At 39.9% G+C, this 72089-nt stretch overlaps 1 protein-coding gene across 1 annotated transcript; it reads right to left on the bottom strand.

Moving 5' to 3' along the window:
• Window positions 1–19339: 19339 nt before the first annotated feature.
• Window positions 19340–71629, bottom strand: LOC117432064 (leucine-rich repeat-containing G-protein coupled receptor 4-like). Its single transcript, XM_034053493.3, has 18 exons — window positions 70825–71629; window positions 52273–52344; window positions 44051–44122; window positions 41656–41727; window positions 36074–36289; window positions 35125–35196; window positions 32761–32829; window positions 31669–31740; window positions 30561–30632; window positions 30230–30298; window positions 29772–29843; window positions 29016–29081; window positions 27289–27360; window positions 26612–26683; window positions 26371–26496; window positions 25620–25732; window positions 25138–25203; window positions 19340–24993 (listed from the first exon to the last, which is right to left on the bottom strand). The coding sequence occupies exons 1-18, from the start codon at window positions 71007–71009 to the stop codon at window positions 23708–23710; spliced, it is 2844 nt and encodes a 947-aa protein (XP_033909384.3). The 5' UTR covers window positions 71010–71629; the 3' UTR covers window positions 19340–23707.
• Between the last annotated feature and the right edge of the window lie 460 nt (window positions 71630–72089).

Raw genomic sequence — 72089 nt, 5'->3', positions numbered from 1 at the left:
ACGTTCCCCAATGCCACACTGGCTAAGACATACAGGAGCTACTGCTGCTGCTTTATTACCTGTGGGTGATTTATTGCTTAATTGGCGCACTTGCGTTAAGCTGCGAGGTTAATCAAGGGCCTGCTGGAAGACTGGGTGCCTGTTTACACAAGGGCGCTGGGTTTTATTGGACTAGAAAAGAAGCCAGGAGGAGGCTTCTGCACCATGCATATAACAAGCAACGTTTTATTGCAAGGCTGTAAAAATAATCAAAAAAATGTTGTGTAGGCTTTTCAGCTGGCACCCAGTGCTGGTTCAAGTCTTAACAGGGTAGTGACTGTACCTGTCACATCTCACTGATGGTTTTATTGTAGCTGAAACCACATGGGGTGGAGCAGTTGATCTGCCGTTGTCTTCTCCCCAGATACATTCTTCAGGGCGCGCTGGGTATTGGACACATTGCCATCAGACCTGGGGAGCCTTGTGGCAAGTATTTCTCTCCCACGACCTTCAACACTGTAATAGGCTCTGTCCAAGTGAATTGTAATTTAAGAAGACCTGAAACCTGCAAGGGCCTACATCTGTAGGGGTTCAGTCGAGTGAAGTTTCTCACTGTTTCCACTCCGATGTTACTTGTACTGAAGTTGTGATGGACCTGGTTCGGAGCGGACTTTGCCAAATGGGCAAGTAGTTTTGGCAACGGCAAAGCATTTTTTTTTGTAATAGCTTGTTTGTCAAAGACTCTCATTTGGGAGGCAGTCTACAGTGATTGCATTGCGGTTTGTTAGTGTATATCACATGCATGGGTCTCCTTTTGTGAACGTAGATAGTAAATGATCCACATTAGAGGGTGTAGACAGTAGACAGCTGTTGATTTGACTGCAAGATCAGTAGTGGAAGTGTGAGCACTTATTTTTTGTTTATATAAGACACTTGAAAGCAAAAAGCTTTTTTGAACTTTTTTGAGTATCTTTTGAGTATCTTTTGAGTATTTAACCTCCTCCTCCCCCCTTTTCATTGCAACCTTGTAGTAACCAAAACATACCAAAACCCCATGCTGCTTAAACAGTTAAGGAGAGAAAATCTTCCAAAAGTCTGAAAATTCTTCTCCAGTTTATACTTCAGAAGAACTTCTTTATCTTGCTCTTAGTCGTATTATTACTTGTACTGTGATTGTATTATTACTTGCAATGTGATTCTTGAAATGTATTTGTTTACAACTGTAAGTCGCCCTGGATAAGGGCATCTGCTAAGAAATAAATAATAATAATAATAATAATAATAATAATAATAATAATAATAATAACTTGTTCTGGAAAATCTTTTGAAGAATTCTTGAGATGAAACAGAAGAAGTCTTTAAGTAGAAAGCTACAGAATTCCATTTGCACTTCAGGTGTTTTTTTCCTAAGATCATTCTTCACATGGCCCCAGGTGTACAGAGTCCTCTATCTCCTCACTCAGAGCCCAGCTCATCAGTATCCTTGTTAAGGACACAGCCAGGCATGCAGTTCACATGGATTTATTAGCCAAGTACCCAGGACTGATTCTCAAACAGAACACAAAGGCATTTTGCGCAGTGCTTAGTGAACACAGTTACAATAGATAAGACTTTGCAGAACTTTTGAATTAAGTAACATTGTTAATAATAACAATGAGAGAGTTTCTTTAGACTGCAAGAGGCAATAAAAACATTGAAATAACTTCAATTCTAATGCGAATTGCATGTATTATTTTGTAACTCTGTGTTTTGTAATTGTCTTCTTCAGTGTTTTGGTATTATACGGCATGGTGTGTGATAGTCAGGGGAGCGCAGGTTCACATACTGTACTGGCTGTGCCAAGTTGCCGATCTTCACTGGGTTAGGGAGTCAAAATCGAAAGGGACTGCACTACAGTGGCCCCTACTGGCCAGGCGCCCTGTAAACTCAAGCACGCTCTTGCAGGGAAGCTGTCTGACTGGCACTAGCTTGGCAGTGGGATCGCAAACTAACAATTCTGGTTGAAAATGACAGCTATTACACAGGCTGTAATCGTTTCTTTCAACAATCTGTCATAGAAACAAATCTAAAAAAAATAAACTTCAACAGCAATTGCTGGAAAACAAGTTTAAACCCCTTTTTTGTAAGCCCCCCCCCTCCCCATTCAGGATGACATTATGAACAGCATTAACAGCTCTGTTTTCACAGCCACACTATTACACCCTCTTGGTTTTGAAAAGCTTCTTCAGCTGTTTATCTCTATGTCGTGAGCTTAGCAACATGTTTTCTTCCTTTTGTTCCTAATGGAAATCTCATGTAATTCAGTATGACAACATACATACTGACTAAGGGCTTCAACCTGCATAGATGACGAATCCAACAAAAAAAACAGAAGGGGGACTCAACTTCAGGAAGGGATTAGGGCGAGGGAGAGGCAGGTTTGAACTACCGTAAAACTTTAAATATAAACGCCCCGACATTTATTTAGAATATTTGCCAGTAGCCACGGTGCCTATTGGAGACCGGCGACTATTTGAGACCCGGCGTTTCTTATGCAAGATCACTAACATCTGCAAATACTTCAGATGCAATCATGAAAAAGCTGCCTGCACACAACCTTATAGAAATGACAAGTACATTACAACATTCCAGCAACGCCATTAAAGGTTGTGTCAGTGGGTAATAACAGTTTGTATTGTAATAACAATAAAAAAAAAACAGTAAAATCCACTAAAGATTGGGATTTCTGTCTGTTTTGCACGCTGCTTGTTTCATGGCGTAGTTTCTATGCAGTAGTCTTTTAATATGGGGTGGATTCAACCAGCATCAAAGGCAACACTTTTTTTCCCCCAGTGTTAAATAAATACCTTATTCCCTGGGTGAGGGGATTGGTGTGATTCCCTGAGAGATGAAGACTGTCTTACCTGAAAAGTACTCAAGTAGCAACAGACACTGCACAAACACAGGAATGCTTATTTCTACTACACTGATGAGTTTAGACACTCCTAAAGGAGCAATCTTTCTCAACACCCATTGGAGTAAAGTGTTAATTCCTGGATTTGAGCCACACAATCCTGTGAATAATGATTGATCACTGGAGAGCACGGCATTCAATCCCCTATTTCCACTACACTATTACTAATACAAACCCAAAAAACAATGCATTTAACAGCTCATTTATATTGTACAGTATACACGGATAACCACAAAAAAGTATCCAGGCAGCATTAATTAAAACTCAACCGGCTAAGCACAATACTAAACGTTAACCGACAGAGGGCTGAATGTATTGTAGACATGACTGCATTTTTATTGGGGTGAAGGGTGCCAAGACCCTATAAGAGGACAAATAAAAGAAACTCTTCTAGTCTTTATATGGCGGACATATGGAAGATGCAGATGCAGGTTAGCCTCGTATGAGGATGCCATTTTCCCCACATATAAATCAATGGGGAAAAAAATAAAGAATTTTCAATGACAATCATGTTTACTGTGTCCAAAACTATTCTCAATATTTCATTCAGGAAAGGGTTATAATAATCGCTTTAAAACAGGCAAAAGTGTGCTTAATTGAGGTGGCCTGCTATAGTAAGCGGGGCTGCAAGGTCACACCTGTTTTTGCTATTCCTCCTAATGCAGCTCTCAGTCCCTCTTGCTCAAGTCATCAATCACGAGGTAGCGCATGGCACACTTCCAAACACCGCAGCTTGAATCCCACCAAAAACCAACCTGCTGCCAATCTGCTGTCAGCCAAGGTGGTGAACCTGGCTGTAAAAAATAAACAAATCTGGGAGGCAACCAAGGTCTCGTGGTGCCTTATATAATTTGGTAAACTTTTTACCCCCTCACCCGCGATGATTTTCATCAAATCCTTCAACTCATCATAAACTTTGTAGTCTATTGCAATTTTTATTTTTTGCTTTTGTTGTGGAATTGATAAGCAGGTTCAAACCCCCATACTGTAATTATACACACTGTATGGAGTATATCATTTGATTTTGCATACATTTACCATTTTAATTCATTGAACAATCAAAGGAATAATCAATGGATCACCAAGACTGGGAATTGCAGAATGGCACCCTAACTGATAAATACATTTGAAGAGTCAAAAGCACAAATGCAGACGAGCCCGGCTCTTTTGCATTGTGGTTAAGACGCTTGCTTGCGGTGTGTAGGGTCATCGGATCACGCCCAGCCTCCGCCCCATTACATAGCCCAATATGTGATTGAAATATATGTATGACATCAAAACATCTGAAGCTACATAACAAAGTAAGAATCACAGCTAACACCTACCTTAGGGGAAATGAAATAATGTACTGGTATATTGATCTTTTTTTGCTAGTCTGTGCCAACATGCACATTAATAAGAACAATTACACATTGTACTGTAGCGATGCATGTTCTCTCTAGTTAATGTATATGTTCTGATCTGATGTTTAGAACAAAGTACTTTTCAGGAGCACTAAGTTCCCCTCAAATAATAATAAATAATAATAATAATAATAAATAATAATAATAATAATAATTTGTATTTTTGGCCAGATAAATGTGTTCTTTTCATGTGTTTTTGTTTAACATTTGCCTTTGGTGAAAATGAAATAATTGTTTCCTAGTATGGTAGCGATTATCATTTAAGTGGATATACTGAGAAATTATTGCATATTATATTGTATGCATTTGAGGGCCTTATATATAAAGGTTTTGCAGAAAGAAAAAAAAACTGCCTGATGTTAACAATTTAGTGCAATACAAAGTTGGATTAGCATCAGGAATGTGTGAGACAGAGGTAAATCTGGATCTCAGCGAGAAGGGGTTGACAGATATACCAGCAATGCGCTTTGTTCAAATTGGAAATGGATCAGTTTGCAGTTTCTTGGCTCTTTACCAGCTCTCTAATCATCAATATGCTTTACTCTGCCAAAACCGCTGTGCTGCTCCAAACTGTTCCTGCTGAATACATTCATCTTAAAGTAAGGTTTAAAATATACAGGGCCTATTCTGAAGCAAGTGCAAGAGCAAAGGCAAATTAGCATCACAAAACTAGAAAGTACCGCCAAATAATTTGCCTTGGTGGTGATTGACTTGTGTAGGTTATGAATGCTCGGTAACACTATACATGAAGTGTCTCTAATTACTGTTTATTTACATAGTAGTTACTTATAATTACAATGTTAATGTGCATAGTTACAATGTACTTAATGTGGACATTTGTAACTACTGCAGTGTTGTTGTTCTTAGCTTTGGTGTTTGCAAAATCCAGCAGAGATTGTGAATGAAAGGGCTGATGCAACACTTGCACAGTATCATTTGTTCTTTTGCATTATCAGAAGCCAGAGGTTTCAGCCATGAAAAAATAATCCCTTCATTATCTTTCCCCAACAATATTTCCTCACCTTGGCTGACAGCCTTCCCATATCCCAACAAGCTGACCAGTGCTAGCATTGCGTCCTCAAACACAATGGACCCCTATACTAGACTACATCTTGGATTGGATATCATTGCTAGTGCGTTTCCATTGCAATTTCGGAGTGGTTTTCACTTTAATGACTGATAATGTAATGGATATATTCATACTTGTGCTATTCACATTGTTTAAGCAGTAATGTCCTGTGCCATTGCCTTTGGCTTGGGAGGATATTGATGTATTGCAGGTGTGGAAAGATGCAGGAGACTTTTACCTTCAGGTATTATTAACAGATGGTCGATATTATAGGAGTGTTACAGTGGATTATTGGTATAAGCAGATACATTGTTGATTTTCCTAATTTGCATTGTTTATTTATTTACTCTAGTGTACCAGAGAATAAGTAATTGGGACAACTAGCTATGAATACTACTTTATCTTTATTGAGCAATATTCCTCAGGGCTAGATACAGTGTACGAACTTGTAGGAAACATGTTCCTGTGTTCCTATTCAGTGCAAGGTCATCAGAATGCAATAAAAAATAAGCATAAACCTCAACACAGCTGAAAGCAATAAAGCATAGCAAAAATCAAATGTAAAAGAATGCATACACTCTTCATGTTCAGTAGACTTTTTATACTGTTTTGAGCTAATAAAGATCTTCGTCAGCTGGTATGGCATAATAATGATGTATAACTTCTTTAATATTATTTAAGATCAGCAAATGTAGCAGGAGCCTACTGTAGGTTTGTTTCAGTGTAAGAATAGAAACGGTTTAGGTCCCGTGATACACCCTGTGTAAGTACTGATCACAAATGTGGTCAATTCATGGTTAAGCCTGATGACATGGTTTGATATGCACGACCTCAAGCATAATCCCAATATTTGGGATTAACTTGAGCAATGCATTTGTCATTATGATCCTCTGCGTACCTCACTGCACCAGTTGCATGAAATATTATGACTGAATGTATTAACTTCTATCAAGACACCTTCCAGCACCTTGTGGAGTCTATGCCAAAGCTGACTTCCCTAAGTAACAAGCCATGGGAAGGGTCTTTTGATTATTTTTCAGTGTCAGAAAACCCTGGCGTTCTAGCTGTCTGTGGAAGGGTTAACTGTTCAAGCAACTGGAGAGCTGAGGAGAAACAGAAGCATGTGGGAGGCATCAAGCTCACAATTTTCAACATGCGCTGCACTAATAGATCTCTCGTATTGCCAAGCACAGCCCTCCGTAATTCTACAAATTAGGCCATGCCCCTGGGAACCGGTGGCTTGCAGCTGCTAAACAGATGTTTAGATTTGAAAAAGAGGAAGATCCATCCAAATAAAAGTGTGTAGTTTTAAAGTGAATGAAATAACCAGTAATCTGTGTTTTTTTTTTTTTTTTTTTTTTTTTTTTAACAGAGTACAGTCACTCGCTGTAACAAACACAGCAGCATGTCTTTTCTTACCTACCTTCCTGAATTCATGAAGCGGTGACTATTTACATTCTCTAGAAAAAATAAACGCCTGAGGATAGTGTGTTTCTTTCCTTTCTGTTGAACCTGATTCAGCTCCTTGGAACCAAAGACCTTCTGGTGGTTTCTGCAATTAAAACTTGTATGCAGAGTAATTATTAGATATTATCATTTCATTTCATTCATGGGGTGTACGTGCAGCTGTAGCATTTTCTTTTTTGGTAATTTTTTTTTATAACATCCACTTGTGCATGCAAAAGTCTCTTTAAAGATTCTTACTGTGTGCATTCAATAATAAAATGAAGCCTGAATTATTATTGAATGCTCAAAATAAGAATCTTTTAAAGAGAGACTATTGCATACACAAATGGATTAAAGTATAGTTTGCAACTTTACTCTTTTCTCAGTCAGCAACACCCACACCTTCCTCCCTGGCGGGGCAGAAATTAACCCATTGTTTGCAAATAAGGGAAGGAACTCTTCTTGATTTGAACTAAGTCCCCCAAGGAGGACTAGCACAGCATGCTAGTGAATTAGCCCACTGTGCCAACTCACTTCCAGGGAAAAGCTTGCATTATCATTGAATATATAGGAAATGAACCAAAGTATCAGCTGGATCTGAACCCAGTCCACCAAGGAGGGACAGTACAGGACTACTGAATTAGCCCATTGTCCATTGTGCCATCTCACTTCCATGGCAGAACTTGCTATTCATTGACTAGAAAGCAATGTATTACATTATTACATTCCTGTAACGCAAGATGAACAACAAGGATTCTTAGATAAATATCTGTTTAATTTTTTTTTAATAAAGGGTGATCATCTATCATCTTTCAGTCACATTGAAAAAACAACCTCTACATTCCAAAATAAATAAATGCATAGATTATTATTTTTTTTAATAGACAATGTGTGTGAACATCAGGAGACCTTCTGGCTAATTCAACTTTTTTTTGGTTTGTTTTCAGCAATTGCCAAAACTAATAATCTTGTCAGATCTAATCAAAATTTTCCAGCTTTAAATTAAAATGTTAGTGGAGATGCTTGCTGTTTTGTTTTTTTTTCATCTGCAGTAAAATCTTTTTATTTTATGGCTCCATTTGAAGACTGCTTGGGCAAAGGCATTGAAGGAAAAAAAAAGCTTACTCTATTTCTGTGCCAATACTTACCACACACAGACACAGTAATCTATCTCTTCCCCAGCTGGCTCATTTATTCAGGCTTTCAAGTGCATTTTCATCACTCCACTTGAATGCAATTTCCATGAGACTAAACGGAAGCTTGCCATCAGCTGCCCAATGGGTCTGGAAAGGTCAGGAAAGGACAGGTCCAGTAAGATGACACATCTTGTTTTTCAGAGCTTTCCTGAGTGGACAATGTAATTGGATACCATCATGCCAAAGTGAACTAACCGACCACACTAGAGGAAAACATTTAAAATGAACATTAAAAATACTGAAAACCAGCAAAGATATGACACTGATAGAATTCAGTGTTCTCCAATGACACTGGCATTCTGAGCAATAAGTACAGGTGACCAGTTGGGTAAAGCAATAGGATTAATCTTAAATATGACTTTTGAATAATTATCTGCAATGCAGTATGAATTCAACTGCCCTTCTCCCTCCCAAAATGATGCTAGCTATCACCTTTAACTTCTCACCTGAATAGCACCTCTGTGATCTCAAAAGTTGAGAACTTCATATGCATACATCAGTTGATCCTATTAATAAGGGATCAACAAAATAATCCATTAATTGTACATCTTGTATGCGCCCCACCAAGGCCAAATAGAAATTATCTTGAGCCGCTGCTTCTTCAATCTAAAGAATTTTGAGTTGGGATTGTCCGATTTTTATTTATTTATTTTTTTAACATGTCATTTTGCAGCAGGTTGGTTTAACCAAGTCTTTTTTTTGTCTGTGTTTCTTTCTTTATTATTATTATTATTATTATTATTATTTTTAAGAGAAATGGTTTGTGTACATATGCGTGTTCACTGGCAAAGAACCTTGCACAAGTAACACTGAAAAAGAGAAGGCTAACTCGCATGGTCTCCTTCTTTTATAGCATTAAAACCCACCCCGTCATCTCAGAGCCCTCGAACTTTCGACCTCGTTGGTTGTTCTTGAATGTGTTTTTCTCTTGGAAGCCAAAACCCGATGGAAAATAACTGAAACCAAATGCCATGTAAACCAGGCCAATGATAACAAATGGGAAACCTACAATAACAGGAGCAGTACTGCGGTAATGTCTGACCTTTTGAACCCTGCACATGGCTACAGTGGAGGAGGGCTCATGCACCACTTAAATGGGGACATTTTCGAATCTGTGTTGCTGAAAGCAGCTGTACGGACCCTAATCAATCATACGCTTCTGGATCTGTGCTGCGGTTTAGGAGAGGGATAGAGGAGATTGAAGCACCGTTGGTTCCGCTGATGTTTATGATATCTGTGCTGCTCTCAAGCTGGCAAATGATCCCCCCTTTTGGCTCCACACTTTGTTTTGTTTTGTTTTTAAACATTAATTCAGGAGACGTAAATATTTCAAATACAGCCCTGTATAGATCAACTCAAGCTAGGCCACATGGTCTAATTGCAGCTGGACTACTGGAGTGAGTGAGTTGATACCAGGAAACTTTTCATCTGTATCATTCTTTTAAAGAATCTCCATATTCCGAACTGAAGCATAAAATACAATCCAAACTGATAGTAGTGCTAAGAGTGCTAAACTGATTTAACACTTTTTTATTGTGATTTAGTGCTCCTCAACATATCTTTTGTAATTAGTTTTTGTTTTTTAAACATGTGATTGGGTGTTTATAATGTTATTACCATTCAGCCACAAACAAATCAGGTAACAGCCATAGCCTTGTCATTTGATGTATGTGTTATACGGAAAGCACAAGCAGACCAATAGTACAGCTTTGTTGCTATACTAGCCAATGTGTTTCTGGTTTTACTTAGTCGCCCCATTCTTTTGTTAAACCAGTTATCCTCAGCTATTGATAATATCCAGAGTTAGTAACACTGTAACCCACAGTGCAGTCTCCCTTCAAAAGGTGATGAAAAAGTTAATTCAGTTTGACTTTTCTTTATCTGAAGAGGATAGTGAATTCCATTAGGTAGTAAATAGACACCAGGGGGGTATAGTTTAAACCGTGACTTTAAAAAAGTTCCCAAATCTTGAACGCAAAACCAACCAGAGTGATGACAGATTGGATTATAATTTATAAAATACTTTCTGCATGAATTGAACTCTCTTTTGATTAGTTTTCAGTTTACCTTGGATTGAGCAGGGGGGCTGAAAGTTTGAAGCTGCTGAACTAATTACTTGTTTTTTTTTAAGTTGGTTTAAAAGCATAGGAAATTCCAGCAAACACACTGGAGAGCACTAAAGCAAACCATCTCTCTGCCACATTTTTAGCTCTCCGCTTAACAACACCTTCTCCTCGGCTGATGATATCCCTCTGCTTCTTATTTTTAGAAAAGCGGATGTCAGGTCTCAAAAAAACAAACAAACAAACAAAAAAACCAGATACAGTAAAATGCAACCCTAAGCTAACAAAACAAGTCATTAAATCAGTTAGTGCCCTAGGCTGCAATCTTCTAGGAAAGGTAAAGAAATGGACGCGCGGCTTTGTGTAATATAGGATGAACGCGTGTTGAAAGGGAGGAGGAAGAAACAAGTGCTATATTTTTCTATACTGTATTTCACTCATTTATGTCTCAGCTTGACCAACCCATTTAGTGTGTTTAAAAAGTAGCACGGTATACCATAGTAATGATACTGTACCGCTGAGTTTTCAAACCCATTATTCTCCTTGCCAGTAATGTAGAAGGGCTGTCATTCTGTTCCCTGTTAACATCAAAGTGTAACGATGAGTGAAGGCATTTGAAGCCAGGAAATGTGGTGACTGGTTCTCAAATCAAATAAAAGGGTTGAAATAAATGTTGAGCAGAAAATGCTTTGACCCATCCCCCAACCCCCCCCCCCTCCCCACTCAGTACTGGAATGTACTGAAGGATCGCAGCAATATAATTTGGGTTTAGTTTGGATAACTTTGAGTAAGGCATGTGATTAAGTAGCACTCCTTACAGCACAAAACCAACAAGCAAAAAAACAATTCCAGTAATACTGTACCCGCCTTTCCTTTGGGAACTGCAATTCCACAACACTGGCATTGCTGACTGCGTGTTGGGGGTCCTTTCACATGATACAAACCCTGCATGCTTTGCAGATATTATAAGCATTGGTCCTCGCTAGAAATTGAGAGGGCCTGTGGCAATGTGCCCCGCCCCTGTGTGCATTTGTGTGTTATGTGTTGTATGTTGCGTGCGTGTGTTAATGTTGGTGTATAGTCATTGGTACACAGGATATAAACGGGTCTGTGTTTCACGTGCGAGTTAAAATGTAGATTTATATTCAGGCACGAGGAGGGCACAAATCACTTCACGTGCTGGTTAAATGTAATATGTGAGCACAGGGTTGCACAGAATTAATTCACATGCTGGGATTCAAGTGAATAATTAATTAGTAATTGAATCCCAGCACAATAGTATATATAGACGCACGTTTCTTGCAGTCGGGGTTTGGTGTTCGGTGAGTGGAGAACGGGATTGGAGCGGAGGTAAATGTTAATGAAAAGAGCAAGAATTAGTAGTTGTTTTCACTCACCGTGTTTGTTTGTTTGTCTCTCCGTGCACCGTTTGTTAAGTGTTAGTTCGTTTTGTTTGTCTGTTTATTTTGGCTACAAGTGCCGTGTCCTGTTTTGTGTTAAAACCTTTTATTTTCTGTTCTGTTTATTAAATGCTGAGCGCGATCACGCGCTCAGCCTCACCAAAACCCTAGTTCTAGTAAAGGCCCCCCTCCTGCAAAATCCCACACCATTAAATCCACTGCTTGTAGCATACAGTTGCTATTCATTAGGGGTGTGCAGATTTTTCTATCAATTCAGATTTGCAATTACAACGACATTGCACATTAAAGACAATATGTACCAAAACTGATTGCTTGTAGTATAAATATTTTTGGTCCAAAGCTGGCAATGGTCTGTGGGAAAAATACCTCAAGCCAAGGTGGTCCCTACATTGGGAAAAGGCTGGGAACCACCACATTAAAACAAGAAACGCCATATTCCGTCAAGCAGGTCCGTAGCTGTGTGTTGTAAAAATGGGCTGTATGGCATTGTAGCTCAGCTTTAACAGTCGCCTCTGTGAGAATATGGATTGCATTCTTTGCATGGACAACATCTTCCCCTATACATCCTGTAGTTTAACCGACACCCTGTTTTCATTGAGGGAAGGAATGCACTTCCTGTCAGTCTATGGTGACTAATGCAAAAGGTTACTTCACCGTTAAGTAAGGCCACAAAAAAAAAAAAAAAATTCTTAGCAAGTTATTGCTTGAGAAAACAAGCATCCCTTACTTAGGGTGATCACATCTTTATTGTGATTAATTGCTGGTATGTTCTCATACCGCTGTGCCATCTGATACCCCAAATTCACAGAGCCAGATTTATGATCTCCTTTTTAGTTTAAGGAACTGTACAATATATATATATATATATATATATATTGCACCTTAAAGCATGCCGACTGTTTAATAACTAGTTTATATTAAAATGATAGCTCTGTGACATGCTGGCTCTAGTATGAAGCAATTCTACATCAAGAAATAACTATCCCTGCTCAAGGCATGTTTATCGCACTGTTCTGTCAATTCTTATACTACCCTCCCTCCCTCCTAATCGTGTCAGGGTGTTCCCCCAATAGACAGTGTAGTTGGCAACCTGTGTAGCATGCATTAATCTAGCACTCAAACAGAAATGTTGTCAATTGGTAGAGCAAAAGAAGAAGTTGTACAAAACACATGCATTTGCATGGAAACAGGACAAAGGTAAAACTATTAAGAAATTATATAAATAATCTGAACAGGCAGAAGACATAAACTGTTGGGTTGTTTCAAGGGGTTTGTAGACCAAGACAATTCAGTTCAATTAGTGTGGATGGTCCCAGATGTAAAGGCAGCATTCCCACTGCACCACTCAGGTGCCATTGTAGGTAACCATAAGTGATGGAGAACTAACAGCATGGTCTCCATGTGCTTTATTGTCAGTTTAGTAAGATCCAAAAGCGCTAACAGAACCTTTTTTTTCAGGATTTATAACCTCAAACCAAAGCTACATAAACGTCCTGGGCCCAGAAGCAGAAACCCAGATTGCCTAGGTTCAGTATACTTTGAAAGAAGATTTGTAATAGGCAATGGCAAATGAACCACCCCCACTGCCATTGTCACTGTGTTTATTACTTCTTGTACCTTAAAAGGTTACGTAGCATATGTCTGTCTGAAAATAATTATACCTTTTAGAACTATAGTCAAGTTACTATAAATGAACCAATTACAATCAAGGAAAATCATTAACTATTTCAGAATCGTGGATAACACAATTGCTGCATCAAAATGACTTCAACATATTCGCCTACTTAAATTTAATGCCGTCTTCCTTTGTGCTCGGTCTCCGTTTATTCTGCGTGGGGTTTGTTTGTGTCTTGGACTGAAAAACATGTTAAGCAAACTGGCAGGAGGTATTTGCCTTCAATTCAATTCTCCTCACACAGCAATCAGCCATCATTCTGTAGAGATGCTTCACTTTTCAACCTTCTTATTCACAAGACAAAACTCCTGCTACATGACACAGCCTGACCCATAAACTTCAGTTCAACTCTCACACATTTCAGCAGGTGAAGAAGGAAAATTATATATATATATATATATATATATATATATATATATATATATATATATACACACACACACACACTGTAGGTTTCAGCAAATGCCCTCCACATACAAACTTTCAATAAAGTTGCCCTTTAAAAAAAAATGAAATATGTTTATGAAATTAAAAAAAAACAGTGCAGGTAAGTATGTGAGGTCAGTCAGTGATGGAATGAGTTTGTGTATAGCAACATGACAGCAGATGAGTGATGACTTGAGTGCTACCAAAATATTTCAGCACTTACCCCATGATTCTTATGGCATGTCAAAAGTAATTTCTGCTTCCATCTATCTAATGGATCTGTATTTCAGAGAAAAAAACATTCAGCGACGATGATCACTTCTGATAGCTTTCTTCTATGATTAAACAGAACAAAAATAAATACATCTTATACAAAATTACAAAAATATATTTCACTTTCAATATGTCCCCCGTCACCCCCACTTTAAGATTTCTACTTCAAAACTAGATACAACTTGAAATCAGTGAAAATCTGATTTATTATATATATATATATATACACACACAATATACTATAATATATATATATATATATATATATATATATATAATTATTTATTTCTTTGCAGATGCCCTTATCCATTATAAGTTAATAACTTAGTAGCAGGTCTGTGGTGAAAAGAAAATACGAACCAGTGGTGTATACAATTTAGGAGGATGAAGTTTGATAGATATTTCCTACAGGTCAACATTACAGGCCTGGTTATCTGTCACACAGAGTAAATATCAACTAGGTCTTCAATGGGGTTTAGTTGTCATAAAAAAAACATTTTCAAAATATAGTAATAGTCGTAAGTCACAAGTTCTGAGTAATAGATATCCTTTATCAAGTTATGCAAGCTGTAGGGATATAGACTGGTGAGGGTGTTTATTATTATTATTATTATTATTATTATTATTATTATTATTATTATTATTATTATTTCTCTCATACCTTTAGACAACTCAATCATAAATTATTTTGACAAACTAGTCTACTGGACTTACCTTGTACATTTTTCTAAAAACATTCGACCAAATTCTCTTGAGGCAAGTAATGGTCTGTGGGATAACAAGCCATTCCCCTGCACTGAGTGCTAGAAATGTGTCATCACAACATGGCATTGCTACTCTCCCACAACAGCACAACACAATGCTCAAACCCGTCTGATGCAGACAGCACAGCCAAGGATCTGTTTTTTATCAACAAGATGAGTGGTGGCGGCTACTGACAAGGTCAGAGGGTGTCAAACAAATATGCTGCATAGATATTAATAGGGATGGAAAATATTCAGGATAAGGGATACAATCCATCCCCACATGCTGACTGCAACACAATCAGTCTCATTAGTTCAGCATGCATCACAAAGCTTTAGCTAGTTAGTGTGGCGCTTTCATTCGCATCTTAAGCACGGTACACTTGACACACTACCCTTGGGAGCACAGGAAATATTTACAACTGAATTCATAATGTCAACAGGGGATAATGGAATTGTTGGGTTACAACAATTGTTGTGCACATAAAAGTAGACAGTACCATAATATTCAAGCCAGGTCACTTGACATGATAATGACAACTGGATTTAAGTATTACACCATCTTCTCTCCGAGACTTTAGAAGCAATAACAAAAGACATCTCTTTTAGAAAATGTGCCTTTGGAAAATAGGTTATTGCTCAAGGAAGTCAGTGTACTACAGATTCCACATGCATTATTCAAATATTAATATAAAAAGTGTCTTTGAAGCAGACCATTATCTGTAAGTTTTCCATTGGCATAGCCAAAACTAGTGGAGGCAGGTCGCAGTTTGTCCTTAGCACTTTAACCAATTCACGGAACCTCTCGCCTGCTTTTTCTCTCCTGTCCCTCAGCTCCAATTCTCTTGTGGCTTCTTCTGAAACAGGATAAATCCTCATGGTTTAGCGGTGAAATCATCTCATTTAAAAAGATCCTGAATGTGTTGCTACCCCCACAATAAACCATACGTCATTTTCCACATCGCTTACTTCTTTTTCTGCTATTTCTCTATCTCTTCCACCTCTTTGCTTTTCTTCAGCTCTTTTACAAGATTTTCCTTTGACAGATTAAAGAACCTTGTTATTTTTGTATGCTGTGTTAAATACTTTTTTTTTTCTTTTTTTTAAATGACTGTTGCCGATTTGTTTCAGAACTCTGTAAAGCCTTAAATCTGTTAGCTTGATCTGTTTAATTCCACTCCCAGTCAGTGTCTCTCAAGGCCAATCTCATGAATACTGCGTAAAGTATCTGAAATTTAAAATGTGTTACATTTACCAAAATTATTAAGTGCAAATCGAGAAGGAAACAAGACAAAGCAATTTGAATGTCCCTAACTGTTTGACCAACTGTTGAACACATAAGGCCTGTGACCTCATACACTAACATGCACTACAGTACCATGTGGTCTACTTGGACTTTGCTTTTTAATACACCAAGACGAGTCTACCAGATTCTTTTGTGCTACTCATAACAATTCTGCATTATATCTAACACATAGATTCCATTGTGCATTCATGCCATTGTTCTTTATAGTGCTAATACCATCACAAACCTCTTTGAAGTGGCTATACAATGAAAAGTGCATGATAGAAGCTTTGTCATTTTAATTATAATTATTGTTTACATGAAGTGAATTAAACTAAATCTCAGATGCCTGAATAAAGACTACACGTAATTTAAATCTTTTTTTTTTTTTTTTTTTTTACCTGATTTGCCTGATGCATTCTGAAAGATTTATGCAGTACCTTGCCCAAGGAAAGTTATCTGTTTCGACATTAATTATAGCTTTCAAAACGCCAGCTATTTTCTTGGAGACACATAAAAAAAACCGTAACAATACTTTGGCTCTGTGCCTGAGAATGCAGAGGGCTACGTCTGCTGCACTTTAAGTATATTATCACGCTAGTATCTTGCTCAAGCAGGAGTTACGTTAACCAGGCCAAACCCATGTACAAAAAAATAGATCTGTGTGATCCTTTAACTTTTATCCGTGACTCTCATACAGTTCTAGTTGTCTTTAAAACTACCATGCACTCTGTTTTGTCCAACTACACCACCATCCTCACCTTTCAGAAGAGTAACACTTTGGGGGGGGGGGGTTTCAATAGTTAGCTAACTGAATGATTTTATAAATTTGACTCCTTGCTTCCACCCAAATCCAAAAAGAAAAGGGTTGAATGCAATGGTGTTAATCCATACCAATCCATGTGTGTGTGGAATGATGGTTACGGAGGATGACTGGGCCTGAAAACTTGTAACGAAGGATAAGAAATACAGTATAATATGTAAAATATATTAATATTGATAATTAAAATTGCAAATTTTCTATTGAGACAGTTCAAATCATGGTGGCGCCTCATTTTTCAGGCGCAATGATTTGTGATCTTGGCTGAACAAGCAGGAACCCAAACTAATCCATCTCTGAAGTATCCGCACACAACCAAGTGGTCAGGACTAATCCATTTTAACAATACCAACACGGAACTTTAGATCAGACCCCAACTTGAAACTCTGTTGCTTGATACCTAAAACATAGCAACCAAACACGTACAAATGACATCCATTAAGGAGGCGTAAATAGCCAATGGAAATGACTCAACTGAAGCAGATGCATGTGCTTGTGTGAACACAGAAAACTTCCCACTGTCATTTATAGTTTCTGACAACATGGTGTTCAGGGTAGGTCTTTCACTGTGTAAAGTAAGTGCTTAATGTGTTTTTTATTTTATTTTTATTTTAAACAGTTGTAAAATTACCTTTGTGTTTTGGGAAGGTTATAATTAAGAAAATTGCCACACCTGCTTATCTGCACTGCCTCCTTGTTTAAACATGTATCGGACATCCTTTGAATATAATCTGCCCATATTAGATGCCTCAGTCTGTCAGACAAGACACTTCCATATCAACATACTGCCAAATTCAACAAACGTTTCACCGTGGTATTAGCGAAGTGCACCTATGTCAAATTGTGGAGATGGGCGTCACATGGTGGCCTCTGACTTGTAATTGTACATGGCATGATTAAATCTGTGTGGCTTTCTTTCTCGTACTTTCAGCATCTGCCTTTTGCTCAAAAACTAATTTGTAGTTGCGCAAGGTGTAATTTTACAAGATTTTGCTGGGAAAAGGCAATTAATTGGGCAAGCAATTTGATGTACAAATTACAAAACTGGAAAATGTTTATAATCTTTCAATAAAGTTAAATGCATGGGATTTAGACCATATTTTGTAAAAAAACAAAAAAAAACAAAAAAAAAAACTTTTTTTTAAAATGCCAGTTCCCACAGATTATACTGAAGCATGATGTAGGACAGGGGTTCCCACAGATTATACTGAAGCATGATGTAGGACAGGGGTTCCCACAGATTATACTGAAGCATGATGTAGGACAGGGGTTCCCACAGATTATACTGAAGCATGATGTAGGACAGGGGTTCCTAACCTTTTTTTTTTTTTTTTTTATCTGAAGCCCACCTGTTCAGCTGCATTAGGCACTGCTGCCCACTATTAGCACTCCTTTGGAAAATGTCAAATTAAAAACATTTTATATGTTTAAACCTGTAACATTATACACCTCAGGAGGTAGTCTCGAGTCCGATTCTAATTAGAATCGCATCAGATAGTGCGGTTTACCAGAAGTGTGGACGCTGTAATACCGTACTACACTTTTGTGTATCCTCCAGGATCACAAAATGCTTTGCGATATGTTTGGCGAAATACTGGCGCCTGAAGGGCTTGCTATCCGTGTACACTCCGCAATGGGTAAAAAAAAAAAAAAAAAGACAAACCGTCATGACATCTCTGTTAAACTAGTGGGGAAAATAACAAAAGCACAACTTTAAAATTAAGTGACTGCAAAAATGAAATGCGAGTTAAAAGTAGGATCGAGATGAACAACAATTCAAGTAATCTGTAAGTACAAATCAAAAAGTCTGAATAATCAACATTTGGGTTGACGGCTCAATAGAGATGCTTGGATGGAAGTGTCTGTAACAAGCTGCTTCCGGGGCATTGATACACGTATTGTGCGCTTGTGTCTGTCGCCCAGGTCAACCCTGCTTTATCAAAAGCAGCGTGAAATCAGTTAAGCTCTGGGTTACATCCTAATTAGGCCTGGGGCCCCAACTCGATAGACATTTTAACTGGAGGAAAATATTGATGGGATTTCTAGGCTAATGCAATAAAATGCAAATGAGGAGCAATACTGTATTCAGATTCTATTAACATACGATCAATGAAATCTTCAGTGAACACAAATACTGTATATTTTGCTCACTAGTTAGTTAACTGGATGATTTTATAAAATTTGACTCCTTGCTTCCATCCAAGTTGATTATTTTGTGACGCATTAGTCCGTAACACAAAACCATCCTTTAGTTTTAAGAATTAAAATGACACATTCATAGTCGGCTTGGATTTCATCTTTTGTCTTGGAAAAGTTTGGTTTCCATCAGTCTTTGGAACTAAATGATTATACAGCCCTTATAGATACAAATAACCCTGTTAAAAATAAGATAAGATTTTACTTGTTTGCCTGACAGTGTGTTTTCAAAACATTTTGGATTCGGATTGTGGAAAACGGAAAGTGGTTGCCAGACTTATTCTGGGGTACAGTACAGGGTAACAATACCGTGTGGTAAATGTGCATTCAAATAAGTGACACAATCAGGTATGAAACAGCAGGCAAGTGAAAACACACAAACCAAGCACCATTAAAAGCAATGATTTTCTTTTATATATGAATGGTTTACAAAAATTACAGTATACAGTACATCCAGCCCTTCCACATTTATAAACTACATTTTTTTTTTTGTTTTAATATACAATAATTCCAAAATTGCGTTACAATATACAACCAGATTTATTTACAAAAGCAACAGCACAAACATCTATAGAAAAAAAAAACAACACAATTTTTCAATCCTGCTACTGGCAGCCACAACAGTTCAGGAGGTAGCTTCCATTGTTATGCAATGTATCCCATTAGGTTTATTTTAGTCTTTTTTTTTATTACTGTTTTTTTTTTTTAACCTATCAAATAATTTACAACACACACGCGCGCGCACACACACCCACCCACCCCACAAGTTAAGAATTTATTTGATGCACATTATATACAGTTCACACCTTGCTGTTTCTTCTTTTCCAGGAATGTTATTATTAAACGTCAAAGGCTGTTGCAGTGAGCGTCCCATCCATTAAAGGAGCTAACCATTCTTACTTCTCATTAGCATCAGCAAACTTGTCATTGGTTCCCTTGTCATTGTGATAAAAAGCTGTTGGTTCATTTTATGTTTTGTCTTCCAGATATAGTTACAATACTACTGTTGACAAAAAAAAAAAAAAATAAATAAAACCCACAAGGTGATGTGTATGGTGTACCCAATAAATGGTCCTTTCAGAAAAAAAAGAAACCAGCTGCACTATTTTAGCCATTGCTATAGGCTGCAGTATTGATTTGTAATATGCCAAACCCAATTTCTACCATGTTGTACCCTAAGAGACAAGCTGCCCTAAAGGAGACCACATTCTTTCAAATGAAATGCAGCCTCTTTTGGCACACAGCACAACACTGGAGACAAATATGAAAATAAAAACAGAAGCAACAAACACATGAGTATGTAGAGCTGCAGAGGTTCAGCAATGGCACTTGATAGACCCTGTTGCTATCCTGCACATTGGGACAGCTGTACGGTACACCTAGTTCCTCCATGGGGAATCCACATTCTCCAAGACCTGCACGTTGTCTTCTAGACTTCTCTGAGACTCCCCTCTACCAAATGCTGACACTTCATTACTATCATTTTTTTTTTTAGTTTTTGATATAGTCTATGTTAAAATGCTTTGGCCTGAACAACTCGGATCTAGTTGCTACTAGATTCTCTTTCACCGTAGACATTACAATCGCGTTACAATCGTTACAATCTGTTACACAGACTAGATCAAAGAACCGACAGTGTATTGTTAAGAGTCAATGTCACTTAGAACTGCTACTGTGACAGCAATACAAAGCGAAGCTTAGAACACAGTGGGTGTTAAATGGCTGTTGCCGACTGTTATAATGAGAGATTTTGCTGATGTAGCATGTGTTACATATGTCTACAGAAAAAGCACCTTAACACAGGCTATATTAATAACACATCTGACTAATTGCAATAAAAACCCTTCTGAATGATTGCAAAAAGTAAGTTAGCAGCAACACATACGTGTTTCTGAATACAGTATAAAATAATTGCGTTTGACTGCAATTTTGGTTTCTTTACAAATCAAAAAGGCCAAGTTCTGAAGATCTCACATACAGACGTGCTCAAATTTGTTGGTACCCTTAAAGCTCATTGAAATAATGCTTCATTCCTCCTGAAAAGTGATTAAATTAAAAGCTATTTTATCATGTATACTTGCATGCCTTTGGTATGTCATAGAATAAAGCAAAGAAGCTGTGAAAAGAGATGAATTATTGCTTATTCTACAAAGATATTCTAAAATGGCCTGGACACATTTGTTGGTACCCCTTAGAAAAGATAATAAATAATTGGATTATAGTGATATTTCAAACTAATTAGTTTCTTTAATTAGTATCACACATGTCTCCAATCTTGTAATCAGTCATTCAGCCTATTTAAATGGAGAAAAGTAGTCACTGTGCTGTTTGGTATCATTGTGTGCACCACACTGAACATGGACCAGAGAAAGCAAAGGAGAGAGTTGTCTGAGGAGATCAGAAAGAAAATAACAGACAAGCATGGTAAAGGTAAAGGCTACAAGACCATCTCCAAGCAGCTTGATGTTCCTGTGACAACAGTTGCAAATATTATTAAGAAGTTTAAGGTCCATGGAACTGTAGCCAACCTCCCTGGGCGCGGCTGCAAGAGGAAAATCGACCCCAGATTGAACAGAAGGATAGTGCGAATGGTAGAAAAAGAACCAAGGATAACTGCCAAAGAGATACAAGCTGAACTCCAAGGTGAAGGTACGTCAGTTTCTGATTGCACCATCCGTCGCTTTTTGAGCGAAAGTAGGCTCCATGGAAGAAGACCCAGGAGGACTCTACTTTTGAAAGAAAAACAAAAAAAAGCCAGACTGGAATTTGCTAAAATGCATATTGACAAGCCACAATCCTTCTGGGAGAATATCCTTTGGACAGATGAGTCAAAACTGGAGCTTTTTGGCAAGTCAAATCAGCTCTATGTTCACAGACGAAAAAATGAAGCTTTCAAAGAAAAGAACACCATACCTACAGTGAAACATGGAGGAGGCTCGGTAATGTTTTTAGGGCTGCTTTGCTGCGCCTGGCACAGGGTGCCTTGAATCTGTGCAGGGCACAATGAAATCTCAAGACTATCAAGGCATTCTGGAGCAAAACGTACTGCCCAGTGTCAGAAAGCTCTGTCTCAGTCGCAGGTCATGGGTCCTCCAACAGGATAATGACCCAAAACACACAGCTAAAAGCACCCAAGAATGGATAAGAACAAAACATTGGACTATTCTGAATTGGCCTTCTATGAGTCCTGATCTGAATCCTATCGAACATCTATGGAAAGAGCTGAAACTTGCAGTCTGGAGAAGGCACCCATCAAACCTGATACAGCTGGAACAGTTTGCTCAGGAAGAGTGGCCCAAACTACCTGTTAACAGGTGCAGAAGTCTCATTGAGAGCTACAGAAAACGTTTGGTTGCAGTGATTGCCTCTAAAGGTTGTGCAACAAAATATTAGGTTAGCGGTCCCATCATTTTTGTCCATGCCATTTTCATTTGTTTTATTATTTACAATATTATGCTGAATAAAAAATCTAAAGCAAAGTCTGATTTCTATTAAATATGGAATAAACAATGGTGGATGCCAATTACTTTTGTCAGTTTCAAGTTATTTCAGAGAAAATTGTGCATTCTTTGTTTTTTGTGGAGGGGTACCAACAAGTTTGAGCACGTCTGTATGAATAGTGAGGGGAAATCTAATGTCAAACACAAGGTGTTGTGGCAGAACAGCACAAATAAGGGACTTTTCTGAATAATGTTTTTATATGAAGTGTCCCAGGAGGGAGTTTACTTTAGAAGCATGTGGGCCCGCTTCGCCCCATTTTCAAATCAAACTAGTAACTGTCACCGTATACCTATAGCAAAAGCTTACCTACACCTTAACCCGCTAATTTCAAAGTAGGCGCTTTGAATGACAGGCGCGATAGCTGGCAAATGAAAGTGCACAGTCGGTGCAGGTCTTGATGATTGACAGTCATTTGAACGAATGAGAGCATTCTAGCGCTGCTTCAGTCAACGAGATCTGTCAGAACAGGGTGAAATGGCAGTGACAGTGAAACTACAGTACTAACAGACCACTGAGATGACTGACAGCGACCCCTAACCATTCAGAGCGGAACGGAGATGGAACAGACAGCAAGTATAAAAACTACAAACTAGAGAGGATTTCTAAATTATTATTTATGGTAAAAAAAAAAAAAATAGCAAGTGGTTTTACCAGAGTTTATCCTATATAAATTTATTTGTCAAACTCAAATTTTTGGAGAATTTGACATTAACTGATTAATATCGAAAAGTAGAAAGCCTAGATATAACCAAATCAGCACAGAATTACATGAAGAAATACATTATCTAATGTCTATTTCATTTTTAATTCTACATAAAGTTAGGAGGTAGGTACCCAGTTTCTCAATTGAAATTTACGTTTAGACTTGGATTGAAAACAAAAGCAGAACGTCCCTCAAATTGTAAATAAAAAGCATTTGCTAAGGCAACCGTATCATTCTGAAGAGGAAGACACTTATTATCCCAACAAAGTGAATCCAAAGGAGTCCCAAAAGTTACAATGACTGGGTTAACGACATCCAAAACCTTATTTAAAACAAAACCAAAAAAAACCAAAAAAAAACGGGAAACTTGTTTTGTTAAACAAAGATTCATGGCTCAAGAGAAAAAAAGAAAAGTATTGCCAAATTCCCTTCTTAATAGGCAAGTCACATAGTGATTACAAAAGTGCTTCCTGAACGTTGGCATATAGAGACACTATATGCGTTTCATAGTGTTTATGGTTTATATTAAAGTATCTGAATAGTACTGGCTTTGCTCTAGTCTTTGATTCTCGGAATATTGTACGAATAGTGGACCAGAGGGAAGCCGCGGCTCTGGTAGAAGCAGGCTCGTCCGCAGGCCTGGACTTGATCCGAGCTGTCCGAGACAAAGGAGTCTCCCTCGTCCGCGTACTCCGACTGGGCCGACTGCGTGCCGCAGTCTGACCAGTAACCGTCCGCCCGCTGGCAGGGCACCACCGCCAGCGCCGGGCAGCTGTGTGACTTTACCAAGTGTTTACAGGGCATGGGCTTGGCGAGCATGTACGACTCGCAGCAGTCACACACGGTCAGGTTGCCGCCCTGCAGCTGAGCGTAGACATCGCAGTCGTAGTAGAAATCCTGCCCCGCCGAGCATCCGTTCTGACCGCCGGCACCTGTGCCCACTGACTTGCCGTCCCTCCGTCTGCCGCAGCGTTTGAGCCGTCTCCAGTCCTCCTTGAACTGGGGGTTGAAGAAAATGTAGAGCACGGGGTTCAGGCAAGCCGGCAGGGGGAAGAAGATGAGTGTCACTGACTTCATGATCTCCGGGCTGATGGCAATGGCTGTGACCAGAGGGGCGAAGGAGAAGAACGCCACAGGGCAGAAGAAGATGCAGTTGGTGAAGATGAGCCAGGCCACATGCTTGATCATGCTGGACTGCAGCGTCTCCGACACATCTGTCTTCTCGAGGCTGCAGTAGAGTTTGGTGTAGATGACGGCCATCAGGAGGTAGGCCACAGAGTTCAGGAGGACCAGGGTGACCGTGAAGCCCAGGGAGGGAGTCTCGCCTGTGGGGAAGGGCAGGCAGAGAGGGGAGGAGGAAAACTCGCCCACGTGGAAGAGGGGCAGGCAAGCCGCCACCATGGCGAAGAGGCCGACCAGTCCCGCCGCCACCTGGAACTGCCTGTGCCGGCAGCTCTTGCCCTTCTTCAGGATGTCCTTCACAGAGACGCTGCGCTCGATGGCTGCCAGGGTGAGGAAGAGGATGGAGGCTTCTGAGGAGAAGATAGCCAGGAAGCCTGTGGCCCGGCAGCCAACGCCCGTCTCCCACCAGACCCCGTAGTCTGCAAAGCGGCCCCAGGACGCTGCATCCAGCCCGCTCAGCATGCCCATGTATGCACCCATCAACACGTTGGAGGCGGCGATCAGGCCCACGAAAAGCTTGGCAGAGGACACAGCGCTGCAGGGGGCGAAGGTCGTGATGAGGACCAGGATGTTAAACACCAGTGCCACCAGGCAGATGAACCAAACCGTGAGGCGAATCATCCAGCTGCCCAGCAAGTGCTTACACGGCTTAAAAGCGCCTGCGAAAAGAGGAGGTTGGCGGTTATGATATAGTGTTCAAGTAACCAGTAGTGGTACAAAACAAAAAGTTACTTGGCTTTTCTTCATAGAATTATGTATAAGCCTTCATTTATTTAAAAAATTGGTTGAATATATGAACTTACCTGGAGAAGGTGTACAGTGCACAGACAGCTGAATTATTTCCCCTTCATCTTCATGGATTATATCACCTTAAAAAAAGAAACATCAAGATGAAACAACTGTTTGTTTGGTTATAACTTTTCTTCCATGGCCCCTACGCTTGATTTAAGTAGAATGTTCTAATTCCACTCTGGACTTATATCAATTATTCTAAGTTCCTACATGGGTTTTCTTTTTTTTTTTTTTATTTACCAGATTTGTTTGGATGACTTGTTTTCGAACATCAGCATCCAAAATCAGTAGTGACCATGTTTTCAAGCTTACTACACAAATGTTCGTGCATTCACCATGATTTTACCAGGATCTCAAGATGCTACAACTTGTTTTAAAAAGGACATCCTGGCAGCCAGAGCAACAAGGCAACACAGAAGTATTTAAGTTAATATACTGTCAAACAGAACAAGATGTACACTGAAGCCAACAATGACATCTCTGCATCACTTACCTGTTTTTTTAAGGCTGCCATCCTGTTTACTGGGATCTTCCACATTGGTAGTCAAGTAGGAATCGCATCCACCAAACGTACAGCACTGGTAGGCATAGGGCACTGACAAAGCCCTGTAGCGCCAAGATAATAAAACAGCAATTATCAGTCTAATGTTTCAACAAGTGTTTAATACTAACCATGTGGACGCACAGCTTTTCACATTTCTGCTTACTGGCACAGAATAAAAAGTTCCGTTTGGTTCTATTTTTTGGCTGGGGGTAGCAACAGTACTTAAAGAATGCTACCCCTTTCAGTGTGTCGGTTAATTGTGTAGTTTCTTTATTGGGCTATTAAAAACAAACCGCAATATAATTCAACAAGCTTTTAATCATTGGCAGATTCCCCTCCCCCCCCCACCTCCCCATTTTATTGTGTGGCAGTAAGAAAATCATTCAACCACAGTCAAGAGAGAAAATGAAATGGCGTGGGGGTTTACAGGCCTTATATTTGCCTCTTTTTTTGCAATGTCTTCGTGTAGTAGATTGAAATAACTACAAGACGGCATGCCAGATTTTTTATATATTGATTCAGAAAGGAAAAAACTAAAAGCTTAATGCTAAGCTCTCCTTTACTGACAAACTACTGGGAAGAATAAAACACAAGTACTGAAAAAATAAAAAATTGTCGAAAAGCAGCCATCCAAAGCTAACACTGCAGCAGTGGCGACAGAGATTGTTTGAAGCTGCTTTCAGAAGCCCTGCTGGAGTACCTGAGTTTCTGGAGGTCCTTGGCTGCCAGTAACCCTTTCAGCGCCAGATTGCCTGCTAGTTTCAGCTGATTCAGTCCGGTCAGGCCCGCAGTTGGTAAGGAGTTCAGCTCATTGAAACTTAGGTCCCTAAATTAGAAACAGACATCCAGGATTAGAAGGCAACACACCATATGTTTTAGGAGGAAAGACTCTTGAAATGAAATTGCTGCGAACTGTAGTTATAATAATTCCATATACTTACAGGTTAGTTAACGCAGAGAGAGATATGAAAGCATCTCTTTGAACTGAGCTGATCTCATTTCGGCTGAGGTCTCTGTTAAATAAATAAATAAATAAAATATATTCATAAATAAAAAGCGGAAGAACTTCATTCAGAAACTTATTTTATTAAAATTATTATTATTTTCAAGAAATAACTTTAAAAAGGCCATGGCTAGGACTAAAATATTACATGCACTGCAAAAATGCATAATACATACTCTTGGCCAGTGAAAACACACTAGCATGCACACCTTCCCTGTCCAGTTAGGGCTGCATCTTTGTATCTGTAGTAAGCTGCCGGTATTACAGGGTTAAACTACTGCAATACTCGAGAGCCACTACTATATAAGACAGACGGAGCGAGTGCATTCATCTGAAGCGCTAAAAACACTTTGAAACTTTTTTTCTTCTTCTGAAGGGATTGCATTTCTGATCCTTGCCTATAAAATCAAGTCCAAACACTTAAGGAATGCACAGAGATGCACCTGTCAAGATCCACACACACACACACAACTAAGTGCGGCACTTCTTATGTCACCTGTGATAAATACCGTCCTGGAGACTCATCCATCACTTCAGACTGGAGCAAACCCCCAACGCTTTTACAATAAAACAGTTCAGGCTGATTATTATTAAAAGGAAGATGTCAAAACTCACAGCAAGCGGAGGGAAGCCAATCCTTGAAATGTGTCTGCCTTGATGTTTTTGATTTGATTGTGCTGTAAGGCTCTGCAAAAGGGAATAAAAAAGGGGGGGGGAGGGTTTATAGCAAAGACAGAGAGATCTGAAGACTTGTTGGTGCTTATTCCTGTCATAATCCAAGTGCCCTCAGGGATGCATTGGCAGGGTCATGCGAGTGTGCACTAAACTACACTCCTCCTGTGCTGTTTTATTTTTCCTTCCCAGTTGTCTTTCTACTTTATAGTATTTGCAAATTCATCCCGTTCTAAAAAAATGTTTACCATAATAAAATCACCTCAAAAGCACAGTGAAGCATGGGTAAGCATTGTAAAGAACAGAGCGGTATGGTAAGGCACATTAATAAACATAGCAAACCAGGGTAAACTATGATAAATGCACAATATAACCATGGGGGGAAAAATCATGGTAGAACTGCAAAATTAACTTACAGAAATTCGGTGGTAAACTTTTAGAAGGGGCGACACACTAGAATTTGGAAAACACTGAAATCCTTGGTTTTGTGCTGTGGTTTCTTGGAGGGGTTTAAAACATACCACTGGTATTGAAGTATCACAGTTTCAGCACCTTATGACTACTATTCTTGTTTTCATATCCCCTTTATGATGTTTGCAATTATTCAGAGCGGTTACTCCAATTGCTCACTAATTGTGTGGTTACTTTGATGCTGCTCTTCAAATTCTAGTTCTAAAAATCTTCTGATTTGCAGCGAACATGCACCATTGTTTAAAGGGTATCGATCGAGCTGCTTTTGTAACACATGCAGAGCCAGTGTGATTTCATGCAAAAAAAAAAACACAGAACCAATAAAAGAGCAGCTACTTTACTGGCATCTCCTCTGTGGGCTGGACCAATAATACATGCTTGTAATGAGGAGTGGTTTGGCAAGCTGCGTGGCATACATTTTCATTCTCTCTCTCATATATTAAATAGCCCTCTATTATATTCTCTTTCCCTCTCTCTCTCTCTCAGTCTCAAGTAAGCAGTGGAAAGTTGGAGTATTGAACTTGTGATGGACCTCCTCCTAGCAGCAGATGAGTTAGTAACGCTGACATCAGTGCAGTCACATACTGTACCTACCTCTCTAGTTGAAGTAAGTTTGTGTCTTCTGCTGATGTCAGTATTACTGGTATTACTCAGCCGGTAGAACTGTATACTACAGTACACATCCACTTACTGAATGTTTGAAAATCAATTCTAATCTGCACCTGTTCATATTGCAGGAAGATGTTGATCAAAAAGAATATGTGCCTTTGAACTGCGTTAGTTTATGCATGACGTTCATTGTACACAGCATGCAAATTAAAGTCTGTATGGCTTTGGGCAGTGTAAATGGTGCACCTGTATTCCAGGTGAAGCAGATCTTTACTATTAAGAAAGGCAGATCAAGCCTTAACAGCACTGGATAATGAGATCACAAAGGTGTCCTGCCAGTTTCTAAGCCTCCCGTTCCGTAAACGTCTTGAATGCGATTCAAAAGATCTTCGTGTTGGCAGAGCAGCTGATATAAAGCCGCATGGGAAACTTTCCACTGTGTGCATCCACCTTGCTGGCTCCCATCACGGATCTGCTCTGATACTCAGAAAGGCACCGACACCCCTACTCTGATCTTCCAGTGCTGTCGCTGGCAGGGGCGACGAAATCAGTTTGAAAGAGAGGGACAGCGTGGAATTCCAGAGACTTACATTTCTTCCAGGTTGGCACAGTTTTGGAAGCTTGGGAGATCACTTATCTCGTTGTACGACAGGTCCCTGAAAAAAAAAAAAAAAACACAACACCACGCACATCAGATCCTTCAAAATGCAGAGCCACATCAGCAGAGCCAATATTCAGTGATTGCCTGCAAAATTCTTATTCAAAAGACGTGACATCCATCCACTATATTTTACAGAGCTGCCCTTATACAAGTTTACCACACTAACTTTTACAGTTTTCACATGGTTATACAGTACTTTTATCTATTTTTACACTATACATTTATCGTAGTTGACCATGTTTTCTAATATGCGTTACCATACCTCTCTGGACTTTAAAATGCTTCCCTATGCTTAGTTACACTTTGCGATGATTTTACTGTGGGAATTTTATAAAAGGGTGTGACTAATACTCTTCTGAATTCATTCATCAATCCTGTCTTTGTTTATCCAGATAATTAACAAAATACAACTCAATCCCAAGTTTAGCACGTTTTTAAAATAATATTTACCCACTGCAGTGCATACTTGAGTGTTTGAACTTTCTTTTCAAAACTACAATGAATGCTCTCAAAAAAGCACCCAGGAGAAGAAATGCCGTAGCAATGCACTAACATTGCACATTTTATGTCTCATTATAGAAGTGAAGCCCATAGTGCATCTTTAAAATGCTCATTGATCATGAAGAGAGTTGAAATAGCGGTGTCACACCTCACATTGCAGGTGTTTACAGCCAGGCTGACTTACATGGTGCGGAGTCTCTTATGATCCTGACACAAGGTAACGGGAATACTGCTTATCTTAGTTCCAGTCAAAGTTCTGTGGGAGAAAGTATTAAAATGAATACCTGGATTAAAAAAAAAAAAAAAAATCGATAATTACCAAATCTAAATCCCCAAACCTGTAAAGTAACATTAAAAAAAAAAACACAGGAGAGCCCCAAACCTCAACTCAGGAGGTATTGAAAATAATGTTTTTTCTAAGTTTGTTTTCATGGAAGTTTGATTCTCATCACACAGACCAGACTGTTGTTGGCTTCTTCAAAACAGTCTAACTGACCTCCGTTCAGGTATGAACAAATTTAAGCAAATGCACAGCAATATTTGTTTCCCCCTCTTGCTGAAACGTTAGCTGACTTGGGGTCCAAAGTCTTAAACAACTCCACCACAGTTTCACTGTAAATTCACTTTCCACTAGTTACTCACATACTCTCCAGGTTCACTGTGCCAGTCAGGTTGGGAAACCACTGCACCATGCCAGCACCTCGGACAACCCTGAAACACACAGCAAGCAGGAGGGACATCAGCAAACTTCACTAATAAAAGCAGGGATGTAAATAAAACCTACTGCAGTTTTACCCATTACCACAAGCTTGGTCAGCCCCAGTGTAAAGGTAACAAGCTCAAGTGTGTCTTATCAAACCCATAGCAAAACCAGGAATGGATGAAACTGCTATGCAATGGGAGTCTTTTTTCCATCCCTGTAAAGGATTAGAAAAAAATGACCAATTTTCAAACATTCAGAACCAGTACTTACAGGGAGTGCAGTTCTGACAAGTTCTGAAAAGCCGAGCTGCCCACAAAAGAAAGTGGGTTATCGTACAAGTGTCTGGAAAGAATGTAAATAAATTTAAGTTTATAGGTTATTCAGATCTATGAATACAGAATCTACAGCACATGTGATGCTTCCCCAGATTTTAGTTAATAAACATTCCCTTGGAAAATCACTTGTATTTTCTGAATTTTACAAAATATACAGCAACATATGTTTTTAATTAAAAGTCCACATAAATCTTCATGCTAGATGTATAAATGGTGAAAATGATAATCATCTTAATTGTAATTAGTACTAACTATTTGAGTTTTTAAAACATTATTACATTTTACAGCATATGGTCTTAGTTTTATAGCACACGGTCTGGAAAAAAAAAAAAAAAACAGGCATTCCGGTTTGGAGGACTGCCTGGCATTGCAGCACTGCATTACAGACAGCAGAGGCAGCTATGGTACTCAGTGGGTTGCTTTTTGACACAAAAAATAAAAATAAATAATAATAATAAATTTGGGGGCTACAGAGTGGCGCATCCAGTAAAAGTACTCGCTAGTGCAGGATGCGCTCTATAGCCTGGAGGTCGCCGGTTCGAGTCCAGGATATTCCACAGCCGACCGTGGACGGGAGCTCCCAGGGGGCGGCGCTCAATTGGCTGAGCGTCGTCTGGGGGGAGGGAGGGTTAGGTTGGCTCACCGCGCACCAGCGACCCCTGTAGTCTGGCCGGGCGCCTGCAGGCTTGCCTGTTAGCTGCCCAGAGCTGCGTTGTCCTCCGACGCTGTAGCTCTGAGGCGGCTGCACGGTGAGTTCGCAGTGTGTAAAGAAGCGGGCGGCTGACAGCACACGCTTCGGAGGACAGCGTGTGTTCACCTTCGCCCCTCCCGAGTCAGCGCAGCCAGTGCAGTGAGCTGAGCCTAAAAATAATTGGGCATTTCAAATTGGGGAGAAAAATAATAAAAAAAACTAAATTGGCAACGACTAAATTTAAATAAATAAATAATTATTATCCTATTAGATGAAGTGGGGGCAAATGGGTCCCAGAATGGTTTTTATTGCTGTTGAAACCAGCACAAAAAAAAAAAAAAAATTCACTTACATCGCTCTTAGGAGTGGGGTTCTGTTGAAAGCACCTTCAGGGATCACGGCTATGTTGTTACTGTGAAATCCCCTGGAATTGTGATAAATAAAAAAATAAAAAATGATAAATAAATACTATTGTACAAAAAAGTGCAATTCTACAAATGGGGACTGCAGCTGCCATGAGAGTGTGAAGAATCAGAAGAGGCCAGGCAGGACATTTCCTTTACATAACTGGTCGCACATCACACACAAGTGCCAAGACCCAGCATAAGAGAAACACAAAAGCTGGAGGAGTAGGTCGCAGCAGACGGATACTATAACACTAGACTCGGGGTGCACTAGTGGGGCTTAGTGACCACCAGTTCTGTGCCTGGCACTAACCAATACTATTTGTCCACTTTAGCACTTCATTTTTTTTTAAGGAGAACTTGAAGTTTGAGTCTTAAGCCTCATTTGCATGATACACTTGAAAATACTGAAAACATTGTGCATTGCATGCAAGATTTTTCCTGTTTGTTTGTGTGCGTGTGTGTGTGTGAATATTTTCTGCTCCTACCATAATACACAGATCTTGAGTATTTAAAAGGTTGTTGACAACTGCCTAAAACTGGTTTTCTGACGAAGGTAAATCATTAAACCTTTGTTGCTTTTTATAGAAAAAAAAAAAAACTTGTTTCTTTCCATAAACATGCAGTTTTAAGAATGGTCAATTTAATTAAAAAAGAAAAGTTATTAGGATCATGAAAGAAATATTTTTTTCTGATTCCATGCTCTGGATCAAGTAACAAAAACACCCATGTTATTTTTCTTCATTTCAATAAAAAGGTTTCTACCAAGGCTCTGTGAAAGGAAAGAAGAAAAACAGGGTTTTTTGGAAGCGTAGGCCCCATCTGGGCAATTCATCAATGTATCATCTCTGGCAAAACTCCTCACAGGTCACTTGAAGAGCACAAAGAGGCTTCCTGACACACACAGCTAGGAGAAGGAACTGAAGGGAGGCAGAATGAATTACCAGAGTCCAATCAAGCAGCGTTCAGTATCAGTGCCTGTGACTTCATGAGTGTTTGTTACTTTATTACTATAGCAATGGCGTTGGAAAAACACTTACAGCTCTTTGAGGTTTGGCAGGGATTTGATTGCTCCAGGAAACTCAATCAGGTTGTTGTAGTTCAGGTCCCTGTGGGGGTAGGGGGGGGGGGGGGGTGAAAGGAGAGCAAGGAATTACTAAGATACACTTGAACTGTGCCGTACCGTACGGCATGCGTGAACAAAGCACTCGCTGATTGTGTAGGGGTTACAATGATATGTCTAAACTCAGAGGGCTGGAGAGCAGATACACTAGTCAGGGCTTTGGTATGTATTTTTTTTCTTTTTATCAAAACGGAGATACACCTACATTATAGCCAGTGCTTATCCAAGTACTGCATTAGTGGTTCCAATCACTTGGTTCACCTAACAGAACAGTGCACTTAGCATAAATCGCAACATAAAGAAATCATTTGAGTAGTTGCACATTTATTTGTGCATCACTTTAGCCCCAAGTGCATTTTCAAACCCGTTTCTTGGTAAGAGGTTTGACACTCCTACTGCTTGTCCGGAAGGATGTTTCTCTCAATTTCATGCACCTCAGAGCCATGAAACTAAGAATTTTTTTTTTCTTTTCTAACTTGATTGAAGCACACAGAGTCTTTCCATTTCCTGTTTGAACTCTGGTCAATCCCTGTCAATTTTTTGTTCTGGAGCTGCTGGGCGCAGGTCAGAAAGGCTTCTGTACAGTTTAAGGTTTTGTGTCTCTTTTATAGACATTGAGGAGAGTCCCAAAACGGGAATAGCTATCTCTAACATTCCATTCCACCCGCCCCTTTATTAGAACGTAACTTTGTTATCAGTTTAACCTACTCGCTTTAGCAGGGGGTTGTATGGACACACTCAGAACCCTATTTATTTCAAATCATGCAGTAATCTTGTCTATTCCAACACCCAAGATAACAGTATTATAATCCAGAGAATCAGACTCATCCATGACTGCGGACAGATTTAAAGCAATGTGCTGCTTTAAAAAATGTTTATAGGATTGTGTACAGAAAATTTAAGGGGAGCTGAACCATCACTGGACAGCTGCAACCAGCAGCATGCCTTTTAAACTATAAAACATTTCATTTATTTCAAAAAACAGATTTAAATTTGATACAAGGTGTTCCAGTTTTTTTTTTTTTTTTTTTTTTCAAAACAGTATATAGCTCATTTTACTAATGAACTGTCAAGACTCCCTGATGAAGGCAGTAGCTGTCAGTGACAGCTTTTAGTTCCTCTGACGAATGTTTTATTTTCCACTATGTGGAAAATGTCAAGGCGTTTTCATCCTCTCATCCCCTCAGCAGCGGGAGGAAATGAACAATGAAAGGGAAATGAGATATGGATCTTGGACGACGTGATATTTATTTTGGCAGCAATTACTGGAGGAAGTTGATACACAAGCTTCCTGTAACAGTAAAAAGAAGGAAAATGGTCTACAAATCCACAAGTTCCACCAGCTCGGGGGACAATCCTGATTTCAACAGCAGCATGTTAACATGCAGGGTAGGTCTGCAGCTGGAGAACAGCAGGGAGATGGTCACGCCTGGCACTGCAATACACAGGTTACTAACCCGTTGAAGTGAACTGTCTAGAACAAAGAATATCATTTACTTCAAAAGCTTCCCGTTTCTAACAAACTAAAATGTAACATATTAAATCAAATCATAATGATTTTAAACAAAGAGAGACCAAAGTGCACAAACTCAGTTGATTTCTTTGCAGGGGGCCACATCTGGAAACAAAGGCGCCTGGCGTTTCAGGCTGTCCTAACTGGCTGCCTGCTTTACGCTGTTTCTTAAAAGCTGTGCCTGCGATGCGGTGACATTATGTGGAATACTGCAACACCGACGTAGTGGCAGAGAAACTGAAGCCATAACGATCTACGCCTCACTGGTACAGGTGCATAACTTTCTAACCACAGGTATAAATCTGCTCTCTGAATAAATATCTGCATGCATCAAAGAATCGCTTAACCCTTTAGTAGCCGACCCAATACTTGAACCTGGATTAAGGAAGATATCAAGTGTCAAACCAAGTAATTGAACTTCTAGAACCTTCCATAGTGTTAGAAGGGACCAAACCATAGTGTTCTGGTAGAGTTTGTTTGATGTTAAATATCCACAAATGTACAAGACTTGCAAGTATATGATAATATTATACACAAAAATACAAGCCTGTGTGTGTGTGTTGCAACATGCAAAACAGCATGACAACTCATGACAGACACTACCGTATTGCATGTATATTATAAAGCAATTCTGTATTCCAGCACATAATTATGTTTGATCACAATATCAAATCCGCACAGCACTCAACGTCTCGGATCAGACATTACGATACTGTCAGGTAATGGGGTATTAACTAAAGAGTGCTGATTGCACAGCAGGGTACTTACAGTGTTTCCAGGTTGTCTAATCCAGCAAAGCAATGGTCTCCTATCTGTTGAATTTTATTGTTATGAAGGTGTCTGAAAGAGGGAAAACATTGGGTTATTAGAGCACATTGCATACACTGCTGACATCTACAAGAGCAAGGTTGCCTGTTCGTGAACATTTCAAAATGAAGCTTCCTTGCCTCTGATGTTTTATAGCAGGTCAATCTTTTTTTCTGCTTGAATCTGGCTGTAAACTAGGTGCCGGTATCCAGTCTAGCTGGGAAACACTGCACAGCAGGTGGAATTGTATTAAATACATTTTAGCTCACAAACGTAACACAAGCAATTAGTTAGAGCGTCTGTCTGTCTGCATCTGGAGTGGAGTCAGGTTTGTGTCATGAGAACCTGTTCCCCAGGTTATTAGCAGCAAGCAGCAATTCCAATTCTTTACAAGCCAGACAGAATTACATGCGACTGCCAGAGAATCATCCACTATACATTCAGCAATACTCAAAGAAACCATTAAAAACTAACTTTTCAGTATTGCAATGCACTGCATGCATATAAAACTGCATTTGTGTTCAGAGATGACTGTGAAAAACTGTTATACCACATGCCGAAAAACACAGCGTTATTAAAAACTAATTTTACCACATGCTGAAAACCAGTGCAGAATCAAAAACGGTTAGCCAGGATATTTCTAGATGGAAAGCATTAAACCAATGCACTGTAGTAATGCTAACTGAAGACCTTGGGCTCTGTTAAAAAAAAAAACTTCGAGGACTGCATTAAGAATTTTTTTTTTTTTTTTTTTTTAGGACTGAGAAAGACTTCTAATCAAACTGAAGAGATTGAGAACTTGTAGTCGAAACGTTTGACAAAGAATTGCATGCATTAGCAAATGGGAATGCTTTCGAACATGTATCTACGTAGACTGTGCATAATGAAAGGAAGAGAAGTGAGCACTCACAGCACTACCAGGCTGGAGAGGTTTGCGAAGGCCCGGTCCGGGATATTTGAGATTCTGTTGAGTGCCAGTGTCAGAGCCTGCAGGGAGGGGAGGTTACTGAGCGGACCGACCGGGACCTCTGTCAGGCTGTTATCATCCAGCCACAGATGACGCAGCTGCCCAAGACCCTCGAAGCTGTCCTCCGGGACCATCGTGATGTGATTAGCGTCCAGTCTCCTGGGGAAGGGAGAGAAAGAGCATAAAGGGATTTAGCGACAGGTAGTTTATTTTATCAAATGTCGACTTTTTTCTTTTTCTATGGATGCTCATTCCATGGATTTGAAAAGGCTAAAAAAAAATACCTTAAAATGGGTCATGTGTTTTAGCAGAGGGGTGACTAGGGACCGACTATCCCAAGGTAATGTCAGTTCACAGTGTGCCACCCAGCTCTCACACCCCGATAAGAGAACTCCCCACTGTGGACCCCTGATCTAGAGCACCATTCATTAGGGCTGAGCTGAAGTGAAGCGGTACCTGTGTATTTTAAATCGGGTGGGTGGGGCTGATCAGGCTTAAAAGCCCAATGCCGCCATACCTTCTATACCTGTATAATACCATTGACCTAACTGTATGAACCCTCATGGTGAGCAAAGCAGCTGCATGCAAAAGGCACAGAATCTCCCCCCCTACATTAAGAGGACAAAAATAAATACAGACCCAGATAAGAAAAGGCCTGCGGCTCCCTTAGGAGTCTGCTTGAAGCGACCTGTCTTCCCCTCTGTCTGTCTGTCGTGTTCTTACCCCTCCCTGGAGATCAAAGGCTTTTCCACGGAGTGGCTGAAACGTACCTGACAGATCTCCACTGACACTGCTATTCATTAATTCCATTTGTTAAAAGACACCCCCCCTCTCCCCTCAGCCCCGACACGCAGTGTTTTTAATGCACACATTCATCCAGCCTGTGATCATAAATTTGTTTAAATCAGGAGTTATCTGCCCGTAGGAACAAAAGCTGCTTATATTTAAAAAAAAAAAAAAAAAAACCCACCACACACACTACTGTGCAGGCAATCCTATATAAAAACAGACAGAGATCAAGTTTAAACATTTTAAAGCTGTGAAAGTGGTTTTTACAGATACAGTACCTGGGGGGCTATTCAAGAGATATAAGCGCACAAGTAAATGTATAGGGCTTAAATGTTGCACACAAACACATACATTACTTTCACTACTTTTGTTTACTTGGTCACAGACATTTGTCATTTAGTTAATAAAAAGTGTAGCTAACTTAAACCTGACAATGGAAAAAGTTACATGATAAAAAAGGGTCTCATTAAATTATAGCTGTATTTATCCAAGCGGTACAATGTGTTACTCTTATGTAACTGATGCATGCAAGGCTATGCAGGGAGAACATGCTCCTAAGTAAAACTCAATGTGTGTTTATGTAACTTTTCACTTACTGTAAAAAAAAAAAGGTTAAGAAAATGAATGTAATTTAAAATGAAATACTTCATACTAAAAGTACATGTCAGACGGAAGATGACGGAAAGTTAAGAGGCCCTAACTGACTACATTAACATTTCAAATAGAGATATTCAACACAAGTCCACAGGCACCAGTCTTATTGGAACCACATGCCTGGAAGCATACCTTAAAAAAAAAAAAATCTGCCATCTATCTTCTGATTTGAAAGGATGTCTAAAGCCGGATTAATCTTTCCTTCATTTTTTATTTTTTTTTATTTTTTTAAAACTGCAGTGTAAACAAACATTCCTGCTGGGTTGTTTAACTTTCCACTCTCTGCAATCACAGCCCTGATCGACCCCTCTCGTGTTCCAGAACACACCGGACTGCAGCAGGCTTCCTTCACACCACAGAGATATGTAGGAGAGCCGGAACACAGTATAGCTACTATGTTCTATAGGCAGCTCAGACATCATCGTTCTGCCACTGACACACAGGCATGTAAACAGTAAAGCATTGTACTTAATCCTAAAAGAAAAAAAAAAAAAAAAAAAGTGAAACTGTGATGGAAGAAATTCAAAATGATCATTGCACCTACTGTCAAAATGCCTTTGGAGAAAGGCAGTTCTATGCATTTATCAGTATGCTAATACTCCCAGAATATACTGCACCCAGCTACCTCCAGACCCTCATCTCTCCCTACAACCCCACTCGACCTCTCCGCTCCGCCTGCACTAGAAGACTGGCTCTACCTCCGCTACGCTCCCCTGCCTCCCGAGCCCGCTCCTTCTCCACCCTTGCTCCGCAGTGGTGGAACGACCTTCCTACAGATGTCAGGACTGCCCAGTCCCTGACCACATTCCGGCGCCTCCTTAAGACTCACCTCTTCAAACAGCACCTGTAGAACTCCTCTGTTGTATCCTGGGACACTATCACCCTTCATTTAAATATGCTTTATTTTGCTCTTATCTGCCCCCTATTTTACTACATTTAATCCTGTACTTCAGAATATTGTAATCTGCCAAGTGTTTAACCTGTAGTATTTTGTACTTAATCATATCCTGATGTAACTATCACTATTTAATCATATCCTGATGTAACTTTCACTATTATCTGCTGTATTATTGAATTGTGGTTTGTCACACTTGAAAAAAATTATTGTATTTCGTGCTCTTATTGTATGACTTGTATTGTAACACTTGAATGTATTTGTATTTGCTTGCGATTGTAAGTCGCCCTGGATAAGGGCGTCTGCTAAGAAATAAATAATAATAATAATAACAATAATAATAATAATATTTCTGTACCAGATTCCTAAAAGATTTTTCTCAAAAACAACAAGACAGTGACACCAGGAGCTCTGTGAAACAAACACAAGGAGAACGTAGGCATAGCATCTGCATCCCTATCTCTGCTCATCTCTCATGCTAACTGATCGCTATCATCACTCCAACTTCGAGACATAATAAATGGAAGAATCTTTTCAAAAACAAGGAGCACACCATGAATCAGCAGTGCGCACAAGTGTCCCAATCAGGACATTTGCAAGCCAATGCCTGGGGTGGCATCACTGGGAAGATTCTGATGCACATCTTTAACAGCATGGATTCTAAATCGGCAGTACTAGCTGTATTTATTTGTCATTCAGACCCTACTCTCGGATTGCTGTAATTAGTAAAGCTTTTTTGCATAAAAAACTTCTGATTGTGAGTTATTTAATCTGTTCAGCTCTTAAGCCCACGAAAAGAGAACAAATATACAAGGTAGAACCACTTAACATGCAAATATAGTAACAGGAAGTGTTTGATTTAACAATCCAACAGGTTGCCTAGTTACCAAACATGGACAATCCTCCAAATTACTCCCAAAGTCTTCCAGGCTTGCAGGCTTCCTACAATTGAAAGCAGGACTACCTGATCAAGACTGCAGCAAATCTCAAAGAAGGAGGTCTGCCACCCTCCAAAGAAAAGTTTTGAAGCAGTCAGAACCTTCAGAAATGGCTAAAGGAAGGGACACTTCTGGAAATGGAGGAAATGGCTACTGAAAACAGACTCTGGTCTTCTTGTTTTAATGTCCTGCACCCTACTTCTTCAGTGTCTCTAAAAGGGCTTAATGTTCCCCCTCCACAAACTCCTTACTAAAACAAAGTTTCAAGCATACAACATTTTTTATTCATCCAGAACTAAGGCAGGGCTTGTTATTGACTGTCATTTGGAGGTCATTCCGAGAACTATGTTTAACTATAAATACTTGCTTCCATTTCAGTCAAAAACAGGCATTCGAATTTTCAGACATCCAAGGATACTCAAGAGGAGCGCTCCAGAGTTAAAACTCAGCATAGCACAACCTCTTCATGCTTCAACTTTGACACAATCATTATTTACTATGTTTTTGCAATATGCCCAGTAGCAAGGTGGGCTCATGATTGACAGCATGCACTCATAGGTTTAGTACAACACCAGAAGCACCCTGCCAAAATGCATTACTTAAGCTACAAAGCTTAACCCCTTAGGAAAAAGAACATTTGCCTGATTATGGAGCAATCCGATGGAGTGGTAATGGCCTAATGGTTGCTGTCAAACCTTGTGCATCTTCCCATGAAAACAAAATTTAGCAAATTGACTTTTGTTGGCTTGACAAAAGCCAGTGAGATGCCGTAATAAAGCCAGGTGTCAAAAAATTAACCATCCACAGGCTGCGTTAAACTGACGCATTTAACGCCTGTCATGCAGCCAGTGGAAATCAAGCCTAAAGGGAAAACAATTACGTTCCCCAGACTTCAGGCTCTGCCTCACCTTCCCCGATGCATGTTCACCACCTGTCACAGCCCAGCTAAGATAGTGCAAACTGTTTATAAGCCATTCCTACTGCTCTCAGCTGGTAGAGTAAAACTACAGGAGAAGAAACTGAACACGCAGTACTCGTTACACCAAAGAAAGCACTAGTCAAAGCGTTTGTCTACTTGACAGTTTTAATAATTGACCGTATTCAAGCTATGGTTGAACTGCTAAAGTGTTCTGGGCCATAGGAAGTAAAAGGGAGGCCCTGTTCCTTTGCTCAGCATTTATAAAAACTCACTATAGTCCTCAGGGCGCAACTCTACAATAGCTTGTCTATTCCAAATTAGTGCAAACCGTGTTCCTAGACCAGCCAGAAGTAGTAAAACTATAAATCTATGATCTACAATGATCCTGTTATTGTTTCTTTAGCAGAAACACATGCACCATATTCCTGTGCACAGCGCATGTTCCTGTATGTAATGGTTTTGATAATCCCTCATTGTTATTTGTTTTAATTCTTTTTTGGAAATCGTGTAACTAATTCTTCTTTTCGGGTGTTCCTCTTCTAAAAATAATCTGAATCTCTCCCAAGGCAGGCAGACAGGCAAGCAAGGCAAGGCATTGGAAAGTAAAAAGAGGTAATTATGCTCAACAGGTGACAGCCTGTTATTCTTGACGCGCACCTTCGAGACAAAACCTTCATTCCAAATGGCGCCAGATACAAGTTTGGTCTGAAACATTTCCTACGAGAAAGTAATTCCTGCGTGGGCGAGGGAGTGCACTGCGGTTTAGGTTTCATCACAGGAACCTCCCTGGATTTTAAGGGACTGACCTGGGATAGGGTTTGGTTAGCTCTAGTTGGGGGGACCTGTTGTAGCCCTAAAGTAGTACACTGCATGCTATATGCAGCTGCATTTATTACACTTTATAGATGGTTCGTCAAGGTGGCATTTACTGTATGAAAAAGCTATCATGCAATCATAAATGAAAGACTATAATAGAAATAACCTCTGCTATTAGAAGCATTGGTTCCCTAACAGTATAAATCATATATTTTTTGTCCCACATGAAATGTTAGGACTTCTCCTAACTTGGTGTGAAGAGCATGCTGTATACACAGAAAATCATAATTCATTAATGTCTGGTGGTATTTCATTGGAACAATTATTTACATACATGTTCGGAGTTAATATGACTGATGTATTTAAATCCTCAAGAGTAAAAACAGGACATTTTGTACTATTGTCTAATGGGCATGGAATAAAAAACCACAGGCCACTGTAGCGTGCACAGGAAAGCAGTACTGACCAAAAAATGAAGCTCCCAATTAGTGTGTGGAGTGAGAGTGATACTTACAGGGACTGCAGCGAGGTCAGTCCTTTCAGCACCTTGCTGGGGACAGTCTTCAGCTGATTGTTCTGCAGCATCCTAGGAAACACAACACAAACCGGGTGAACCAGAGGCCAAACTGACCCTCGTATTAACTTTCACTTGACTTAACACTTGTCTTGGTGTAAAACCATCAAGCATCATCAATGAATCCATTAATCAATTGGATGCTGCCTCTTCCTTGCTTTAAACAGGAAGTACAGGATATTTCTGCCTCCAGGCCCCACAGTTAACACACAGGTTCATCTGAGAACTGGCTCCTGTTTCAATGTGGAGTGGGGGTAATCTCTGGGGCACCACAGCTTTCAATTCTACAGGAAAAGCCACTTTCTCTGCTGTGTACCAATTCAGAAACAAATTCAAATTGATTCAAAATTTGATAATTACTGGGTTGCATTTCCCTTACTCTAATTAACTGCCCTCCAAATTGACTCTGTCAACACACATCTGTGGTTTGGAGAGCTTCCGTGGCAAAAATCACTGGCGGAATGTTCTGCACAAGACAGTGATCCTACTTCTCATTACAACAAACAGCTGCCTTACACCCCACAGAAACACTCACGGTAACCCCATCCTCTCCATCTTTGCCAAACTGAGAAAGGGTTGTATTAAATTTAAGTGGGAACCATTGCTTTAGATATTTCCTTTTCTCTAGTTTTTGATGTTGTTGCTGCAAGTCTACCGGATACAAATCGATTAAATACAGATCAGTATTTTATATGACACTGTTTGTCCTATCTTGCGAAACAACTTGGACCATTCTTGAAAACAGGCGACAGGCTGGTGTTGAAATTTAAATGGAATGTGCACGTGAAAAAACTACATAGATAAAGAATGTGTAATTGTAACCATGAAACTGAGGGAACACAAAGCCACATTGTGGTTTGGAACTTGGTTTCAGGAGACCACCGCATGGCACACCAGGTGATACAGCAAAGTTGCCTCAAGCTTGGTCTCCTAGAACCAGGTTTCAAGCCACTGTTCCTGAAAAAGTGGCTTCATGTTCCCTCAGCCTTATACTGCTAGTAAACAGTGGTTATGGACTGCAGCACGGACGGTTTTGGTAACTGTAGCAGTGCGACTCAAACCAGGCTGAGCTCTGAAAGTCTTGGGAAGGTTCAAGGACTTTAGTGAGGTTTGAACAGTCCCGCCCCTTCGGTGAATGTGTAATGATATATAATCCAGCACAGCGGTGATAAGGACTTGTGAACAAGCATTGTTTCCATCAGTTGTGCAATGCAAAGCAAGTGATAAAAGGTCATCTCTTCCTGTTGCACATGGTGTTAAACACACATGTTTAGAAAGGGAGGTGGCGGCTAGCGGATGCAGATTTGCGAGTTTCCAAACTCTGAAGTGAATATACAGAAGCTTCCAGGTGAATTCGAACTTCTAATGAAAGAACAGATTTTAATGACTATTTATTTAACAAAAAATAATAATTAATGAATTCCCCCTTGCTACACCTCAATTTTATCAAGAAATCTTGATCGTGACAAACCTGGAATACACAAAACAGCTTAGTTATATCAAGTTATTATTATTATATATTTTTTAAATCAAATAAGTTTACAGCTAATTGCTCATTAAGACTGCAAGTGCTGTGTTTGTGTGCGTGCATACATACATACATGTACGTGTGTGCATGCGTATTGAGTTGCATTTCTGTTACTGAACCAGCAAGTAAGACTGACCTAATTCTTTTTCTTAAAAGAGTGTTCATTATTCATCGACAAAGTAACTCCCGGAAAACCACAAGCACCACACCTTACAAGACAAGACTCCTCCCTTAACGTTAAGAACGTTGTCTACAGGGCACAGCCTTACAGTGGCCTGCTGATCACCTGGCTAATGGATCTTTCTAGACTAAGAGGTTATATAGTATACAAGAAAAAGAAATACCACAAAGTGTATAAACGGAAGATCCTGCTGTGATACAGCCATGCAATGCATTGCAACACACTTAGTTGCTTGAACATTTGTCTATTTCCTGTGCCTTCCTTTTTTAAACACACAGGGCTAGACCACCCCCACCTGGATACAAAACTCCCACATTTACACATGCAGTATATTTCTATGCATGGAGTGCAGCTGTATGGGGGCATGAAGAACCGCATGGCACTCTGGTCCTGTATTGCAGTCGAGGCTCTGTCATGTAAATAATAAAAGCAGTCATTCCTAAGGAGATCATGTAAAAGCACCAGATGTTTGGTCCGACCCCAGGTGTTCTCTGTTGAAGTGTGGCAGGGGACTGGGGAAGGATGTGGCCTGTGCCAGTGCCAGCAGCCGTCTCTCCTGCCAATGCCAGGAGCTGGGAGTGCGGAAAGGCTGGCAGGGGTGCGGCCGGAGTGCCATTGTTACTTACAGGACTTTGAGCTGGTGCAGCCCAGACAAGGCCTTGGGGTGGATGAAGGCGAGATCATTGCCAGCCAAGCGCCTGCAAAAGAAAGAAGAAAAAAAAAAAAGTGGGCATGTCAGGACTCCTGGGGCTCACAGCACAACAGGAAAAGGAAATGGCGTTCCAATCAACCAAGCAGAAAACTGTACTCGGGACATGCCATTAAAACACACAAAGCAACAATTTATTCCCTGAAAACTAATCAGCTTAATATAAATGTCCCTATACCAGAACACTTCAAAAGCTCTTATCTTTTTTTTTTTTTTTAACAATTTAAAGAGACGGTCATTCTGTTCATTTCAGTGCTTAAGGCAGGGATACATCATAAATACATAATTAATCTCTGAATGTAAACAGACAGTCCCCATAGTTTATGTCCCTGTTTCATCACCCACTTACTGTCCAAGCACAGCTATCTATAACAAAATGTAAACAACGAGTCTTTACAGTTAAATCAAAGAAACGGAGATGAGGTTCTTCAGCTCTTTCAAGTAACGTCATGCTTGTTTTGTTTGTTTTTATTTATTTATTTTAGTTACAAGAGGTTGTGTCTCAGAATCCCTTCTCCTGACAGGAGTCGGCAAATTACATTTTTCATGGAAAAAAAAAGAAAATGATAAAATCATGTGAGATTTCTAACTTCCTTTCAGGATTGTGGAATAAAAATAGCATGTATAATTATTATTGCAGTGATGGAAATAAGACTCCCATTGTATAGCAGTGTCATCCATTCCTGGTTTTACTATGAGTTTAATAATCAAGCTTGTAGTAAAAACCTGGAGTGGGTAAAACTGCCATGCAATAGCAGTCTTATTTCCATCCCTGCCACTGTATAGGGGTACCTATGAACCCCAGCACTTGTATGAAGTCACTTTGGTGAATACTTTTTCTTTTTAGGATGCTCCCACTGTAACACACAGGTTTGAAATTCCTGTCTGATTCCTTCAAACCTGGCCTTGTAGACACTTTGTAACAGGCTCGCCCTAACTAGATTGTGAGACAGGTGCCCATGTGGTGGTAGAAGAAGACTGCACCGATTCTTAGGAAGAGCCTGAACAACGTTTGAAAATTATTTAAAAATAATAAAAAATCAAGAAGCTCAAGACATGACACTCAGAATTTATCTGAGAATTCCATCACTGTGTTGGAAAGTTCTAAAGGAGTCATGGTGATGGGGGTTGATTACAGCAGTGCAGGATGTAAGCAGAGCTGCCACGCGATGCACGGACAAAAAGGCTGAGAATTGCCGATTTTTCCAGTCCACTTTCCAACTGTGTGTTCTTCCCCTCCTCCTCCGGCTACTATACTGATAAGCCGTTCCTGTGTGGTCTCAATCTCTGATGGTTTGCTGTGGGGCGAATACAGCAAAAGCAGGTTACATACCATAGCACCTGGTACAGTAGCAATGGACTAAGGTACTTGCCAAAAGCGCACCAATACTGCAAGATGCAAATCTGAGGAGAATGGGATGACAATAACAGTTTGCAACTGCAGCTACTGAAATGCAAATGGGATTGCAATACAAGTAATACAAGAATCGATACACAATACACCTTCCGTATTACCGCTGTTAAGACAAAGAGACTCCTAATACCTGGTGATAATATACTGAAATTTTAAGATATGCAACTGAAATTTACCACTACATATAGTCAGAAGCAGTAAAGATACAATGTTCTTTGTTAAATAATGTTTTTTGTGTGCGTGTCAGTTGGTTTTACTGCTTTGTGCTCTAAAAAAAAAAAACACACACAGCAAATCATACATTTGAGGCTGTCAGGGCTCCTTAAGAGAAAGGAATGGGTTTGTTGTAGTGTTGTTAATTGCCTAATCCCCACTTTGTACAGGACAGGCATTTTAAAAAGAGAGAGGATTGTTCCTCCAGGGATTTTTTTTTTTTTAAAATTTCTGAAAGCTGAAAGGTTTAAAAGTTTAAAAGAACTGCAGTAAAAACTGTCAGCGTCAATCTGTGACTGCATTGTGTTTTCACAAACAAGCTCCAACCAAGTACAAGCAAGGCTTGTGTGACTCAGAATGGGAATATTTAGTCAACTCCTGTTTGCTCAGCCTACTGCAAGCAAGCAAGCAGTAAACTGCAATCCATTACACTTCCGTTTCTCCCTGGCCTGGCCTCAATTCAGGGAACAGGATACGACTGGTCCATTACTCTGGAAAGGGTTTGGAAAGCAGTTTGGCAAACTCAGATGGTCATCCATTCACGGCGTGCAGTTCCTACACTCCTCACTCTTCTTTTTCTAAAGTCTCGCACCATACAGGCATTTGTGGCATTGCAATTTGAATATAAAAGGCTGCTAACTCTTTGAGTAACTTATAAAACTGTTTCCTTTATGGAAATGAGACCTACAAAAATTGTGAAAGAACATATGTAAAACCAGGACCAGTTAACTGGTTAGGTTTATGGAGTGTTATTTTTCTACCTCTTTTAAAAAAAACAAAAACAAAAAAAAACATTATGTTGAAGTAAAAAATCAATTTTTGTTGTATTTTGAAATCTGAGTAGCTACCCCCTCCTTCACTTTAATTGACTTTCTTCCCATTAGTACAGAGGGGAGTTCAAGTTTCCTTGCTTGATATTAAATAAGGCTTCCTCCTCCCAGTCCACCTAAGAAAGCTCAACAAGTGAAATTTATAGCTTAACTAATAAAACATGACTAAGTACACCTAGTTAAGCAATCCTTTCGCAATCTTTGCACTGCCAGAGCGCTTTCTAAGCTTGGGTCTCTTAACTTAGTGGACAGGGAAGCAGCTACGCCCATGTAAAAATACATTGTGCTCGTGTCTCTTTTTGAAAAGCAAGTATGCAGAGGCTAGCCAGGCTACAGCACTGCAAACAACTCGTTTTTCTTCAGCCAACAATTCATAATCTGTCTGGGGACCAAAGGTTATCTCTGGAAACAGCTACAGGAGAGTGCAGTTCACGTTTGGTTTGAGCTGAAACCGAATTCCCGGAATCTTGCAGAAGTACTTGGAATGTTCAGGGTTGCTGGTTGTCATTTTGCGTTTTGTGTAATGTTAATAAAGGAGGTGTTCGGGAAAGAAAGATATGTTTTGCCATCTATTACCAACCGTGTACCATGTGTAGGTTTTTCCACTGCATCTTTAAATTCCACCCCCCCGCCCCCCCCAAAATATTTTGATGGTAATATTAACGAAAATAGGGTGACCCTAAAATTGTGGGATATATTTTTTGGCTTTTTAAACAATTTCCACTGCAAGACTGAGACCTAGAATTGCAGTCTGTTACATCATACAGTTCTGTAGGAATGTGCACAATGTCATCTACTCAACTATTGGATTACTGGCTATAAAAAGAAAAGGCTCAGACAAAAAACTATTCTAAAGGCAAATAGTTTAGTTTTGTGTTTGGCATGTTCAATTTGTTGTACAAGCACTAAAAAAGTAAACATTTACTCATGTTATTTTGCAAAACCGCTTATACACACACACAATAAAAATGACTTGATTTGTACAAAGCCAATTTAACAGATAAACAAATTGCACCAGTTACAGGCTTATGTTAAAAGTCTAAAGTTGAACAGGATTAAAACCGTATGTGTGTGTATTGTTTGAATATCTGTAGATGTTAATTAACCCTGTACTGCATGACACTTTGGAAGAATTATTGTTATTATTATTAGTGTTTAAAATATGATTATCAGAAACTAAAAGCAAAACAGAAATCCATTTGCTGTAAAAGTGGGTTAAGGTTAAGGTAAGGGTTAAGGTTATTGCCTCAGAACACCAGGATTCAGTTAGATGTTACATATTTTAAGTTTGGAAGCCTAAGAAATTTGATTCAATCTGTTTTGAGTTTGGTTTAAAATTATGTTCTGTGTTACACAACTGCAAATACAAACACATGAAAATAAAAAGAATCCACGAAGGGCAAGCGTCCCCTCTAGACAGCCAGCTGGCTTTGCCCAGACACTGCAACAGCAACAGCATTTCCAGCACCCCAGATAGGCTTGTTTTAACACGACCTGTGTTCTGCAGCTTGGAAACGCCATACAGGTTTCATTCACCTGCACTGAAGAAACACACAATGCTGTCATCTGCTTCTGCACTATTCCTTTCATTTGACCGTGCAGAGAAGCTGCTGCTGTTTATTAAAAGGAGGCAGACTTGAGCCAAACAAATACCAAAAATGAGTCTGATTAAGCACGCAAGCCGATTGCATTGCAACTCATTCCACCAGCCGCGTCGGCAGAACGTTCGTGCCTCTTGGTCTCTGCACTCAATTAAGCGGCCGCTTACCGTGGTTTTGCCTATAAAACCAAGCCCTTTGATGAAGTCAAAGCAAACACCCCATGTACCCCGTTGTAAAATCACTTAAACCAGTTATTAATGGAAGATTGCCAAAGGCTCAGACAGATTAGTAGTACACACACACACACTACACATATATATATATATATATATATACACACATACATAGAGACGTGCTCAAATTTGTTGGTACCCCTCCACAAAAAACGAAGAATGCACAATTCTCTGAAATAACTTGAAACTGACAAAAGTAATTGGCATCCACCATTGTTTATTCCATATTTAATAGAAATCAGACTTTGCTTTTGATTTTTTTATTCAACATAATATTGTAAATAAGAAAACAAATTAAAATGGCATGGACAAAAATGATGGGACTGCTAACCTAATATTTTGTTGCACAACCTTTAGAGGCAATCACTGCAATCGAACGTTTCCTGTAGCTCTCAATGAGACTTCTGCACCTGGTAACAGGTAGTTTGGCCCACTCTTCCTGAGCAAACTGCTCCAGCTGTATCAGGTTTGATGGGTGCCTTCTCCAGACTGCAAGTTTCAGCTCTTTCCATAGATGTTCGATAGGATTCAGATCAGGACTCATAGAAGGCCACTTCAGAATAGTCCAATGTTTTGTTCTTATCCATTCTTGGGTGCTTTTAGCTGTGTGTTTTGGGTCATTATCCTGTTGGAGGACCCATGACCTGCGACTGATACAGAGCTTTCTGACACTGGGCAGTACGTTTCGCTCCAGAATGCCTTGATAGTCTTGAGATTTCATTGTGCCCTGCACAGATTCAAGGCACCCTGTGCCAGGCGCAGCAAAGCAGCCCCAAAACATAACCAAGCCTCCTCCATGTTTCACTGTAGGTATGGTGTTGTTTTCTTTGAAAGCTTCATTTTTTCATCTGTGAACATAGAGCTGATGTGACTTGCCAAAAAGCTCCAGTTTTGACTCATCTGTCCAAAGGACATTCTCCCAGAAGGATTGTGGCTTGTCAATATGCATTTTAGCAAATTCCAGTCTGGCTTTTTTATGTTTTTCTTTCAAAAGTAGAGTCCTCCTGGGTCTTCTTCCATGGAGCCTACTTTCGCTCAAAAAGCGACGGATGGTGCGATCAGAAACTGACGTACCTTCACCTTGGAGTTCAGCTTGTATCTCTTTGGCAGTTATCCTTGGTTCTTTTTCTACCATTCGCACTATCCTTCTGTTCAATCTGGGGTCGATTTTCCTCTTGCGGCCGCGCCCAGGGAGGTTGGCTACAGTTCCATGGACCTTAAACTTCTTAATAATATTTGCAACTGTTGTCACAGGAACATCAAGCTGCTTGGAGATGGTCTTGTAGCCTTTACCTTTACCATGCTTGTCTATTATTTTATTTCTGATCTCCTCAGACAACTCTCTCCTTTGCTTTCTCTGGTCCATGTTCAGTGTGGTGCACACAATGATACCAAACAACACAGTGACTACTTTTCTCCATTTAAATAGCCTGAATGACTGATTACAAGATTGGAGACATGTGTGATACTAATTAAAGAAACTAATTAGTTTGAAATATCACTATAATCCAATTATTTATTATCTTTTCTAAGGGGTACCAACAAATGTGTCCAGGCCATTTTAGAATACATTTGTAGAATAAGCAATAATTCATCTCTTTTCACAGCTTCTTTGCTTTATTCTATGACATACCAAAGGCATGCAAGTATACATGATAAAATAGCTTTTAATTTCATCACTTTTCAGGAGGAATGAAGCATTATTTCAATGAGCTGTAAGGGTACCAACAAATTTGAGCACGTCTGTGTATATATATATATATATATATATATATATATATATATATATATATATATATATATATATATAAATATAACAACACAGGGCAGCTTGTTATATGAAAGATTAGTAGTTATTTTGATAATTGCAACCATACAATTAGAAGGCAATTTGTTTACTTTCATCTGCAGTATAAATTTCTGGCACTGAATAGTTTTCAGCACATGATTGCCATAAGTGTGGAACAAAGAGATTGTATACAGGTAGGAATCAGCCATGAGGATACAGTACTAGGGGAGGCACAGGCTTGTGATCAGGGAAAGAGATAAATAAAACATCAAGAGGACTAAACAAAAAAAAAAAACACAACACCACTCACGGAAGTCTGCAGTACAGGAATTGAACCTCAAGACTACTGCTCGTCTGTGAACGGCGTGTGCAAGCCTTACATTTACCCACTGCAGCAGGGAATTAAAAGCAGGGGTTTTAGCCCTGTATTATTATTATTATTATTATTATTATTATTATTATTATTATTTGTTTATTTAGCAGACACCTTTATCCAAGGCGACTTTCAGAGACTAGGTGTGTGAACTATGCATCAGCTGCAAAGTCACTTACAATTACGTCTCACCCGAAAGACGGAGCACAAGGAGGTTAAGTGACTTGCTCAGGGTCACACAATGAGTCAGTTGCTGAGGTGGGTTTGAACCGGGTGGTTACAAGACCCTTTCTTTAACCACTGGACCACACAGCCTCATTAATGTGTAGACACATTATTGAATAAATACAGACTTACTGCATCCACTTTCACTGCAAGACCAGTTTTACACTGAAGATAGAACAGGTGCAGGGCTGGGATCCAATCCTTTTTTTTTTTTTTTCTCCCAAACAATTCCCAATTCCAATTTTAAAGGGATTGGAAATGGAATTGATTAAAAACTGAACAGGAATTAGGAATTGATTTAAAAAAAAAAAAAAAGGAATTGACCCCAACAACCCTGAAGTGACGATACTACTGCAAAAATTCTACCCCAGTTGCAAAATCAGTATTTCTAGCCAAGAGAGAGAAAAAAATCAAACTAAGCAACACTTTAGACGCTCTTTGTGGTTTGGCTGAACTAAAGCGTGTTAAAGCTTGGTTGATCTCCATTTGTTAGACTGCCAATGCAACAATGCCCAACAGTGCCAATCGCAATTGCATTTTCTGTCCCCCCTCCCCCCCCCGTTCAGCTCAATAACTAAATAATCCGAGACCACAATAACATAAATTACCACGGGACTAGAGTTGCCAACTTCTGATTATCACAATATGGAAAAGTTCCTTAAACAACTCAGGTTTTCAAAAATTGGAACCAATTCTTGGGATTGTTATTATATTATCTATTGTACTGCATTTCATTATTTATTTATTTTTTAACCACCATATTATATATATATATATATATATATATATATATATATATATATATATATATATATATATATTGCATGCAATAGGCTCTCTACCCTGATGCACTGCAGCCATTCATAAACAACAACATTAGAAATCTTTTTAAGATAGACAAAAATGCACCACCAGGCCTACTATTCTGACCTTTGCAGATAACCATCTGAAAGCAATTTTCAAAAAGCCCTCCGAAGGGCTAACGAAAACGAGCTCAGTTACAGATCACCAAGGGATTTGTTGTCACAGGAGTTAAAAAGCAACACAGCTTTGCCAGGCTGACGCCATGTTTCGCTGGCTGTAGAATCAACAGCGTCGGCTTGATATTTGCAGTCTAAGAAACAATTACGAAGAACAACAAGGAAAAGCACTGGAAACTGCTGTGGGGCACAATGGGCAGCTGTGGGTAGCAGAAACCATGGTACACACAAAGCCAATTAACGTTGGTACACACAAAGCCAATTAACGTTAGTGTCGTCTTTCTAGAAATTCAATGTGATTAAAAAAAAAAAAAATGGTTTTAACAACATTGAACACGGTCAGTACCACAGCAAACATCTAAACCCAAGCTAAATGTGTACCCTCTAGTCTAGCCAATTCAAGGGCCATTTTGTACAGCATGCTGTAATATTGGGGGTTGCAAGAAGCAGGCAATATTGTATTTTTGAAAAAGACACTTACAGTTCTTCCAAGTATGGGAGGTTTCTGAAGACTTCGGCAGGCAGCTCTGTGATGTTGTTCATACTGATATCCCTAGAAAGGAAACAAAAAGAATGGAAATGGGTTAGAAAAGGGATCTTGGAGGATATTCACACAAATGTGACTTTGTGAAACATTACCCCAACCCCCCACCCATTTCCCCCTCCAATCAGAAAACAGTGGCATTCTGCTCTATAGAGAATGTTAACTTCAGTTTAAAAAGGCATGTTGTAACGATCCACTCCGATACCTATCTGCTGAAAAGCAGCCTGACCCCCAGTGACAAAAGGAACAATACATAAGTAACTCTTGTGGGCTCCCATTGCTGTGCAACTATTTTATAATAGTTACACAATTCATTTACTCCACAGAAACAGGAATTGAGTTATTTGTACAGTAGCTATATTCGCCAGGATAGAACATCCATCATTTCTGTCATTGGTGTCTAAATAGACTTATGATTTATTTTAAATCCTTTGTGATGCATCCCTCCCCATTTTGCTAATGCACAATGTATTGATTTCGGCAATTCGCCTAGATGCCATTGCAAACAGATTAGTAGTACAGGTTGATTGCGGGTTGTGTTCCGACAGGAGGACTGGTAAGCGTTACTGTCAGCAGATACAATGCATAAAAAATAAATAAATAAATAAATAAAACCACACACAACAACTGCATGACCTCAAGTTTAGTTAAATGGCCAGTTAGCCATCTGTCTCCCGAGAGACCGCAGTGCAGCAGCCTAAATATTCAACAAGCAATGAGATAATAATGAAAGCAGTGCCATTAATCCAAATAAATAGTGCCTAAATTAAAATAGCAATAGCTAGCCTCCATTAAAATCACCAACTCCTTACGAGACTCTGTGACTTACAACAGACACGTGATAATTGCCTCACTAGGCACCACACTAACCCCCTCAACCTGAAAAGTGTGGAATTATTAAGAGTGGCCAGAGGCAACAGGGACCTGCTTTAACACAATCCCAAGCCTTGGCTTCATACCGCACACAGATCACCTGAGGCTCCTACAGTAGCTCCGAGTATGTGGACACAATTTTAAATTGGATGCAGAGGAGATATATATATATATATATTAAAAAATGCATGTAGGGCACATTGCATACAAAATGTTGTTAGGACAGATCTAAAACTGGAGTAGATGACTTTTGGTTAATCATTTGCCAAATAAAATACATTTTTTTAAAAATCACCCAAAAAGTTTCATTTAAAGGAAATTTTGGGCTTCAGAGCGAGTTGAAAAGGGGTTGAGAATGTTTCTAAAAATACAACCGGTACTCAGTCAGAACCATCAGGCAGTCTGTAAAGGCTCAAAACTCTGGAGCAGAGATTCAAATTTTAAAGAAGTGCCCAAATGGCAGCAACAGATGTTGAGAAAAGAATGAAAAAAAAAAAAAAGATAAAAACTTATCCGCCCTTAATGAAGTCAAATAATTCTACTATTACAATCTCGGGTTTCACTGGGATGCCTTCCCAAGTGCAGTCACTGTGCATGTGGGCCATACGATGAGGCTGCATCAGGTTTCCTAGAAATCTGGCTAAGAGCACACACTTGCCAGGATGTCCACCATCCTTCACTACCATTATTTACAATCCTTCTGTTATCTTGCTATTGAATTACAGGGCAGGAGATTTCAATGCAGCTTTGAAAAAACAAACACCACAAAGAAGAAAAAAAAAAAAACGCTAGCCGAGTTACGAGCGAGCCCCTACTGTGCTGGCACCCTTGGTGGTATCTCAGTAACATTCTGCTTCACAAATCAAACCCCTGCCGCTCCATTTCTGTTTTATCTGCCGACACGCTTTTGACTCGCTGCCTTCCTTAAAAGGATACAGTACAGAGATTCTGCTCTTAAGAAACCACAGGTAACTGGGGGGCTGCCTTGTTGCCCAAACTGATATTGATTTCGGTACATTTATTAACCGACTGATAGAACACAGATCAAGGGCAGGCTTTCGTGTTCCAACCACATTGTAAAGGATTTAATTTAACCAATAAAGTATTTTCTTTTAGAAAGTCACTCCAGGATTTGGCTGTACCTGGCATGCTATGAGTCCATGGTTCAAATTTCACTTCAGACACAGTTGACACCTCCAAACTATTTTACCCCCACAATCAATGCAACACCCCATGATTTAGTATTGTATGGAAATGGATAGAGATTTTTCTGCACGTAGTGTTTCACCGTTTAAGAATGACAGAAATAACCATTGGGGTGGGGGTGGGATAGTCAACACTTTTTGCCAGATTTCTCTTTTTTGATGTGTGTAGCAATAAAAACCACACAGAAGCCCGACAAAAAGGAGTCAATTTTAAAATCCTACATCCTGTGACTTGGATCCAGAGGTTTTACACACTTGCTTGAAGTCGCAGAGTGTAATTGCAGTTTTTATTGGTCTCACCTGTAACCAATTGCTATAAGTTTTGGCCTGTGACTCAATGGAATTCTGTTACCCCCCTAATTAACTATTGATGTATATAGAATATTGTATAGGATGCAATAAGATGCAAGTCAATACACTCCAGAGCAGCTACCCGCGGGTGAAAATATTTTAAAAAGTAAACCTCATTTTAATGTGTCTGGTGATGGATTGAGATTTTTGCATATGGCTGATTTTTTTTGTCCCACGTATTAAATAATTCATTTGGGGGTCGGATTTAAACCCCTAAAACCACCCCCCTAGCTACACCACTACTGTACAGGAGCCGGCATGAATTACTGGTCTGTATCTTTCTAGATGGAAACAGGAAAGGCAAGGTTGTGATGGTCAAACCTCAATCACTACTCTAAGCCAGCACTCCTAGACAGTAAAGCCTTGCTATGTGATGCGTGTGGTTGTTCAATTAAGAAACAGAGAAGCAAAAGAAGATCCGCCTGTCTGAAAGCAGAACATTATCCAAGCAAACGTTTAGAAACAGATTTCGTCTTGTATGCAAGTCTGAGGTTTTCAGAAGCGTGCCCGTCCCTGGGTTTTAAAGATGTTGCAGCAATTGTTCAGTGAAAACTGATAATCCCTGGAGAATGACAGCTGCGAAGAACGCCTGTTCTCTCTCCATCTGTCTGGAACTGCCGCAGAGCTTTACAAAAAACCTCTGTGGAGCAAAGAGGATCGTTTCAACACAGCACCTTTTAAACCCCTGGAAAAACCTCCTGCAGGAAGTTTCACTTGCTTGTTGAAAGATAATAGCATTTAATGCTGTAGGCTCCATTCAGAGCCAATTAAGACAGCCGGGCCAATTGCAACTAATGCTTTGGGTTTGCTTTTTGTCTCTCTTCGGCAACAGCCCCTTTTTAATAGATTTCAATAGGGTTTTGTGTGCATTAATTGGAAATTGCCCAAGCCATTTTCGTTTTTACAGTATGATGCCTGTTCCCCTGTAGGACTCCGCAAATGTAAATGCAGTCCAGAGGTGTGATGGTCATTGGAGTCCAGTTCAGAGTGAAGAGACAGCATCAGCCTGCGACAGCTTCATTTGCAGCCTCAATAAGACACAGAATTCCTGTACCCTGGAGGAGCTACAGCAACATGAATATTGCTTTGCAGCCGACTTATATTTATGGAGCCCAATTACAAAAACAGCATGTTGCTCCTAGACCCACTGGGAGCATTCACTCCGCTCCAGCATTACAATTACATGAGCTAATTCCATTCCTCGAATACTCCGCCTCGAGCTGAATGAACATATACAAGTCAAGTTCTCAAGTCAAGGGGACCGCTTGTCGGTCGCTATTAAATAAACACTTGTTTGTGTGCTGCAGGAGAGAGATTAGCTCGTTATAGAGTCATTCAAATGCACGCTGTGCACATTATGCCATATCAATGCACATCCAGTTGTCTTAATCTCAATGAGTATATTATCCATTGCAACAACCAGTTCACTTTTGCAATAAAGCAGCAGGATGTGCATCTGCTATCTTTTGGTGAACGTCACACTTCTTTTACAAAACAACAAACTAAAAAAAATAACTGTCTGTCTTCTGGGTAATTGGCTTTTTTCATATATATATATATATATATATATATTTTTAACCCATTAATGCCATTGTCCTAATTTGAAGGGCAGGCTATTTCGTAATTTTTTTAGGTGCATTTTTAACTGGCATCTACCTGTTATTTTATCTTTCTTTAACGGTATTGTGTTATGGTAACTTTTTAAACAGCAAATGTAAAGTCTAAATGTAACTGTTAATTCTGCTTTTATAGCCCTTCAGATGCCTCTGTATAAAAAATGACGAATGTCTTTGATTTTTCTCCCCACAGTGATAAAGCTCAATTTTCAATTTGTTGAGCTTCGTAGCTGGCGTGAAATTTCACTTGTCAGATTACAGGTATGTCTAACACGATTGTCCTCAAATGGACGCTGGGAATACGTGCGGTGAATATACCTGTCATTACATATATACAGCTTGTGTTCTGATTTTTTTCAAAGAAAATTAATTTGGTACTTGGAGGTCATCTACAGCAATGCCTGCAGAATACACCACCAACATTAGCATTGGAAATTGAGACAACATTAAATGTTGTTAGCTCAGAACATTGGTGAATGCATAACATCTGGAGCAAAGGTTAGTAAATCTTTGAGATAGCTGCCAGATTGGTCTGTGAACAATGGCATGCTCACGTTGGTCTGCGGAACGCACTGCGCTGGACTGTGCTGTGCTGTGCCGCTGGTGTCTTTGTCTTGTGTTGAAACTGCTTGGTAAAGTTCTCAGGTGCTCTCGGATCATTCTGCCATGAAATCCTCAAAAAAAAAAAAAAAAAACTATGCAGAACCAGATGGGAAACTGAGTATTATCAAACAGATTCTCCCCTACACAGAACTGTTTGATCCGACTGAAAACTCAAATCAAATATCTGTTACAGTGAAAGTAGGCAACATTTAAAATGGGTAATTAAAACACAGCAGCTGGATTAACCTGTGAAGTGCCTCCACTGTCCAAAAAGGCTCCATGGTTCACCCTCAGGGCAGTGCAAGAATACTTACAAAAACAGAAAGCTATCAGCATTACAACCAATACATTGATTAAATGGACACACATGTGCTGCCCCGGAAAAAAAATTGGTAATCCTTGTAACCAGTTTACCATAGTATTTTTCCAAATGTTACCATGCTCCCCCCCCCCATTTATACTATGCATTTATAATAGTTTTTTTTTTTTTTAATACCTTTAATACCTGGCTGTTCTTTCCAATGCTTAGCTATTCTTTATCACACACTGCAATGCTTTTACTATGGGAATCCTGAGCAATGCAGTGTCAGTTCGGTGGTTAGCTACATTTTTGCGTTCTGCTTCACTGGCCGCTTCACCCCGGCCTCCTTCTGGAAGTTTCTGTTGAAGATTTACAGCTGCTGTATCCCAGCATTCCTCTTCAGGGAGTGCTCACAGCTTCCCCAGCTCAGTTCTGTCTCCATTTCAGATACAGACAGCATCAGCACATGAATCTGCATGTGCGGCTGGCCCAATTCACAGAAGAGCTGCACCCCTTAACCAGGCCGCATTTTACACCAGGGTGGTATAGAAAAGGTAAACGATGTGCATTCGGAATCTGCACCTTAACTGAAACATGCCACAAACATTTAAAAAAAAAAAAAAAAAAAACAGACTACCAACTGGTGCCGCTGTATTCACTCCTTTAACTCCTGACAGAAGTATAAGCAGCATGTACAATATTCAAATACAAACCTGCATCACAATTCACAATAGAATACGCTATAAATAGTGTGTCAATGCTGCTGGATTACCGCTGGCATATCACAGCTTGACTTGGATGGAGCACTACACTGCACCCAGACTTACGGAGTGGAAACGTTCTGCTTTTTTGATCTACAGCCACACAGCGACCAGACACCTACAGTATGCTGTACTGCTGGTGCGGAAAGCCAACCCAGCGCTGAGGAATAGTGGAATGCATTTCTTTAACTGATTGATATATCAGTATCGGGAAATAAGATGGAATGCAATGCAAAATACAGAGCAGTAATAACCTTAATGGCCACCACTTTACTGAGAAATATGTTTGTTTTTTTGTAACTACGAGTACAATTCTTTGACTCTGGGATTAGGCAGCAGTAGAGTGGTCAAGTTTGCTCGGGGGTGGAAATTAAAATAAAACATTGTGGTGTGATCATGTGTGCTCCTCCTGGTACAACTGCAATTCAAGAGGATGCACAGGTCCCAAATTTCATCAACAGCAATGCTGGTCCAGGCTATTTGATGCAGATGAGCAGCAGGGTGGGGTTTCTGGGTATCTTGGATTAATCTTACCTAAACTGTTCAAATGACATTTCAATCCAAGAAAAAGAAAGAAAACAATAACATTGGTTAATTCAAAAAGGGTATAATTTGCAACTTGAATTAAGAACCCATCAGCGATTGGAGTGTACATACAATCATATGTTGACGATGACAAAAGTTACATGCAAGTTTTATTTTGTGGGTTGTACAATGACTGTGGCTGGTTTTAAATGTGGGTCACTTCACTTGGGTGGTCTGGGATGCCAGAACTATTGTAGGTTCTACTGGCTGAAATTCCAGTGTGGCTCCTAATGAACAGTAGTTTTCATAAATAATAAAAACAGTGTTAATAAAACAGCATGTTGCGTGGAATACTATTTAACAAGATCTTGACTTCAGTTACCTGATCAAGAGTTGTAAGTAGAAATGCCAGCTCTCTCATTGGCGCTGCTACAAACAATGTGGTTATGAGTGTCTCAGTAAACACGACCACAGGTAGTGAATTCTAAACCAGGTCTATGTCGGAGGCCAGCAACCTTTTAGGGTCTCAGCTATTGAGCAGTGTAGAACAGCAGTGGCTCTCAAGCACTGAAGGATGTGTGAGCAATGACGACTCAGCAGTGGCCATACTACATGATAAACAAACTCTGTGGAGGGTAGGTCTGCTTCACCAAGCCATTTAGAAAAATAAGTGTGCCTCACTGCTCTACCCTACTGCAAAAAAAACGATTACAGTCAATGGAGAAAGAACTCTGGAGGGAGGCACAGAAACTGACTGGGTTCAAACGAGGGGTCAATAAAGGCTTTAATGGGTCAATGATGCTTTTAGCTTCTGAACGGTCATTTGCCAGAAGTTGTGGGTCACTCAGTTAGGACAAAGAGACCGTCTCCCAAAGCCGTCTCCTTGACTCAAATCCATTTCTTAAACCTTTAGCTTGACGGCAATTTCAGAAGTCAGACCAAACTGCTTAGCTAGTAAAAAGCCATTTGATTAAAAAAAAAAAGGTGTAGGTTAAAAAAAGTCTCTTGCTTGTATTTGAATACGACTGCATCCTTGCCAAGCCAGAAATAGCAGGACTGTGTGATATTATTCACATCTGAATGAAGGATCTGCGACTGGGAATCAGCTTCAAAGCTAAACTAGGCAATGAACAGATAGGGTTGCCATTGTGGGCTGAACTACAAAGGGGGTGGGGGGGGACGACGTTTTTAGGTATCAGCAAACAAGTAGCTTCAACAGCTGCCTCACATTACAGTACATTGATCGTACTCTAGTATTTAGGTTCAGTTTATCATGTGGCTGGAGTGCTGGTTCGCTTTGGAATGTGTTTAATCATACTGTTGTACAGCACACTTTTTGTATGCTTAAGACAAGTGACTTTTTTAAAACCAGGGGAATGGGTGAAACTGCTACGCAAAAGGAGTCTCATTTCCATCCCTGTAACAATAACAGTAGTAGTTTAAAATGAGAAGAAAAAAAAAAAGATTAAAAAAAGGGGTCCAACTCACTATCTAAAGCCCCATTGAGTAAATCTACATTCCAGAAAACCAACAATTAAATGTCATCAGAATCAATGACTTGTTGCACGCGAGGGCTCATACAGTTAATGAGCTATGCATTCTGCTGAAACGCTTCAATAATAAAGAGTGCGGCTGTGCAAGGTAACTGGGGCAGTGGGGGCATGGGGGAGGGGGGTCAGTGAATTAAAGGGCTAAGCACCAGCTTTGCGGGCCTCAATTAAAACATTAAACTGACGACCTTTCACCCTGGTACTTTGGAGTCTTGCAACACTTTTGTTACTGAAATTATGTCAACATACTGCTCATATCTCAGTACTGTATTAAAATAAATAAAAACAGCAAAGAAACAAAACATGGAACTGAGCTTCATAAACCAACATTTATTTACCCCGCCCACAGAATCGAGCTGGTGTCAATAATAGGTAGCTGGTACAAAATGATATGCTGTACAGTGTGTGCTTTCGGTTGAGGCATGGACCCAATTTCACGGCTTCTCAGAATGACTAAGTGAACACTTTTCATTTTAAATCCGAAATCTGAATTATGGAACAGAGCTGTTTAACCTCACTTGGGCAAACAGTATTTCTTTCTTTAAAAACAGCTCACTAAACTATAACTGCACCTATTATCCCAGCAACCTCCAGAGCCAAACGGCAACATGAAACACATGCTGAAATGTACATCACATACTTCTGTATGTGCCATTAATTATGAGAACGTCTGGCATGGATAAAGATGCATTATTTACAGCCAATAAAAACAATATAAATACTGTATATTCATCTAGATTTCAGCGATTCTGTTTCCAATTGAAAAATAAATGTGCATATATTTCGGGCTGGCGCTTGTCAGTGGTCTATTGCCAACATGCCAAACTGTCAGCTTCAATCCAAACCCCAAAAGTACTCAAAGCAGACATGACTAACCTAGGCCAATAATGACTAAACATCGAGGTTGAAATATCCATATTAAAACAATGTAATTCTGCAAGTGGCAGCGTGTATCCTTTATATGCATTACGTTTGCAGTTTAAGTTAAAATAAGAATAATAAATAATAATAATAACAACAATAACAATAATAATAATAATAATAATAATAATAATAATAATAAAAAATAATCCCAAATAAATAATCTATGCACCAGTTAGCAGGTTATGAAAATATTACTGGGTCGACATGCTCCAGACCATATACAATGGCTTGGTAGACAGTTTCGATACTCTGAACTGCCCAATTCTGCATTCTACAGGAATGAGATCTTCAGCCAGTTACTGAGCTGCAGTGATTTAGAAAGCTTGCTCGGAGGGCTGGCAGGAGACTAACCCAGCTCTGCTGCACTTTGGTTTAGTTCAGCCCCTCGGGGAGCTTGCATAATGACACAGCCACTTGTACAAACACACATTTTGATTCCTTCCACACTGTACTGCATACAACATTGACAGTCCTACCAGAGCTGTGGTTTAAAACCTCTTCTCTTACAATGGTGCGTTTTAGAGAGCCGAGCTCAGGAACAGATAACCCTGTGTGTGGGGAAGGTGGGGGGGGTACCCATCTCCTGCAATAAGAGATTTTAGTAAATGAACTGCCGCGGCAGCGTTTCAGCTGGTTTTCAAGCCAAGCAAGTTGTTTTCATTGAAAATCGCCTTCACACAGTTTGCACGCCGAGTCCGTCATTCAGAAACTGTGATCCCCTGGCTCCCAGTCTGTGGTTCTAATCACTAAGCCACACTTGCTCCTTTACTAACATGAATGCATATATATAATTTTTTTTTTCCATGCAATCATTTGAGTGTTTTTTAATACTTTTCATCATGAACAACAGGAACAGGTAAAACAACTTTAAACTGAAGTCACTGCATTGGTGACCAGGCTTAGATTCCTATGTCTAACTGGCTTCCAGTTTCCTATCATGCAAGCCCAGTCGCACTGCAGCATGTGAAACACCCCCAGACCTATCTATCACCAGCAGGAGATACCCTGCAGACTAAACGCTTCAAACAGTTTTTGCACAGATTTCATGGGAAACAATGAGGTAATCAAATGCAACGGGACACTTTGGAAATTTGGTGTAAAATCTATAGCTGGAGGACAGCACACAGCTCTCCATTCAGAAATCAGGCTGGCACAAAGGCCCTTTGTTTACCCACAGACTTGAACAGGATTGCATCGTTAAATGTTAGTTTTAATTTGGTTCTGGGCAAAAGTAGCCACAGTAGCCAAAGTAGTTTACACTTTCAACCCTCCAATAAATACTTAAACACTAAAACTATTGCACTCTGGAGCAACTGAAATTGCAAACACCACAGAATCCATTCACAGCACAATTTACAAATTAAAACGCATTCTGCTTCACTCTAACCCAGGCTGTGTGAAGAACAAATACTTTTTGTAATCTTCATTTATTTAGATCCACTGTATTCAATCCCCTTATTGCATCTGTCTCATGGAGACAAGAGTTTGCTCAACAGTGACACATCTGAGTAATTATTTTTTATTTTCTATTTCTATGGAATAATCTATTACTGTTGTGGATTTTTTAATGGCAATTTCACTTAAATATAAAACAATGAATCTGTGAACTGCAACAACTGTGTGTGTGTGTGCGTGCCCCTTGCTTCACTTTTCTATTTATAATGGAGCATTACATATTTATTTATTTTTTTACTGTTAAACCAGAATGTTTTTATTTTTCTGGTGCCTACATATTTTCACAAAGAAAAAGGTGCGCAGTTGCAGAAAAGGTTGCTGCATTTCTGCACAAACCAGATCCGACTGAAAATGCACGCTTACAATTCACCGGCTTGCAGCTGCCCCGCTGGAAAAGAGGGACTCAATAATTGGCTTCTTTCACCTCTGTTAACCACGAACAAAAAGTGTCATTCAGCTTAAAAAACGGACAGAATGCACCAACGGACAGTCAACTAGCTGAGCCGACCTGCTGGACCAATAATAACCCTGGACTTCCCCCCCTCCTCTCTCGGCTTTGTTTAGCCTTTCAAAGGTCTTAATTAAGACCTGCACAATGCACCCCCATGGGATTTTCTAGAATGGGTATTGGGAACAGCAGATATATATTATATGCTAAGAAATAATAATAATAATAATAATAATAATAATAATATAGTACTTCCGTAGTGCCTTCCAAAAATAGCACATCTAGTACTTACAATAAAGATCTGCTTGCCCAATACCCAAGCTTTACATTTACACTTTTATTCAGTATGCAACCCCCTGTGTTCAGACAGTTCCTATTCTGTTTGGAGGAACCTGGTACACTTGCTCCACAGCCCCTTGGTAAAATGTTTCTGCTGGGCATTAAATGGATAGATGCTGGAGTGTTTATTTGTATTTTCTTTGTTAATACAGCTCTATCTGGTCTCTGTTTAAAAGCACCCTGTTCGGTTTGAAAACAAACAGGTGGAACAAGAGGCTAGGAGGCCCATAGACAAGGGGGGGGGGGGGGGGGGAATAAACCGAAATAATGAAAAAAACGTAACGTAATCCCTGACTGTGTCTCTGTGCAGGCCTAAGACCGTCCAGCAGGAATTCTCCATATCCTACAAGTCAACCACAATGAACTTGGTTTCCCCTCTCTCCTGCACAGTCTGCATTGTTAGAGATTTCTGAAGTTCACATGCAATCACATGTCACACATCTTGTATTGTAAAGGATTGAATGTTTTCTGCAAGGGGGTAACAATTTACATCCAACGCGAAGCCGAGTTTATAAAAAAAAAAAAAAAAAAAATGATTAACTGTGTTTAACAGAACAGCAGTTCACACAGACATTACATGCAATTTCCTTACCAAACACTAAACAGCAAGCTTCCCTCCCCCTCCCCCTCCCCCTCCCCCTTCCCCTTCCCCTTCCCAAGAGAAATTCCTTAAGGGGAACACAAATCGAGATCATCTGGTATTAGTAATCCAATTCCAGGGGTACTGCTAACTAATTAAAACTAAAGCTCATTTAAAAACAATTCACAATCCCAGCACTGTGCCAGGGCTTGATTTCACCTCGATTATCATGATCTGTAAACAGGAAAGCTCAAGGCTCCTCTGATACATGAATCCATGGACCCTACGCCACAAAACGCATCTTCCTCAAGGGGGCTACACTCCCTGTGGAAGACACAAGCATCCCAGAGCAGATGCCCAGGAAACGGACGGATGTCTGCATGCAACCCATGGAAAGGGATTTAGCCTTCCCTCCCCCCCCCGGCTCCATTCGGCAGTGATTAGCGTAAAACATTCCCTAGAAAACTTTGTGAATGCTCTGCCCACAGGCTGTGCTGGACTACCAGGGCTTCATTCAAGGAAAACCTGCTTTTGATCACTTTATCAGACTCGACCATCTTGGCGCTTGTCCTTAATTGCCCTTCAGTACCAGGTGGTACTTTCTTTTTTTTTTTTTTTCTTTCTTAACCCTTTCATTACTGTCGGCAATATTTTGACTAAATACTCCAAAGCATTTTTTTGTTCATTTTTAAATCCTAATTGCCAGTTGATTCAGAACAAAAGCAGAGGCCTGAATTGCACACACACACAATGAATTTACGAATGAGGATTGTTGACGATGCGTCCTACAGCAAGCGAAACAGAGACAGACAGGAAGGAAGGAAGGAAGGAAGGAAGGTGTCAGCTTCTATTGCACAGGTCACTGCAGTTTATGTGATTTTCAATCTTATGAGATCATATCTGCAGGGTAGAAACAGGTCGAGTGTCTCCCCGTTAGCAGAGGGAGACAGTGTACAAGACACAGAGTGCAAATCCAATTCCCAGCTGGCCCGATGGCGAGATCTTATCTGGGCTCCGGCTGTTGTCGAGCGACTGGAAGACAAAGGAGACTTGAAATCAGAACATTGAGAGGTTACAAAACTGGTTTCGAAAATGTCAGCAGCTTTAATGTTCCGTAAATTAAATACTTAAGACCCTCTTCACCTGAAACCAGCTAGACTTCAGACTTGTGTTATACAGATGTGAGGCTGTGTGGTCCAGTGGTTAAAGAAAGGGGCTTGTAACCATGAGGTCCCCGGTTCAAATCCCACCTCAGCCACTGACTCTGTGTGACCCTGAGCAAGTCACTTAACCTCCTTGTGCTCAGTCTTTCGGGCGAGACATAGTTGTAAGTGATTCTGCAACTGATGCATAGTTCACACACCCTAGTCTCTGTAAGTCGCCTTGGATAAAGGCGTCTGCTAAATAAACACATAATAATTATACAGATCTGTGTTGTTTCTCCATTAGAAAACCCACGCAATGTTTAAACCCTGTGTCTGGCGCAATATTATTTTTTGCAACCGACTGTCTATAAGCTTTTCTTTTATGTGTTTCTGGTTCAGAAAGCAAGGAGTCACACACCGGCAACAAATCTAAAACACAGAAGCTTTTTTCCACCTCCAAAGTACTGTTTGATTCAGAGTTCAGTGGGATTATGGGAAATGCCCTTATTTGGCAGCCTGGTGGTGCACAACACAGGTCAGAGCGAACCTTCAACCCCTGCCTGCTTCGATGTCTATAGAGACATAATTGTTGCGACTGTCCAAATGCTTTCATTTGAAGCCAATTTAAAATCGACTAACAGTGACTTCGATTTAAAGTAATTTGTTGCCACTGTGAGAAGCTTGTTTGAACAGAAAACTGCTAATTGCACTTTTGAGCAAGGAGGAGTTGGAATGAATTGTTGTTAAAAAGGAATTGGATTTGCAAAAGAGGAACTGACCCCAACCCTGGCTTGCAGCTTGCAGTATCCAGTTGCTGCCCCCTCCCCTCCCCCTTTTCCTCAGAGAAAAGAGGGTAATAAAATGCAGCCCGACTCTGAGCTGGCTTAAACAATGCAATAAATCAAGAGGCCAAAACAGCAGCTCCCATTACCTCTAAACCACAAGACAAAGCAGAAGTGTACCAGCTAGTCTTCTTTCACTGCACTGCTGTAAACCAATTAACACCTCCTACACCTTATAAACTGCCATACCTACACTACCAGGCATGGCCTGAGGACAGATGAGAGCACCAGGGGGACCCAGCCCCACTCAGCCCCCTGTACAGACACGCAAACACGGCCAGGGTTTAAGCGGATTTAGAGCAAACAGCCCTATCAGGTGTCAAGCGTGGAGGAAAGTAATGGGGCCCTTGTTCGCTTTTAATTAGCCTGCAGTTATAAATATACCACTTACTGTAGCTCTCAGTAAAGTCTCCAAGACAAAGCTTAAAGACATCAATCAGAATTTTTATAATTGAATAATTACTCTTACTGGTAATTGTCAACAGCTAATTTATTTTCAAAAACCAGTTATATTTCTAAAATGAATTAAAATAAATAAATAAATAATAACTACTTAAAAAGACTACTTACTGTACAAGCCCCAAAAACTCTGAGTTGTTTATTTGTGGTCTGTTAAAATTATTGTGTGTGTTTATTTTCTGAAAATATCGTGCCAACAACTATCTGGAGCAAACAGCTTTGAGAAATCGCGCCTGTTGTTGTTTCACAATGAGAAAGGTAGGTAAATGTTTAATCCACTGGTTATTACACTTTGAAACTGGTAACGCTGCACACGTTGCAAAACCAGAACAAACCTTCTGAGAAAGCTTGACTTCCAAATCCTATAGTTGAAAATGGAAATAAAATCAAGCTTCTGAAATTACAGCGGTTTTTTTTGGGGGGGGGGGGGGGGGGGGGCAATACAACTCAACTGCCTAATCTCTAGGCTGGGTCATGTAGGCTCCCAGACAGCCAGCAGCCAAGCAGAGTGGATTTTTTATTTTATTTTTTATAAAAATTTAGTCGTTGCCAATTAGTTTGTCTCCCCAATTTGAAATGCCCAATTATTTTTAGGCTCAGCTCACCGCTACCACCTCTGCGCTGACTCGGGAGGGGCGAAGATGAACACACGCTGTCCTCCGAAGCGTGTGCCGTCAGCCACCCGCTTCTTTACACTCTGCAGATTCACCGTGCTGCCGCCTCAGAGCTACAGCGTCGGAGGACAACGCAGCTCTGGGCAGCTTACAGGCAAGCCTGCAGGTGTGCGTGGTGAGCCGAGGACACCCTGGCCGACCTAACACACAATACAGCTTTTACCAGAAAAGCACTTTGGCTACTACGGGACACTTGCCGGGTTTGCCAGCGGTGAGATACCGGATATCAACGAATTCATTTTACAGACATGCACGTCCCATAAAAAAAAAAAAAGAGCAGAAAGAAAATAGAAGCTGATAAGCAGGCAAGCAGACAGGGTGCTGCTTTTCACCTGGTGGACAAGTGACAGATTCAGGCTCCAGGACAGCCAATGGCTCACGGTAAACAGTTATGCATTTTAAACACAGGAATGAGGTTTTGCCCTTGACACACCAATGCAAACAGAACACATATTAGAGGCCCCGTCAAACATTAACAGGTAGTTCAGTGCAAGCTCCTCATGTTTTTAACCAGACAAGATATTGCCTTTTAAAACATACTACAGCAATATTAATACAAACACTAACTAAAACTACCCGGAAGAAAAATGCATGTTCATACTTGCTAGTTGTATGAATCTTAATGTTCTTCAACATGCCCTGTTAGATGCCACAAAAACAGAGATATAAAATACAGTTATAGGTATTGAATGTGCATTTTGCAAGATGTCCAACATGCATTTCACTGCAAAGCTGCACAAAAGAAACGCAACAGGCATCCTGTGGCATATAGCAAAGCTACTGCACTTGTCCCTCCCTGGAATGTGAAAATGTGACCCTTTTACTGCTCATACATAAGCAAAAGCATTTACCATTACCTGCCTTTTACAAAGCTCTACCTAGAAGAGAATGTGCACCCGTGTGTGTTGTGTCTCTTGTTTAAGAAGCCCCATTAGGTTTGAGCACCCCAGCTCAGCTCTTTGGCTTGGTGGATTAAGTTGCGGTGTGCTCAGCTCTGCGAGGTAAAACCACCACCCCACCTAGCAATGCAAGATAACATGCATACAAATAAAACTCTTCACAGTACCTTGGGACTGTTGCCAAGAGCATACTGTACTGCAGTTAATGAACCAGCTATTATAAAACAGGAAAAATCACATTTGAAATATATTTGCATTCATACACTGTCGGTGCAAAAACGGGCATACCATCATCAAAAAATTAATGGGTCTAAAAAAATCTTCAGGGTTAGTTTCACAGACCCAGATTAGCACTAATATTGGACAAGAAATTGGAGAGAGAGAGAGAGAGAACCTTGGCTGGAGCAACCCTAAAACCCGTGTCATGTGACGAGTTCCCCAGGCTGTCAGGGGTTGGGGGCGAGGTGATGTTGACGGATTCCATGGGTTTTTAGTCGCCGACATGGTTGCTGAAAGTAGAGCCACATCAGATTCCCTGCTAGAGGCAAATAGATCAGGGTCCAGGACTGGCTATGGAGACCTAGCCATACAGAAACTGAACTGTTGGCCTCACAGGGCTGAGGAAGGAGGGGTGTTCCCTGTTCAGGTTTCTAAACACCAGAAATACTAGTGGGGCAATAAAACTGACCCTGTAGCACTAAAAGCAAGGTCGGTGTGTCCAACTTAAATTAATTTCTTTAAAACTGGATTCACTGAAAACGCCTCACGAGCACCTATCAGCTTGTTTACGTTCATATACAGAAGGGTTTTGCTTTCTAGCAGTTTTACAGCTGGGAGGGACCAGGGCCCAAGGAGATCAAGCAACTTATACTGGAACCAGGATCACTTGGTTGCTTGTCCTCCCTGTCAAACCACAAAGACACATTCCTTCATTGGTTCAATTAGCATATTGTGTTCCTATGTAAAACAAGCTCTGTTGCATATCTTCAAACACTCAAAGCATCATATGGGCAAAGACTAAGCAACCCACCTAGAGCAGGTGTATAAACGTGCAAAGAATCTAGTAACTCTGAATTGTTAATTTAGGCTGTAAAACTTCACACCATACAATGCAGTACTTCATACTAAACCAATATTATTTGATTAAAAAAAAAGGGTTACAATTCTTTCTATCTCTTCTTCATAATTAACTGCACAGCACACTTTGTGCTTTCACTGTACCACAAAGAAAAAAAAAATCTGCCAACTTCCTTTATATTTAAAAAATAAAATAAAAAAAAGCTCTGGAGGGCATACTGTGCTAATCTATTGTCAGGGCCTTGCTGATGCATGCTGGTAATCAAAACAGCTTTTGTACCTGAAAATAATGCAGAGTGACAGCAGTATGAAATAGTAATTATGTGGAATGACATGAAATAATAGCTATATGATTGTTACCTGAGGGACTCCCTCCCCCTAGGCTCAATCTTCACTAATGAGCCAAGGTGCTGGCTTGTCTGCATGCAAACGCAGCCCTTTAAAGACAGAGGGTAAGGGGTAAGGGGGTGCATCAGCTCCATGTTACACCAGCGTTGTTTTTTAATACTGAATGGTGCTGTGAAATGTCACGTACAATATTATACATGTCACAACAGAAACGGTGTGCCTGCCACAAGTTTAAGGCATGGCATATTGCTGCAAAAAACTCATCACTTGAAAACGAAAGAAAGCCTGCAGGGTTGTATCTAACCTGAGATAGAAATATTTAAAAAAATGCACTTAACACGGAAAGCTTTGAAAAGATATATCATTTACAACAGCACCATTATCGATCAGGGTTTACTCAGACACATTTGTTTATTTTTTTCCCCCATTAATGCATTTGCATTTTACTGACTCAATGGATAGATGCCAGTCTATCTACAGTATTTAAACAGGAATGGTCTTGGATCTCAGAGCGATATTTCCATTTCGATTAAGAAGCGTATCAATAGCTAGCCCTTGAAAGAATATAAGGTGGAGAACAAATTATCAATCTCAGTTAATTCACTGATTTATAATCCCAATAACCCCTCAGCATATCGGGCATTGCCAGACGTTGCCACCCTCTATGACAGGTTTCATTGCCTTGGTATCCAACCATTCATCAGACTGGAAGCTGGTCACGCTACAAGATAAGCCAAAGAAGCCTCTTGCCAGTTTAAAAGTAACACTTTCGACATTAAGTGTCTAATTACTGTGTATTTGCATTGCACTTACTTAGTAAATAGATGTGTACTTATGCATTGTGTAAATCGCATGACATTAACTACATATTTTAGAAGACGTGCCCATTATTTAAAAACACTTAAATATGTAAAGTATTTTCAGGGCTTGAATGTACAGTACTTGTTTAGCGGCACCCATAACTAATTGATCCAAATAACTTTGCTTTGTGTTTTTTTGCTTTTAAGAAGAAAAAAAATGTTTTACTTACTATAAAGATAAACATGAATCAAGTACAGCCAAGCTGCATTAAGTAATAAATAAATAAATAAATAAATAAATAAAAAGCCGATCAAACTTTAAAAGCTCATGCAGCGGGTGCATAAGGTAAACAATAGCCGATTTTATTAATGTACACATGATTTGGCAACTTGAGTGAATTGCTTAACAATAGTTTATAATTCAATTAAAGTCAACTGCAGTATGCGTCAGACAGTGCAGGCAAAACTAAATTCTGCTGTATGTAAAACGAAGTATATACATACCGACAGCTGTATTTCATATTTTAACTTGAGTTTTGCAAGTCACTTGACAGTTAAACATTTTTTAAAAGACATAAAATAAATGAGGCGCAAAGTGGCGAAACTTCCACAGCACCCAGAAAACAAACAAGTAACGTTGCATTGTTTACAACAGCAACACGTCATAACAAGGGCTTGTGTTTTGAGTATTGTTATTATTTTGTTTCGACTTACAGATAGTAGGTGAAGGCGCTTAGCCCCATTGGAACGGTGGTCAGTCCTTTACCAGAGCAATCTGCACCTCCATCCCCGTCGCACCGGCACGGAGCCGGGCAAGGAACCGGGGAAGAGTCGCCTTGCCCTGCAGCGCTTCCACAAATCAATATCAATCCCGAACACAGGATACGTGCAAGCAGCATTCTCAGAGTTAGTTTGTACTAGTAACACAGCGTAACAGTCGAGCCTTGCTATCTCCTTGGTTTGTTTTTTCAGTGTTGTTTTCTAGTCCGATATAGCACAATGAAATCAAGCAGGCTAATGTACGTATGTTCTATTTAGAAATGGGAATACAAATAAATAAATAAAAACACACGATTGAAGCCAAACATAATCCAGCTTGTTCTTAATTTGCCGTGTTGTCCTTAAAACCAAAATATATTGTCAAAAACAAGTCTTGTTTCCCTTAAATCCACATTAGGCTGGTAGCTTAGTGCAGACTTGCCGCATTAGATAAGCTAGTAAACACCTTTCCCTATTCACGTTCCTCTGTCCCATTAAAACAGGGGACGCAGCGAGATTCCAAACACTCACTTAAAAAAAACAACTCAGTTCACTGTAGAAAAATAAAAACAGAGTGTACTCCTTTTCATTGCGTTTTGTTTGCTGTAAGACACAGGCAAGCTTTCAGCTATCCCACAATCCACACGTTTCTTCTCCCTTCTCTCGCACAAGCAGCATAACAGCAAGCGCCCGTTCCCTGTGCCCGATCTGGCAGCACGTCCTACTGAATATGCAAAGCCTGGATTACATATTAATGACTCTCTGACGATACCCATTGGCGAACCTGTCAGAGCGGAGATTAATATGCTAGCAGTGTCGCACAAAACGAGGAGAACGTGAAGCTGGTGGGGGAGGGATGAGGAGCATTCGCTGGGGGGTTTTCGGCACGTTTTCCACGGCTTGAGGGGTTATTTTACAGCGACTGGCAGACGCGTCGTGGTTTCCAATTTTGAATAGCTCTTGAAATGCAAAATATGGCCTGCAGATTGAATGGCTTGTCTTGTACTCATCAACTACACTGACTTGTTCCTATTCTTAATATAAAATAATACATTCTGCATCGCCATTGGTTTTTTTTTTATAGACTGATATAACAGCATTTCAGGGGTTGGCCTCCTAATATATAAAAAAGGGTCACTTCCCTGAACTTCTGTCAATAGCTTTTTATATCCCCCCCCCCCCCCCCCCCCCTCCATATGGAAAGAAACAGATGTTCAATA

The sequence above is a fragment of the Acipenser ruthenus genome, chromosome 27 (assembly GCF_902713425.1).
Source record: "Acipenser ruthenus chromosome 27, fAciRut3.2 maternal haplotype, whole genome shotgun sequence".
Taxonomy (NCBI): Eukaryota; Metazoa; Chordata; class Actinopteri; order Acipenseriformes; family Acipenseridae; genus Acipenser; species Acipenser ruthenus.
The sequence above is the reverse complement of the archived record's forward strand: the minus strand, read 5'-3'. Positions and strand labels throughout refer to the sequence as shown.

Coding starts and splice junctions, on each gene's coding strand:
- LOC117432064 (XM_034053493.3), bottom strand. CDS start 71,009: ATGCTGCTTGCACGTATCCTGTGTTCGGGATTGATATTGATTTGTGGA. Junction 36,290..41,655: donor CTGACCTCGCTGCAGTCCCT/GTAAGTATCACT, acceptor TCCCTTCCCCAG/GAGACTGGACGCTAATCACA. Junction 35,197..36,073: donor CTCTCCAGCCTGGTAGTGCT/GTGAGTGCTCAC, acceptor TCCCTCTTTCAG/ACACCTTCATAACAATAAAA.